General features: G+C 51.0%; 1 pseudogene; it reads right to left on the bottom strand.

Moving 5' to 3' along the window:
* Positions 1-19,286: 19,286 nt before the first annotated feature.
* On the bottom strand, positions 19,287-50,220 carry LOC109941916 (uncharacterized; annotated as a pseudogene).
* Positions 50,221-72,089: the final 21,869 nt, after the last annotated feature.

Genomic DNA, 72,089 nt, shown 5'->3' with positions numbered 1-72,089 from the left:
TCTGCGATTTCCCTCTTCATTCCGTACCACCAGAACTTCTTCTTCAGATCTTGATACATCTTCTCACTGCCAGGGTGAATCGAATAAGCTGTCTCATGAGCTTCCTTGAGAATCAACTCCCGAATGGACTGGACATTGGGAACACATAAGCGGTCTTTGAACCATATCACGCCTTCTGCATCTTCTCGAAAATCTTTGCCTCTGCCATCTAGAATCAGCCGCCGGATCTCACTGATTTTCTCATCATTCTTCTGCGCTTCTTTGATTTCGCGCTCTAAGGTAGGTTCCAACTCGACTGTGACTCCTCGCGAATTATTCAGAAATCCGAGACTCAACCTGTCAAACTCCTTGGCCAACTCATAAGGCATCGGACGAGCGATCATCAGATTGACTTGACTCTTTCTGCTCAAAGCATCTGCCACTACGTTTGCTTTGCCTGGATGGTAATGAATTTCCAACTCATAGTCTTTAATCAACTCTAACCATCTTCGTTGCCTCATGTTCAACTCTGACTGAGTGAATATGTACTTCAGACTCTTGTGGTCTGTGTAAACATCGCATTTCTGTCCATACAGATAGTGTCTCCATGTCTTCAGTGCGTGAATCACTGCTGCCAACTCTAGATCATGGATTGGGTAGTTCTTCTCATGAACCTTCAACTGTCGGGACGAGTAAGCCACAACTCTTCCCTCTTGCATCAACACACATCCCAAACCTGTGTAACAAGCATCACAATACACCGAGAAGGGCTTGTGCACATCAGGCAAGACTAGGACAGGCGCTGTAGTCAACTTCTCTTTCAGCGCTTCAAAGGCCTCTTGACATTTCTGGGTCCACTTGAACTCAACTTTGTTGCCTAGCAACGCTGTCATTGGTTTCGCAATCTTCGAAAACCCTTCAATGAATCGCCGATAATATCCGGCCATTCCAATGAAACTCTTGATTCCTCTAGCATCTGTTGGCGCTTTCCAGTTCAAAATGTCTACCACTTTCTTCGGATCCACATCCAATCCTTCTTTGTTGATTATGTGACCCAAGAACAGGACTTTACTGATCCAGAACTCACACTTGCTCAACTTTGCATACAGCTGGTGCTCTCGCAATCTCTGCAATACCATCTTCAAATGATCTGCGTGCTCTTCTTTGCTTTGAGAATAAATCAGAATGTCATCAATGAATACCACCACAAACTTATCAAGGTAATCCATGAATACACTGTTCATCAAATTCATGAAGAACGCTGGCGCATTGGTCAAACCAAAAGACATCACTGTGAACTCATACAACCCATACTTGGTAATGAATGCCGTCTTCGGAATGTCCGAAGGTCGGATTCTGAGTTGATGATAACCTGACCTCAGATCAATCTTGGAGAACACACTGGCTCCTCTCAACTAGTCAAACAGATCTTCTATTCTGGGCAAGGGATACTTGTTCTTGATCGTGACCTCATTCAAAGCTCGATAATCGATACACATCCTTTTGGTGCCATCTTTCTTTTCCACGAACAAGACAGGAGCGGCCCAAGGCGAGGTGCTTGGCCGGATGTAACCTTTCTCTGACAGCTCATCAATTTGCTTCTTAAGCTCAACCAACTCTGGTCCAGATATTCTGTAAGCTCTCTTAAAGATAGGGGCGGTTCCAGGAAGAAGCTCTATAGCAAACTCAACTTTCCGCTCTGGCGGCATACCCGGTAAGTCCTTTGGAAACACATCTGGGAACTCGGACACAACCCTGATACTCTCAATTGGGTCTGCTTCACTGCTATCACCAGCTATCTGATAACAACTTCCTTTCTTTGGCTCAGGCGGGACTAACTCGGTCACCACTTCCTCTCCTAGTGGGGACACCAACTTGATGGTCCTTTTATCACAACTGATAACTGCCTGATACTTATCTAGCCAATTCATCCCTAGGATGACATCTATTCCCTGAGTACCCATTACTATAAGGTTGGCGGGAAACGCTACCCCCCTTATTTCCACACTTATATTCAAACAAATGCTATCGGCTCGAATTCTACCACCGGCTGAGTCAATTTAAATGGGGGTTGACATAGTAGTAATTGGAAGATTATGTGCTTCTACCCATGATGTAGTAATGAAAGAATGTGTTGCTCCAGTATCAAATAACACTTCTGCAATATGAGAGTCGACTGGGAACATACCTACTATCATGCCGGGGTCTCCTGAACTGCTTCAGCCTCCAAGTGGTTCAACCTTCCATGATTATAGCGCGACTGAGAGCGATTGCCTGCTCCAGGCGGAGGCACATTCTGCTTTGCTGGGGCATTGGGGCCTGACTGCTGCTGGGCTGCCTTCTTCGGACATTGCATCACCCAGTGGCCTTGCTCTCCATAGTGGAAACATGCTCTGTTTCCAACCTGAGCTGGTGCTGCCTGACTGTTCTGCTGGTTTGCTGGGGCAGGAAGGCGAGGTGCCTGCTGATTCTGCCTCTGAAACTGACCTCCTAACTGATTGCTCTGACGGTTCTGGTACTGGTGCTGAGGATACTGCCTTTGGAACTGCTGATGCTGCTGAGGTGGACGCTGGTTCTGCCTGAACTGCTGAGGTTGATTGCCTGAGAAACGAGGACGATTGCTGCTTCCAGGCTGGGGTCCACTGATCTTGCGCTTACGATCTTCCATCTCCTTACGCTTCCTCTCTGTCATGATTGCTCTGTCAATCAGGTGCTGGAATGTCGGGAAGGTGTGATTCATCAGTTTGTACTGCAGAGGGTCAACCAAGCCTCTCAGGAAACGATACTGTCGCTTGGCATCAGTGTTGACATCTTCAGGAGCATAGCGAGACAATTGCAGAAACCTGTCCCGGTACTCACTGACAGACAATGGCCCTTGCTTGAGGGCCAGGAACTCCTCCTTCTTCACAGTCATCAGACCTGCGGGAACATGGTACTGACGAAAGCTACCTCTGAACTCTTCCCAGGTGATGGCGTCAGGGTGGGCATGGGTGGCGAGGTAAGACTCCCACCATGATTGGGCTGCTCCTCTCAACAGACGGGGACCAACAGGACTTTCTCCCTGTCATCGCACTGAGCAGTATGCAACTCCCGCTCCACAGTGCGCAGCCAGTCTTCAGCATCCATGGGGTCAGAAGAGTGAGCGAACGTTGGTGGATGACCTCTCATGAATTCAGCACGCTTGTCTCTGGGCATCTGAGGCATCTGAGGCTGAGGTGGGGCCTGCTGCTGCTGCTGCTGAATGGCAGCCAAAGTCTGACCGATGGCTTGAACTGCCTGAGTCTGCATCAGAAACATCTGCTCGATGGACATCGGGGGCGGGGGCGGCATGTGCTGCTGCTGGGGCACCTCATCCTGTTGAGCGGCTCGCTCCTGCTGAGCACGCCTTCCTCCTCTGCGCCTGTTCTCTGACATCTGCAGAATGCAACCACACATCAGAACTGATCTGGCAAATCTTGCAGCATAAGGAAAGAGAATAGAGTTCTTCAACAGCACTGAACAGATGAGCATCTTCACTGATCTCCAACACAGACCACACAGCTTCTCAAATAAAGAGGAAAGTGGAATAAAAGGTTTCCCAACTATATAACTAACTCCATTAACATAATAGGTAAACCAAAATGCGGGGAATACCCACACTCTGGTGACAGTCATTACAAAGATCCAAACCAAACATAGTTCATCATGACAAACATAAATGCACAGGATATAGCAAACTACCCTGTCTAACTAAGACTAACTAAGACCGAGACTAACGCTAAGACTGAAGCTTCTATGTATATATTTCGTATTAATTACAAGGTCCAACTCTAACGAACTATGGTTCTAGAGTTATCTTGGTCTTGCAGTCGGGATTGCCATAAGACTGGTGTCCACGCTGAGGTGAGCGGTATGGGTGCTGAGTCCCGACGGGAGCGGGGGAACCACCATCCAGGTGACGACGTTCCGCGCGCTCAGCCCGCAGCAGGGCGATCTCAGCACGAGCCCTACTCAGCTCGTCTAATGCATGGTCCAGCTCCGTGTTTAGCACGGCGGCTAGGTTGACTGTGCTGCTCAACCTAGGATTGCCCTCACCGACAGGTGAGACAATCACGCCTCCTGTGCTGCCAGATGGACGGCGGGGGTAATACTTCAGGTCAAGACCGTCAGCTGCCCCACCAAAAACCGAGCAGTAGTGCGAAAGCGCACGTCGTGCAGCATCTTGCATGGCTGCCTCAGCTGAGTCCCGCTCAGAGATAGAATAGTGCTCTGAGCAGGCCTCCGCACCCTGGAGACTGTTCTCCGGGCAGCGCACCAAGCAGGTTGCCTCCCAGCGGTCCGGGTAGACCCCGCGACTATGCTGGTAGACCACACAGCGATACTCGACGGACCAAGTATGCCGGTTAAATGCCCGACGTAGCAGGGTGTCGAGCGCATCGTGGAAGTGACACCCGCGAGCAGCGTCACGAGTGAAGGGTCGAGCAACCCATCCTTCCGGCTCAGGGTTAGCAGAGAAGTCGGTGTCGTGGCTCGAGCTGTCGTTGCCACCTCCGTCGTCTGGGTCTCCTCCAGCAGCTACTCCAGAAGCTGGGGCGCCCAGTGGTGGTGCAGGGGGCGCCTCCAGAGGAAGCACAGGGGAGCAGCTCCTCACGGACTCTATCTCCTGCTGGAGCGAGAAGGAAGAGCCCTGCTGCTCCTGTCGTCGACGTTCCTGCTCCTCATGTAGGCGGTGGTGCAGTCTCTCCAAGTGGCTGGACTGTCCGGCCACGGGACGGCGAAGCGGACGCTCAGCAAGGCGGGAGGGTAAGAAGGGGATGACAGACTTTCGTGCAGTGTGTCTAAGTCGAGCCATCTACAAAAGACATCGCAAGCAAAAGGGTGAGAACAGAATTAATATGACCAGCAAATAATGAATCCTAAGTAAATGAAGGATTAGAATAAAACATAATTTTTAGCAAGGTATATTATATAGTAGAACATAGGTTTGGTCGGTATGACCAACTTTTGAAGGGATATCAAAGTCAAGGCAGAGACAGAGGTCTATAGTCCTTAGAACGACCATTCTATTCTAGGTTAGCGGTCCTACAGTCAGCACGGCTCTGATACCACTTATGTCACACTCGGTTTTAGAAGGCAAACCGAATGCGAACCATGTACGTGCCAGGATCAGTTATTCACGTACACAACAGTTACATAACATGGACATCATCACACAGTGCTCAAAATAGTATTAAAAGGGGAAATAATAGTCGATTACATCATACGTCTGAGACGTCCATATGGTTCTTACAATAAATCAAAGTGCGGAAAAGAAACGTAGATAACCGCGGCCTTCACAGGCAGCCGACTGGGGGTTGCCGCTAATCCACGCCTAGAACTCGTCGTAGTCTTGGAACTCCTGGAAGTCTCCTTCCACAGCTTCATCTTCGCCTGAGCAGTGGTTGCAATGCTGACAACCTGGGGATGGGGGGGGGTTTGGTGTGTAGAGCAAGGGTGAGTACACATCAACATACTCAGCAAGTATCCTGTTTGGCTGTAGTGGACTAGCTTTATGTGGGGATAAGTCAAGCAGTTGCTTTTAGTTGGTCAGATTATTATTTACTAATAGAAAGCCAGGTTTTAGCATTAACCCAAATTATTAGCCCGATGTACCCTTTCCAAACGGAAAGAATACCACTTACCAGTACCATAGTCATAATCAAAACCATCGATCTCATAGCCACCTGTACCAAAGTGTCTCTGATCAAGTACCACTAATCACTGGAGCTCCCTTGGCCGCTCATAACCACGAGCACGGCTGATATATCAGTTTTCAAACACTCTGCAGAGGTTGTGCACTTTACCCACAAGCCGTGATTCCCATTCTGCCCGGAGATCATGACTCTCCATTGATCACTACCAAGGTGACCCAGCAGGGCATCACTATGTAGCCTTTACAAAGATTCCCCGGGGCTGTAACCACCCGTTAGGTTTCCTAAATGCACCGCACTCCTCCCCAAGGGGCGAACCCAAACTTGGCAGAGCGAGCCGCATACACCGAGCCCCATTGACGGCACGACAGCTAAGTGAACTACACCCCGGATCCTCTAATTATTCAGCTAAGGGCACCCCATTCCACCCTCATGGTTGCACTGTTTTCCCGGGCGGTCATCCATAGAACAGGTCCTTACAGAGAGGCACTCGAGAAACCGCTCGAGCCCCCTTGAAGACCACAAGTATAACATCATAATAAGAGAAGGGAAAACAGCGTATCATAGATAATCTCATCATGTTCATTGATTAGAGTTAAGCAATAGCATAAAGCTAAACAATAATAATCCAACCCAAATAGGTAAACAAGGACATGGATAACAAAAGCTAGTCAATCCTTAGGCATAAATGTGTAAAGCGGGAGGTGAATTAAATAATGAATAGGACAGAGATAGGTCAAGGGACACTTGCCTCCACCAACCGACTGCTGCTCAGGGGCTTCTCCTGCGAGTTCCTCGGGCTCTTCAACCGGATCGTTCTCTATGCGAGCGCAAACATACATACATCCACATATTTAATACCAAAGAACAGTACACCATACAATAGAATGCAATAAGTAAACAGACGTTCCACGCGGGTTCGCGAGTACGGTCAAGAGAGAAAGAGGAAAAGACAGTCGAGAAACGATCATGTTACATGATTATAGATTAACCACTCGCTTAATGGAAGGAAATTTAATGTAGACACTATGTTTAGCATAAAGTAAAGTCATGTTTCATGTCTAATTATTATAAGCAGGTGGAGATAAATAAAAAGATGGTTGCGCGGCGAGACGCGCGACAAAGCTCTCTAAAACAAATTAAGAAGTTAACGACTCGTCGCGCGACCGAGCACGCAACGAGACACTTTGCCTTAGTTACGAGGAGACGTTAAGCGTCGCGCGACGAAGCGCACGACGGCATACGTCGACTAAACTGAGTCCAAAGTGGAACGTCGCGTGAATACACACGCGGCGTTACACCTTAAACAACCCGAAACAAAAATGGATCGTCGCTCGACGAAGCGCACGACGCAACACACAGATAGAATCTGAAATTAGACAAATCCGTCGCACGGTGAAGCGCGCGACGCAACACGCTAATTAACAAATAATCACCGCGAGCACGGGCGAGCGGGGACACGGTCGGGCGAGGCCGGGACGGGGGCAGGGCGACCGGGCCGGGGCCGGGGCGGTTGAACCGGCCAGGGGCGGCCGAGCTCGCCGGGAGGCGGGCGGCCGAGCCGGGGGCGGGCGCGCGCGGGCGAGCGGGGCTCGCCGCGCCGCGGGAGGTGCAGGGGGGCGGGCCGAGCGCCGCCGCGCGGGGAGGGGCAGGGGGCGGGGCCGCGCGAGGGGAGGCCAGGGACGGGCGCCGCCGCGCCGGGGAGGGAGGCCGGGGACGGGCGCCAAACGCCGCCGCGGGGAGGGCCGAGGACGGGCGCCGCCGCGCCGGGGAGGGCCGAGCGGGGGGGCCGAACACCGTTGGGGCCGGGGCGGGCAGGGGCGCGCGCGGGCAGGGGGAAAAGGGAGGGCGCGCGGGGGGGGGGGGGGGGGGGGGGAAGAGGAGGGGAGGGAGAGAGAGAGAGGAGAAGGGGAGGGGAGGGGAGCTCACCTCGGGGTCCAAAATCCGGTGATCGCCGTCTCCAAACCCTAGGGCACCACGGGGAGAGAGAGGTGGAAGAGGGAGAGGAGAGGTTGTTGCGCGGGAGATCCAAATGAGAGAGAGAGAGAGGGAGGGGCGCATGGGGGGTTGGCGCCAGGGGCGCGCAGGCCGGGGCGGGCCGGGTCGGCTGGGTTGGGCTGGACTGGGCTAGGCCGGGCTAGGCCACTTCGCGGATCGAAAACCCACGACGTGCACGACCGCTAAACGGAATTAAATCGTGAATCGAAATCCAGAACGGAACGAGACAAACACTCAACATCAGACAAAGAAAAGTGCTTCGGCATGATGCAACACCCATGACACTTAGGTTTTGGTTTATACATGACACGACACTTGTCGCTATACTGGTTTGAAATTGGGAAGAAGGAGCAAACGGGGAAAGAGAAAAGAGAGTAACGCCCGAATTTGGTGAGAGAAAAGAAGAAAAAATTCTACCCCCAAATTCAGGGCGTTACAAGGATGCCAGGCTCAACGAAGACAAAATGGCGCTCATCATCAAACGCTTCAAGACCGCCTTGAAAGGACGCAAGGAGTACCCCAACAAGAACAAATCGACGGGAAAACGCTCCTGCTTCAAATGCGGTAAGTCTGGTCATTTTATTGCACAATGTCCCGATAATAATAATGACCAGGCACAAGAAAAGTATGGGAAGAAGGAAAGAAAGAAGAATTACAGGAAGGCAAAGGGCAAGGCGCACATTGGGAAGGAATGGGACTCCGACTGCTCTTCATTCGACTCCGATGATGAAGGGCTAGCTGCCTCGGCCTTCGACAAGTCTACTCTCTTCCCCAACGAACAACACACGTGCCTCATGGCTAAGGAGAAGAAGGTATGTATACGAAATACACCCAAGTACACTTCTTGTAGCGACGAGGAATATTCTGATGATGATGAAGTGGATTATGCTGATTTATTTAAAGGATTAGATAGAACTAAAGTAGACAAAATAAATGAATTAATTGATGCTCTTAATGAAAAGGATAGGCTTCTAGAAAAACAAGAAGATATTCTTTATGAGGAACATGACAAATTCATTAATGTTCAAAAAGCCCTCGCTCTAGAAACTAAGAAGAATGAACTATTGACTTCTGAATTATCCGCTTGTAATGACTCTGTCTCTAAGCTTAAGAATTTAAATGCTGATTTAAATGCTAAGCTAGAGAAAATTAATGTAACTAGTTCATGTGTAGAGCATGTTGTTATTTGTAATAGATGTAAAGACTTTGATGTTAATGCTTATAATGAACATGCTTCTACTATTGCTAAGTTAAAAATGATGTTGCAAGTCTTAATGCTCAACTTAAGACTTGCAAAGATAGTTATGAGAAACTAAAGTTTGCTAGGGATGCCTACACCATTGGTAGACACCCCTCTATTAAGGATGGACTTGGTTTCCAAAAGGAGACCAAGAACTTGACAAGCCATAGAACTTCCAATCTCAACAAGGAGAAAGGGAAGGCTCCTATGGCTAGTAGTTCTCAAAAGAACCATGCCTATCTTTATGATAAGAAATTTACTAATTGGTCTCATAATGATAGGTGTTGTAATAAAATTGTTTCTCATGTATATCATGATGCTGCATTTAATTCTCATGCTATGTTCGCATCTAGTTCAGGCCTAGGCATAATCATGTTGTTTCTTTTGTGCCTAGGAAAGTATGCACTGGTCCAACTACTATTTATCAGACATGTGATGCCTCATTTGTTCTATCGTGTAAAAATGCTAAAGTAGTTGCTAGAAAGTTGGGATCTAAATGCAAGAGAGACAAAACTTGCATTTGGGTTCCAAAATCTGTTGTAACTAACCTTATAGGACCCAATAAGAGTTGGGTACCTAAAGCCCAAGCTTAATTACCTTGCAGGTTTATGCATCCGGGGGCTCAAGCTGGATTATTGATAGCGGATGCTGAAAGTCGCCTAGAGGGGGGGTGGATAGGCGGAAACTGAAATTTACAACTTTAAACACACTACAAGACAGGGTTAGTATTAGAATAAAATCTGAGTCCGGGAGAGAGGGGGAAAACAAATCAACCAAGAAATAAAGCGGATGACACGGTGATTTTTTTACCTAGTCCCCGTTGAGGTGGTCACAAAGACCGGGTCTCTTTCAACCCTTTCCCTCTCTCAAACGGTCACTTAGACCGAGTGAGGCTTCTTCTTTAATCTCACGGGTCACTTAGACCCCGCAAGGATCACCACACAATTGGTGTCTCTTGTCTCGCTTACAAAGCACTTAAGAGTAAGAAGTGAGAAAGAAAAGAAAGCCAAGCCAAGCAAACAAGAGCAACAAGAAACACAAGTGATCCTCTCACAAGTCCTAATGCACTAGAATTGAATTGGGGACTTTGATGGGATTGGTGGCTTTGATTTGTGTCTTGGAGTGTTGAACTTTGCTCTTGTATTGAATGAGGAGTAGTGAATGCTTGGATGGTTGGAGTGGAGGTGGTTGTGGGGTATTTATAGCCCCCAACCACCAAAACAACCGTTGGGGTGGCTGCTGTCGATGGGCGCACCGGACACTGTCCGGTGCGCCAGCCACGTCACCCAACCGTTAGGGTTTTGACGTAGTCGACCGTTGGAGCGCTGACTTCTGGTGGCACTGGACAGTCCGGTGCCGCACCGGACAAGCACTGTTCCTTGTCCGGTGCGCCTCTGACCTCTGCTCTGACTTCTGCCGTGAACTGTAGCGCTATCAGGGGTACTGTGCAGTCGACCGTTGCGCCGAAGAGTCGTTGCTCCGCTGGTGCACCTCCAGTGAATTATAGCAGAGTGGCGCTGGAGAAACCCGAAGGTGAAGAGTTCGGAGGTGTATTGTCCGGTGGCACACCGGACAGTCCGATGCGCCAGACCAGGGCACTCTTCGGTTTCTTTTGCTCCTTTCTTTTTGAACCCTAACTTGATCTTTTATTGGTTTGTGTTGAACCTTTATGCACCTGTGGAATATATAATCTAGAGTAAACTAGTTAGTCCAATTATTTGTGTTGGGCATTCAACCACCAAAATTAGTTATATGAAAAGGTTAAACCCTATTTCCCTTTCAATCTCCCCCTTTTTGGTGATTGATGCCAACACAAACCAAAGCAAATATATAAGTGCAAAATTGAACTAGTTTGCATAAGGTAAGTGCATAGGTTTCTTGGAATTAAACCAATTTATAGTTTTACTAGATATGCATGGTTTGCTTTCTTTTATTTTATCATTTTGGACCACGCTTGCACCACTTGTTTTGTTTTTGCAAATTCTTTTGGAAAATCTTTTCAAAGTCTTTTTGCAAATAGTCAAAGGTATATGAATAAGATTTTGTGAAGCATTTTTAATATTTGAAATTTTCTCCCCCTGTTTCAAATGCTTTTCCTTTGACTTAAACAAAACTCCCCCTGAATAAAATTCTCCTCTTAGTTTTCAAGAGGGTTTTAATAGATACCAATTGGAACTTATACTTAGGTACTAGTTTTGAAATTCCTTCGTTAAATATAACAATTGAAAATATCATATCAATTTGAAGAAATTTCTATCATAAGATACCAATTGAAAATCAACATACCAATTTGAAATATATCAATTTAAAAGTTTTCGAAGGGTGGTGGTGCGGTCCTTTTGCTTTGGGCTAATACTCTCTCCCCCTTTGTCATTAATCGCCAAAAACGGAGACTTTGTGAGCCCTTTTTATACTTTTCTCCCCTATTGGTACAAGTAAATATGAGTGAAAGATTACACCAATTGAGAGCGATGTGGAGTGATGGCAAAGGGTAAATGATACCGATAGAGTGGAGTGGAAGCCTTGTCTTCGCCGAAGACTCCATTTCTCTTTCAATCTATGACTTAACATAGAAATACACTTGAAAACACATTAGTCGTAGACATAAAAGAGATATGATCAAAGGTATATAAATGAGCTATATGTGCAATGTTTCAATCAAAGTTCCGAGAATCAAGTATGTTTAGCTCATTCCTAAGTTTGCAAAAGGTTTTCTCGTCTAAAGGTTTGGTAAAGATATCAGCTAATTGTTTTTTGGTGCTAACATAAGCGATCTCGATATCCCCCCTTTGTTGGTGATCCCTCAAAAAGTGATACCAAATGTCTATGTGCTTAGTGCGGCTGTGTTCAACGGGATTATCCGCCATGCGGATTGCACTCTCATTGTCACACAGGAGAGGGACTTTGCTCAATTTGTAGCCATAGTCCCGAAGGGTTTGCCTCATCCAAAGTAATTGCGCATAACAATGGCCTACGGCAATATACTCGGCTTCGGCGGTAGAAAGAGCTACTGAGTTTTGTTTCTTTGAAGCCCAAGACACCAGGGATCTTCCCAGAAACTGACAAGTCCCTGATGTGCTCTTCCTATAAATTTTACACCCTACCCAATCGGCATCTAAGTATCCTATTAAATCAAAAGTGGATCCCTTGGGGTACCAAAGACCAAACTTAGGAGTATAAACTAAATATCTCATGATTCTTTTCACGGCCCTAAGGTGAACTTCCTTAGGATCGGCTTGGAACCTTGCACACATGCATACAGAAAGCATAATATCCGGTCGAGAGGCACATAAGTAGAGTAATGTCGGCGTTTCGACCCCGGGGGGTCCCTAGACCAACGAGTAAATTGTCGCTGCGTGTCCCAGCCCAGATGGGTCGGCGCGAGACGGAACACAAGGGGGAAAACAGTAAGGGGAAACCGCGGCCTCGTGTTGTCCTGCGCCCAGGGCGGATGCGCTTGCAGTAGGGGGTTACAAGCGTTCGCGAGGGAGAGAGAGAGAGAGCGAGAGCCTTGTGCGTCGGCCCGTTCTCCCGCGCGGCCACCTTCTCGTACGAGGGCCCTGGACCTTCCTTTTATAGATGTAAGGAGAGGGTCCAGGTGTACAATAGGGAGCGTAGCAATGTGCTAACGTGTCTAGCAGGGAGGAGCCAGAGTCCTATGTACATGCCGACGTGGCTGTTGGCAGTGGCGGACGCAGGACGAAAATTCAGGGGGGGCCAAAAAGACCACATGAGAGACATGATTTTCTAGTTCGCCATGTCCGTCGACCGCATGGGACAAGTCATATCGTTGCGACGAGCGAGATCTAGCTTGTCGAGCGGATTGACGTCATGTAAAAACAAAATAAGGGACGGAGGCGGCAGGAAGGGGTGAAGTCGGGTGGCGTCGCATCGGGAATGGGTCGGCGGCGGAAACAGGGCAGCGAGCAGACTGGTTTAGGTGGTGTCGAAAAGATTAGAGTTAGACAGGTAGATGCAAGGACTGGACCGAGAGGATCAGACGAGCAGGCTCATAACATGGTTGTTTTATGTCATGTTCTAAACCTTTATAGCTAACTGTTAACTGGTTTTAGCTGGGTTGTGGCATCTAACAACTAATACTTATTTGAGGAATATAACTAACAATTAGTTGATCCATTCTAAACCTCTTGACTAATTTCAGCAACTAGCTATTAGTTTTAGAGATTTAGAACAAGACTCTATACTATCTAAAACTTTGATTTTTTCTACACTTAATACTAAATAATTATTAGACATAAAAGGGTGTACAAAATTGAGGGGGGGCCATGGCCTACTTTGCCCCCCCTATGGATCCGCCTCTGGCTGTTGGAGAGGTGTTGCTGCCCTGTTCATGTGATGTCGTGGCCGTCGGAGAAGCGCTTGAGCCCTGTGGAAGCACAGCTGTCGGGGCTGTCGGATCCTTGCTGACGTCTCCTTGCTTCCGTAAGGGGCTGAGAACCGCCGTCGTCATGGAGCACGTGGGGTGCCATCATTACTTGTTTTACCGGGGCGAGCCAGATGGGACACCAGTCTTGTTCCCCGTAGCTTGAGCTAGCTAGGGGTAGGGTAATGATGCCCCCCCTGTGACGTGGTCGGTCCGAGCCCGAGGTCGGGCGAGGCGGTGACTCCTCCGAGGTCGAGGCTGAGTCCGAGCCCTGGGGTCGGGCGAGGCGGAGACCGTCTTCTGAAGTCGAGGTTGAGTCCGAGCCCTGGGGTCGGGCGAGGCGAAGACCGTCTTCCGAAGTCGAGGTTGAGTCCGAGCCCTAGGGTCAGGCGAGGCGGAGCTTCCTATGGCGTCTGAGGCTGGACTTGGCTGCTGTCAGCCTCACCCTGGCGGGTGGCACAGCAGTCGGAGCAGGGCACGCGACACTGTTTTCCTGTCAGGTCGGTCAGTGGAGCGGCGAAGTGACTGCGGTCACTTCGGCCCTGTCGACTGAGGAGCGCGCGACAGGATAAGGTGTCAGACAATCCTTGCATTGAATGCTCCTGCGATATGATCGGTTGGCGTGGCGATCTGGCCAAGGTTGCTTCTCCGCGAAGCCTGCCCGAGCTGGGCCTCGGGCGAGTCGAAGGTGCACCCGTTGCTTGAGGAGACCCTCGGGCGAGACGTGAATCCTCCTGGGTCGGCTATCTTCGCCCGAGGCTGAGCTCGGGCGAGGCGAGATCGTGTCCCTTGAGTGGACGGAGCCTTGACCTGAATTGCGCCCATCAGGACTTTGCAGCTTTGTGCTGATGGGGGTTACCGACTGAGATTAGGAGTCTTGGGGGTACCCCTAATTATGGTCCCCGACAGTAGCCCCTGAGCCTCGAAGGGAGTGTTGGTACTCGCTTGAAGGCTTTTGTCCCACTTTTTTGCAAGGGGACCGGCCTTTCTCGGTTGCATTTCGTTCCGGTGGGTGCACGCGAGCGCACCCGCCGGGTGTAGCCCCCGAGGCCTCGGAGGAGTGGTTTGACTCCTCCGAGGTCTTAGCGCGTTTCGTGATGCCTCGGTCGGTCTGGTTGTTCCCTCATGCAAACTGGTCGTTGCCCGGGTGCATAGTTAGGTTCCGAGTTCTCGGGTTGGTATGTTGACGCTGTCAACAGTTTGGCCGGAGCCGGGTTTGCGAGAGCAGCCCTCGAGCCTCCGCACAGAGCAAGAGGACGGTCAAGGACTGACTCGACTTTTATCATACGCCCCTTCGTCGCCTTTCTGCAAGGAGGAGGGGAGAAAGCGCCATGTTGCCCTCGGAGGGCGCCGAACATGGTGTCTCCAGTGAGTTGCTAACGGGTGATCCGAGTGGACGCCCGTGCCCCGTTCGATAAGGGTCGGCTAGTGGCCCAGAGGCGCGCCCCAAAAGTACCTGCAGGTGATTTGCCGGATTCGGTCCCGTTTGATAGGGTCCGAGGGCTTGATGCCTCCCTCTGATGGGATTCCGTTACAGAATCGCTCCTGCTGGTCTCGGAAATGTCCTAGGGTACCTCGGGAGCGTAGCCCGAGCCTTGGCCATGTATCAGACGTACCCAGAGTCATCCCTCGCTCTACGTGTTCTGAGGCGGCTATCGAGCCCTTCAGGGGCCAGCCTACGAACCCCTGATCAGTAGTGGGCGCGGAGCCCGAGTGGCCTGAGGCGGCTGTCGAACCCTTCCGAGGGGCCAGCCTTCGAACCTATGACCAGTAGTGGGCGTGGAGCCCGAGTGCTCTGAGGCCGCTGTCGAACCCTTCCGAGGGGCCAGCCGTCGAACCTGTGATCAGTAGGAGGGCTCGGGGCCCGCTTCCTTCGCGGAGAAGGATCCCTTTTGGAGTATCCCCTTTCCCGGTCCCTGTAGCAAGAGAGAGAAAGGGGAAGAGGAAAAGGATACGAAATTGAACGACGTGGCACACCTTTTTTTGACACGGTCATCATGGCGGAGGTGAAGCGTCGCCCGCTTCGCCTGCCAAAGGTATCGCCTGCCCTGCCGCAGAGTTAATGCGACGGGACGAGTGATTCGCGGGGCAGCCGTTGTGCGTGCGCGAGCCGTTCGAGGAACGGAACACGGGCGCGTCGTCTTCACGCCGTGGGAGAGGGTTCTCTCGCTGTCCTAGGAGGGGACGTGAGCCTGCAGACGACTTGACCGCTGCTTCCGCCCGCCTGCCGCCGCCATTACTGCTGGCCCACTTTTGGCCATATCGACCGTCGCGCCTTCTCCCGCGGTGGACCGACCCGTGACCGATGTGCTCGGTTGGCACTGTTGGGCCATGCGCAGGGTTGCCTCGAGTCACGGCACTGGTTCCGCAGTCGAGAAGGCGTGGTACTGGCGCAAGTGGCGGTGCAGTTTCTCACACGTAGTAACTGGCGCGCCGGTTACATGACGTGTGGGCCTGGGCCCCATGCTGGATGCGTCGAAGTCGAAAGGGTACGCCCCCTTGGTGCGGTTGCATGCCGCCTGCATGGCAGTCCGCCCTTTCACCCGCTGGTCTGGGCGAAAGTGGAGGAGTGCTTGTAACCGCTGGGCAGTTACGCGCTCCGCGCGTGGCGGTTTGGCTCCTTCTGTCCTGGGCCAGCTTGCATGACGCGTGGGACCCAGCCCCCGTGTCGTAGGGGGAGGACCTTGGAGCATGTTGGTGAAGACTCAGTCCGTGATGGCTGAGGACGCAAGTGGGGAGAGTCGCCTTTAAAAAGGGGGCGACCCCTTGGATGGCAGCCATGCCTTCGCACTCCCCTTATGCATTGCACCCTTCCACCTTCCGAGCCCCCGGATGGGGAGCGCCTGCGTTGCTTTTGTCTTGCTGTTGTTGGAGGAGTGCAACTTCGCGGAAGTTGGTACCTTTCAGCCATCGCTCGGCTTCAAGGATTTTCATCAGGCAGCCCGGCTGCATCCCCTCGCTGATGGTCACCCAAGACGGTGACCACCAGTTTGATGGTGAGGAGAAGCAAGCCGGGCTGCGGCCTCTGCCCCGCCCACAGCTTCAAGGATCTTCATCATCCTTGCTGGGGCGAAGGGCGAGCTGAGCCGGAGCTCTACCTCCCGTATGAGCCAATGGGCCACCTCCTCCTTCAGCATTCAGGGGAGAAGGCGCTCACCGGCCTAGCAGGGGGGGGGACTTCGACAACGCGGGGCCGATCGGCCACAAGCGTCGTCAGCTCCAGCATGCCCGGTTCGCTGGCTCTGGCGCAGCTTCCGGTGCCACCTCCCACCGCTGGGCGGAGTGCGGCTATCTGCCCGCCGTACGGGCAGTTGTTGCGCCGCACACACAAGGGGACCGCCCAAGACGTCGCGCGCTGCTAGGGTGGCATTCGTGTTCTTGGGCTGTCCTGCCCTTGCTCCGGTACGACGCCTATGCGCGGAGGTCGGTGCTCGCCCGTCCGGGAGGACCCAAGTGGGGATCTGCCGGTGGGCAGATGGCTGCCGTCGTCGGTGCTGAGGTGGTGGCGGCTGAAGAAGTCCTCGTCGCCGACGAGATCGCTGCCACCATCTGCGCTCTAGGCCTCCGGCTCTTTGGCTTTGATAGCTTGTCGTCGCCCCTCGAGTGGGGGCGTGGGCGAGGGCCTTATCGCAGCAGCGCCTGCCCTGAGGTCATCGCTGCTGCTGTTTGGCCGCTCGGAGCGGAGGTCGTTGTCGCTGCTGCCGGAGTGGGCGGCGGCGAGCCACCTGGGATTTTGTCGTCCAGCAGGCCCTCAAATGTGGGGGGTTGTTCGTACCCGCGGGGGTGGAACCGGAGTTCCGTCTGTAATGGCACCTTGAGTGTCGGTGTCTGTTCATTGCGGCTGTCGGGGCATGAACATCGAGGTATTTGGGCGTAAAGCCGTGTTTCTTCCTCCTTTCAAGCACCAGACTCGCTTGTCGGCTAGCTGGACCGCTTAATCAAGCGTGAGTTGCCTCGTGCGGAAGGTGACGAGTGAGGTATCCGTATCCCGGAGGCGTAGGAGTCCCTCGGCTCGATCGGCCTTGCCGCTCGAGGCTTCTCTTGCTTAGTGAAGGAACCCTCGGCTGCTCTGCGATGAGTCGAAGCCGGAGGCAGCGGTGTCAGCATGGACAGAGGCGGAGTCGGCTGGAGAAGAAACTTCGTCGGCCCAGGAGCAGGGGACTTCCCAGGCCGAGGAGGCGTAGCAGCGGCGGCCGGAGCCTGGCCGGGTCGTCCACTGGCGGGACCAACCCTGGAGTCGGGCTGCCGAGGCCATGAGCCGGGCCGGTGTCCCTGGGGGACGGCTGGCTGAGGCTACGGAGCGGTCGGTCCGACCGTCTGCTTGGGTCGGTTTCCTGGAGGAGGCCCTGGCGGCGATGACCCAGGCGTGGTGCCGACATCTTCCTTCGAGGTGGAGATCCTCCGACCGTGTCGTCGTCCGAGGCCGGGTCGGATTTCGCCGAAGGCGGAGTCGACGCCGAGGGTGCTGCTGCTCCCCTTACTGATGTCTGATCCTACAGGAACAGTTTATCTGTAGCCTGCGTATGTTTTTTGCGGCCGCCGAGGCCCAAACATACCGTCGTCGTGTTGTAAAGCTGCGTTTCTTTTCCCCTTGTTTCGAATATCAGGACCTGTTCGTCGGTAATAGAATTGTTTATCCGAGCGAGAGTTACTTATTGCGGACGGTGATGAGTGAGGTATCCGTATCCCGGAGGCGTAGGAGTTCCTCGGCTCGGTCGGCCTTGCCGCTTACGTGTACTCTTAATCGTCCGTAGGATTCTGTTATCGATATAGTCAAGAAGGCACAACAAATCGTTTCGGCAGAAAAGTTTTCGAGCGTTAAGACTTGTTCGGTCGGCAGAATTGCTTATCCGAGCGTGAGTTACTTATCGCAGAAGGTGATGAGTGAGGTATCCGTATCCCGGAGGCGTAGGAGTCCCTCGGCTCGGTCGACCTTGCCTCTTACGTGTACTCCGTCGTTTTCAGGATCCCACTATCGAAGTAGTCAAAAAGCACGAAAGATGTTCTGGCAGAAAGACTTTTTCCGAGGAAAATTTTGACGCAGAGGGGGTACTCCCCTTCTAGCCCTGAGGGAGGGTCGGGCTTTGCCGAGGCAAGGCTGGGGCCTTCCTTGATGGTTAGACTTTATTTGTGTATGTAAACGAGTTATATGAACGACTTGAAAACATCTTAAGGGTAGAAGCGTCGTAGCTGTCAGATGTTCCAAGCGTTGCTGTAGACCTCGCCTTGACTGTTGGCCAGCTTGTATGTTCCGGGCTTCAAAATCTTGGTGATGATGAACGGCCCTTCCCAGGGAGGTGTGAGCTTGTGGCGCTCTCGGGCGTCTTGTCGTAGCCAAAGCACCAAGTCCCCCACCTACCGAATTTGTTGAGATCGTTGTAGATCCGTGGCTTGAGTCCTTGCAGAATCATGCCGTTGGCACGCTCTACTTGCCCATTCGTCATGGGGTGAGCTACGGCGGCCCAGTCCACCCGGATGTGGTGGTCCTCGCAGAAGTCCAGGAACTTTCTGCCAGTGAACTGGGTGCCGTTGTCGGTGATGATGGAGTTCGGGACCCCAAAGCGATGGATGATGTTGGTGAAGAACGCTACCGCCTGTTCGGACCTGATGCTGTTTAGGGGTCTGACCTCGATCCACTTGGAGAATTTGTCGATGGCGACCAACAGGTGCGTGTAGCCCCTGGGTGCCTTCTGCAAGGGACCGACGAGGTCCAGACCCCACACAACAAACGGCCAGGTGATGGGTATTGTTTGCAGGGCCTGAGCGGGTAGGTGTCACACCCGGTTTAAGAAGGTAAACCAAATGAGAACCATGTACGTGCCAGGATCAGAAATTCATGTACACAGCGATTACATAAATGACTCATCATAGCACAATGCTTCAAATTACAATAAAGAGTAAGTAATAATATTACAGACTAGAGTCATTTACATAATATAAATCAAAGTACGCAGAATCGAAACGTAGCCAACGTAAACAACCAACCACAGGCAGCTGACTGGGGGAGGTCGCTAGCCTAATCCTCGAACTCGTCGACGTCCTGGAACTCCTGGAGATCCGCCTCGACGCCTTCTTTACCTGAGCATAGATTGCACCAAAGGCAACCTGGTGTTTTGTGAAAGCAAGGGTGAGTACACATCAACGTACTCAGCAAATGTCCCGTTTGGCTGAGGTGGACTAGCTTTATGTGGAGTTAAGCTCAAGCAGTTGCTTTTAGTTGGTCAAGTATTTATTATGAGTGTAAGCCAAGTTTTATCATATAACCAACCCATGAACCATTTCCTCCTCGAGGAAACATCAATATCATCATCGAACCAAAAACATTAGTAGAACCATTGTATCTCGAACCATCTGTATCTCTAATCAAAGAGGATCCCAAGGCCGCTCTTAACCGTGAGCACGACTGATATATCAGTTTCATTACCCTCTGCAGAGGTCGCACACTTTACCCATGAGCCGTGATTCCCGTTTTGCCCGGGGATCATGACTCCCCATTGATCACTTCCTAGGTGGTCCGGCAGGGTATCACTACGTAGCTTTTACAAAGATTCCCTAGAGGTCATAGCCGCCCGTTAGGTTTCTCCAGTTTGATAAACACAGTACTCCTCCCCGCAGGAGGGTGACTAACAAAAGCAAAACGAAAGGACCTCGGCACCCAGCCTCGGCAGAGCAAGCACTGTGCCTGGACCCCATTGACGGCACGACGGCGAAGCAACTACACCTCTAGTTCCTCTAATTAATTAGCTAAGGGCATCCCATTTCACCCTCATGGTTGCACTGTTATCCCGGGTGGTCTCTCAACGAACAGGTCCTTACGGAGAGGCACTCGAGAAACCGCTCGAGCCCCCTTAAATGTCACAAGTAAATCATCATATCCAGAATAAAACCATAGTATCATCATTGTATTTCATCATGTTCGTTGATTAAAGTAAAGCGCTAGCATGAAGCTAACCATAGTAACCCAAAAGGTAATCAAGGACCAGGTAAATAGAAAGCTAGTACATCCTTAGGTTGTTCATAGTATGCGGGACAGTGTATTATAAAGTAAATGGGACATAATGGGTCAGAGGACACTTGCCTTCACCAAACAGATGCTCAGTGTCTTCTACCTCGTAGAACTCAAAGAACTTGATCACCTGGTCGCCGAAGCTCGATCTTTGATCCCTCGAAGCTCAGGAAACGAATCGCGATCTCATCACCACGCGAAGCGAAGACGAACAAGCACATGCAAACAAGCATATATAAATGCATAAGAACATTACACCATACAAGATAAAATGTTATAAAAACATGCAGCATAAAATACAGCTCGATTCTATGGTCACGTGAGGGAAAGAAATGTCGAACTCGAAGCGACGGTCGGGAAAATATCGTGTTTACGCTAAACAAGTATTAACGCTAACAATTAATTCGACCTTACCAATTATAAACTATATCCACTATTTGGTTTGATTAATCGGCTACACTAACAACTATCAAATAAATAAGTAATATAATTAGCTTGAGAGATTCTAAGCCAGGTAAGTTTACTATGCGCGAAACAGCACGACAGCGCGAACGATACGTGAAACAGCACGCGACCACAAGCACATCACGCGCGCAAGCGCGCGCGACAGGCGAGAAAGACTAAATAGATGATGCGTTTATACTACACAAGAAATGACTAATTGGTGTGGGCTACCATAATCAAAATATTACATAACACGAGGACAGCGTGAAACGGCGCACGAGGGCGATGGCTACAACAGCGCACGACAGCTCACCCGACCGAGCGAGGGCACCCGGCAAGCACAGCACGACGACATAGCACGCGCAGAGCGGGCAACAGCGAGGCGAGCAGCGCGAATGCGCGCACGCGGGGGGGGGGGGGGGGGGGGGGGGGTAGACGAACGAATCTAGGGGGGTAGATGGAAAGGTAGACGGACGTCGTCAGAGTCCCAACGACGTGCCGCACATATGCGAAAGCGAGTGCGCGCTAGCTGTGAGGAGGTGTTTGGGGCTGCAGTGCGCGTGGTTTGGCGAATCGCACCATGCGGGGGCCGTGCGTAGGGGTAGACGCGTGCTCCCAACCCGACGAGCGAGGGTACGTGTATGACTAGACGACGAACAACGAACGACGCGTACAAGAGTTGGATCGAGGGTGCGCAGGTTGCGCAACGACCACTCCGAACCGGCGACGTCGAGGCTTAGCGCAGGGACAACTTCGCTGGCCGAGGGACGGGGAGGGTAACGACGGGCAGGAGAGCGGGGGCTTGGCGTCGAGCTCCTAGGGACCGTGCCCCGGTCGGCTGAGCTGCGGACTCGTGCACGAAGGGGAGGGCAGGGGCTGCTGACCACCGCGCGCGGGGACACAACCTCGGACTCGCCCGGAGAGGGTGCTGGTCGTCGGTGGATCGGAGGCGCAGCGACGGTTGGACATATGGCGGCGTGCGAGGGGCTCGACAGCGGAGCCTCGCCACCGCAATGGGCTCGATCGGGGCCGACCATGGCAAGCGCAGGGAAGGGCATGGGAGAGGGGGGGGGGGGGGTAAGCGACGGGCTTCACCTCACAACGATGAACACCAGTGGGAGCACGGACGACGACACATGGAGCTTCGGCGGTCGACGCGACGTGAGCTCCGGACGGGTCGGCAAGGGCCGACCACGACGCCGCTGCATTGGGCAGGGAGCCGCGCCGCGCACGGGGCTGCTGCGGCTAGGGCTGGCTGGGTCTGGCCGCCGTGCCACGCTGGCTGAGAGCCGTTGGCTGAGCGCCATGGGCCGCTGGCCGCCGACCGCGCGGGCTAGCCGCGCCTGCTGCCGCGCGCGCTGGGCGAGCCGCCGGCTGGCCGCGCCGAGGACGAGGTCGGGCTCGCGCGCCAGCCTAGGGAGCTCGTCGGGGAAGGGCCTCAGCCATGGCTGTGGCACGGCGGCGCACCGCGAGCAGGGCCCGAGGGGCTCCCCGCCGGGGCCATGGCCCGCGCGGGCTGCAGGGCGAGCACGCGGCTGCGCCCATGGGCGAGGTGGCGGCGCTCCTACTGCGCGCGCTAGGGTGCGGCGAGGAGTGCGCGGAGGGAGAGCAGTGCACCAGCGGTTGGACGAGCGGCTGCGCGCGCGTGCGAGCTGGGCGTGGCGGCGGCTGGGAAGAACCAGGGGAGAAGGGAGAAGGAGGCGCTGGTGGGGCCCGCTTGCCAGTGAGAGGCGGCAGGAGTGGAGGTGAGGGGCGGTCGGCTGGGCCTAATGGGCCAGTTTAGTTAGGGTTTTGTGTTTTCCTTTTTTTTTCTATTTCCTTTTTATTTCAAATTTCGAAATACGTATTTAAATAATCATAAAATCCCTAAGAATCAAACCAAAATTTTTTATAAATAACATATTAGTTCTTGGACTAAATATATTATTTATGTGAATTTTCATTTAAGAAGAGATGATATTCAATATTCAAAATGAGCATTCCAAAAATCATTCCAAATGAACAAACACTTCAATGAAAGGTTTATTACCATGATTACCATTATAAACTAGAATTATTAAAACCTTATTTTAGCAATTAGTTATTTTTGTAGAATGAGATTTTTCTTCATAAGATCGAATTCGTAAATTGGATTTTCAAATTAATTCAAACAAAATATATGCTTCAGCATGAATGCAACACTCAAGCACCTCTAAGGTTTTATTTTAGTAGGCTTACATATATAAAACAAAATAACTCCCCACTATTTGGAAAAAGATTAGAAAAGAAGGATGTTAAGAGGGTAACACCTGAATTTGGTGGATATTAGAAAAGAAATTTTACACCCCAAATTCAGGGTGTTACAGTAGGTGCGTTCGCCTTGCGTAGAATTGACACCCTTGACAGGTGCGTATAATCCTAGTGGCATCGGCCACCGCGGTTGGCCAGTAGAAACCCTGTCGGAAGGCGTTTCCAACGAGGGCCCGAGGTGCCGCGTGGTGACCGCAAGCCCCCCGAGTGTATTTCTTGTAATAGCTCCTGACCTTCGGCGATGGATATGCATCGCTGGAGGATGCCTGAGGGGCTGCGGTGGTAGAGCTCCTTTGTGTCACCCACCAAGACGAACGACTTGGCGCGCCGCGCCAGTCGCCGAGCTTCGGCTCTGTCGAGGGGTAGCTCTCCTCGGTGGAGATATTGCAGGTACGGGGTCTACTAGTTTCGATTAGGCGTGACCCCATTCCGCTCTTCCTCGACGCGCAGTGCCTCACCCTCGGGGGTCGAGGGTGCCTCGGGCTGAGCCGAGGCCTTCTCAGGCTCGGGCGTGTCGTCGGTCTTGACGGAGGGTTGATGTAGGTCTCGGGAGAAGACGTCCGGAGGAACCGTTGTCCGCCTCGAGGCTATCGTAGCCAGCTCGTTCGCAGTCTCGTTGTATCGTCGGGCGATGTGGTTGAGCTCGAGCCCGTAGAACTTGTCCTCCAGGCGCCGAATCTCGTCGCAGTAGGCTTCCATCTTCGGGTCGCGGCAATGGGAGTTCTTCATGACTTGGTCGATGACAAGCTGCGAGTCGCCACGAGCGTCGAGGCACCGGACCCCTAGCTCGATGGCGATGCTCAACCCGTTAACCAGAGCCTCGTACTCGACCACGTTGTTGGACGCTAGGAAATGGAGGCGCAGCACGTAGCGGAGGTGCTTCCCGAGGGGTAAGATGAAGAGCAGGCCCGCGCCCGCTCCTGTCTTCATCAGCGACCCGTCGAAAAACATGGTCCAGAGTTCCGGTTGGATCGGAGCTGCTGGAAGCTGGGTGTCGACCCATTCAGCCACAAAGTCCGCCAAAACTTGGGACTTGATGGCCTTCCGAGGAGCGAACGAGATTGTCTCGCCCATGATCTCCACCGCCCACTTTGCAATCCTACCCGAGGCCTCTCGGCACTGGATGATCTCTCCTAGGGGGAAGGATGACACCACAGTCACCGGATGAGACTCAAAGTAGTGTCGCAACTTTCGCCGCGTCAGAATTACCGCATACAGTAGCTTCTGAATTTGCGGGTAGCGGATTTTGGTCTCGGACAGTACCTCACTGATGAAGTAGACCGGCCTCTGGACGGGCAATGCGTGCCCCTCTTCTCGTCTCTCGACCACGATCGCGGCGCTGACCACCTGAGTGGTAGCGGCGACGTAGATCAAGAGGGCTTCTCCGACAGCGGGGGGCACCAAGATGGGCGCGCTTGTAAGGAGCGCCTTTAGGTTCCCGAGGGCTTCCTCGGCCTTGGGGGTCCAAGTGAAGCGCTCGGTCTTCCTTAAGAGGCGGTACAGAGGTAGGCCTCTTTCGCCGAGGCGCGAGATGAAACGGCTCAGAGCCGCTGTTAGGATACTTATTCAATATAGTTCACTGGAAAAATATATCATACCCTGTTTTAGTATAAAATAAGTAGGATCCTTTTTGTTTTAATAAAACAAGTGAAACTTAGAAAAACTCTACAAAAATAACCCCAAGGTAAAAACACCCCCACCCTTGGGATAACTAATGTTTTATTAAGGAGAATTTGGGAAAAATATGAAATCTGCTGTTTGACATTTTTCAAATAATAATGTAGTAGAAAGAGCCTTTTTGACATTAAACTTAAGAAAATCATAACTAAATAACCACCCCTTAGTTTTCTGTGATTTTTAGCACAGAGGCCTATTATTACTATGGGATGCCAGCAAAAATAACCTTTAGGACAGAACCTACCCCTAACTAAGAGGTGTAGTGGAAAGTGGCCCATTTTGCCTAACTATTGTTATTTTTGTTTAAAGCCTAGCCTTTATACTTTAAGCCTCAAATTCTTAAAACAAGTTAGAATAGCAAATGACAACCCACTGTAATTTTTACAGAATTTTTGGAAATTATTAAAACACTGTCGTAGTTCAACCTACACTAGAAACCCTAATTGGAAATTAAAGAAAGGAAGATGAATAATGTAAATTAATGTCATCCTAAAACCTTTGTAAATTTGTCCACTAAAATGTATCCAGACAATACCAATCCACTATGTTATATTCACTGAAAACCCAAGCCTAAAGAGTAATAAGCCTAACCCACTGGAAGCCTCGCATAACTAAGAAACCCTAAGTTACTTCTTAACCTAGTTCTCTTTAGCATAATATTATTGAATCCTGCATAATCAAGACATACATGTTCATTGCATTTCGATAGACTGTAATCTTGCTGACGGAGAGTACATCCTCGTGCCGGAGCAAGGAGCTGCTCAGGAGGTAGCCCCAGATCCAGCACCCGAGCCTGCACCAGAGGACCTGCCTGCCACTGCTTTGGAAGGCAAGCCCCGGTCTTATGCATAACCTGTTACTTATGCTATTTTACTTCACTTAATGATTGTAGGATTGATTGTGCACTTAGGTGTAGGAATTGTTTGAAACCCTAGTTTCATGATCTCAGGAAATCCTTTTGAAATGAATACTAGTATGACAGGTCGAGTAGTTGCTTTATTTAATTAGGATCTCGGTAGAAGACGAGTGATTTTTCTAGCACTCGCGCGAGATCAGGAAATTGATTGTACCCACTTTCACACTGTCATGATACTAGTGGGTGGACAACAATCCATGGGGATTGGTTGTTTACGAGATGGAAAATGGCATAAGGATTAACGTGCGGATACCTGTGTCAAGCGTTTGAACGTACTAAGCACATGCCGAGAAATATGGTAAATCGGTAAGCCTAGTACCTGATTGAACCTGGCAGTGGACTTTACCCCTCATGCGACCTGAGACGAGGTCTCCCATTCCGGTTATGGTGGGTACAAGTGCGGTCACTGCACGACGGCCAGTCGGGGTCAGTGAGGCATTGTACGCCAAGGCGGTGAGCCCTGATCTGCTGACGGGGAATCGATGGGGACGGTTGATGTGTGTGCGGACGGAGTGCCTCGCCATGTCGTGTGTTTAGGTTTACCTTGCAAGGATAAAAACTCGATTCGAATCGACTGCTTCTCGCAGCTAATGAGACTGCTTGATCCATTGTACTGCATTGAGTAACAAGTGGAAATATGATGAGTTGCTATAAGATGTTGATTGCTAATAATGCTTGCTACCATGTATGAATAGATAGTTCACTTTTAGCCTTAAGAGAGTCACACTTAATTTTGACCAAGTTAAAATCTTGATTTAGAAACTCAGCTAGTGCTTTTGGCAACCAAACCCCACAGCCAAACAGCTGCATGTCTAGAGGTAGAGGAGTAGACTCCTCACACCGGGTAAGTCTAGCTGAGTATTAGTATACTCAGCCTTGCTTGTGGCATAATTTTTTTTACAGGCTCTCTGGAGGAAATGGTTGCTGGAATAACTTGGCCGTCCACCTTGCCACCGGGTTGGACTGTCGAGTGGGACCCGGCCTCGGCTGAGGAGGAGCATGAGGAGTGATGGGACAGGCTTCCCCATCTCTCTGTTTAATTACCGTTAGTTTTATTCCGCTGCACTTCGAACAATGATAGTTACTTTTGCAAAAACTCCGATGATGATGATGGTGATGTAATAATTAAATACTCTGGCATGTATGGTTTTATGCTTTATTGTATTTGCTCTGTGACTCACCTTCGAGTGAGATTGTGGTACTTGATCCTGTCAGTGGCCGTGTCGGACTAGATCCGAGGGATTGACGGGTTATTCCCATTTAAGTGTGGTCTAGCCTCTAAGGCAGGGCTTAGGCACTTAAGTTGGAATAATTCGGGCAGTTCCGCTACAGCACTAACAAAAATAGAGGTACTCTCTGGTTCATTAATTAAATTACATTTTCTATTTTCCTTATCCTTAAGCATATTATAGAATAAGGGGTAAAACTAACTTAATGGAGTGGACAGAGAGGTTTAGCATTTTTATTTGGTTTAGTAGGTAGATACAAACTTCTCAAAATTTTTCTAACCCCAGTCAAATAGTGCAACTAATTTTGGCCCTATTATTTAGCTTTTGGTCAAAACTATAATTAAATCAGAGCTTTAAAGTTTTCTATAGTACATAGGGGGTTTTATATTTTTCTTAAGTAGGTTACATTATTTAGAGTCTGACAAAATTGGGTTGACCAAATTTGGATGATTTAAACAGAAGTTATGCATTTTCAAAGTTTCTGTCCAATTTAAAAACAGATTTAATAAAGGTTTTCTAGAAAAACAGTTTACACCGAGGTCCCTGGGTTTAAACTAAATCCACCTTCGCAAATCTACCCCCACGTCACTATTCCCCTGTGTCTCTGACATTTCACAAAACCCCCTGACCTTCTCTCCCTCTCACCCGCAGTCCTTCCCCTTATGCAAACAGTAACCGCGGGAAAGAAAAGGGTGGCGCGGCTTACCGGCGGCAAGGGAGGTCCGGCGAAGGGTGGGGTTGGCTCGGGGAGACTCTGGCGGTCACGTCGAGGTATGGCTTGACGTCGGAGATGGCCGGAATCGCCCGGTCCACGCGTGCAGGCGGGTGTTCTCGTCGGCGGCGAGTGTACCGGCCAAACCACGGCGAACTGGTTCAGTCCGAGGGCATGGTGAGCTTCACGGGGTAACGTAGCGACCGTGTGCACAAGGAATCGAAGGATGGTGGAGTGGTTTACCCGGTCCACGTGCTCCGGCGGGGTTGAGAGCTCCGGCGAGCGTGGACTGGCCTCTCCGGCGAAGCAAACTCTGATTCCTCGCTCGGGGAGCCTCACGGAGGTGTGCACAGTCTTCTCCGAGGGCTGGACAGAGTTGGGAATGGCTCCACTGGCCGGTCTACGGTGGCAGAGGGATTGGGCGGCCGCGGACTCGCTGCGCACGGGCAAACGGTGACGAGCCAGACTCCGGTGAGGTTTGAGGGTGCGCGGAAGGGTACAATCTAAGTCTGGGAGGGTTTTATAAGCGCGGGCGCGGGCCAAGGCGCTGACTTGGCTCGGGCGCGGCGCTGGGCATGCGGGGGCGCGCGTGAGCGTGCTCTGGCGCGGGCAGAAGGCGTCGAACACGTGGAGGTGTGTTTCTTCCATTGTTCAAACGTCTCCAGAGATCGCAAACGTGCGAATCTTGCCATGAATCCGGCGCAGACCTCTTCCTGGCACCTAGGGCTATCTCACATGTGTGAGTTCCAATGGAGGATACGCCCTAGATCAGGAGATAGACGGGCGCCAAATCTGGCTTGTCTCACTGCCCATATTGCGACAAAACTGATGTCAAGAGCTGTCAAACGTCCGAGTCTCGGCTTCCACTTTTTCCAGGGGGTGCCTCAAGTGGTATACCACATTTTTGGTATAGAACCCAAGTGGTTTTGGCGCCATCTTCAAAGTGAACACGGTTGAACTTTAACTTAGGGTTAGAATTTGACTTAGAGGGAAATAGAGAGCTCTAGCTCTCTCTCCACTTGGAGATTTGAATTGGGGTTTCTCCAGGGGTCTTTTTGCACTATTTCCCTCCCCTAATTGATGGTTACTAGGTTAGTTAAGGTTTGGGTAAAATTTACTCATGCTTTGCACACTTGCTCACTCTCTTTTCCTTCTTACCTAGGGTTTTGGGAGATAGGGTTTAGGAGAGGTCTAGGGTTCTTCTCCCCTCTTATCCAAGGTAGTAAGTGTGCAAGGATTAGAGTAATGCTTCTTATGTCATTGGCAACTTTATTAGCACTTGATCTCCAAGTTCTTATGTGTTGCCCTAAGCCTTTACCCCTTGTGATCACAGCTTCTAGTGCCAAGGTGGGCTCTAGCCAAGGTAACACCTGGGGTGTTACAGCCCTCCCCCCTTAAAGGAATCTCGTCCCGAGATTTTAGGTAGGGTCCCTTGGAGGGTGCTTGAAGATGTGCTGGTGTTGTTTTTCCTTTACACTTAAGTTTCTCTTATTAACTGCTCTTCGAATGTCATCCTCTTTGCAACTTCAGAAGGAAGCCCTTTTTAAGTTAAATCCACAACTTAGACTATCCTTGTTATCCAAGTTTTTCTTATAATTGAATTCAAAGGGCAGGTGGGGGTGGGGTTTTGGGGTTACATACCGACTCCTTTGGGCAGAAAGTCGGGGAAGCGAGAGCGTAGAAAATCCTCAGTCTCCCATGTAGCTTCTTCTGCTGAATGGTGACTCCACTGAACTTTGTACATTCTGACCGACCTTGCCCGAGTTGATCTCTCCTTTTGATCTAGCACCTTGACGGGGTACTCTTGGTAGGACAAGTCTGATTCTATCTCAATGTCTGGTTCTGGTAGCACTTCCGTGGGTAGACGAACACATCTCCGCAGCTGAGATACATGGAACACATTATGAACTGCTGACATGTGAGGTGGCAATTCCAATTGGTAGGCTACGGGTCCACAACTTGCCTTGATCTCATAGGGTCCAATGTAGCGAGGAGCTAACTTGCCCTTGATCCCGAATCTCTGGACACCCTTGGTGGGTGATACCTTAAGATAGACATGATCTCCCACCTCAAACTGTAGAGGCTTCCGCCTCTTATCATGATAGCTCCTTTGCCTGGCCTGAGCAGCTTCCAAGTTCTTGGTAATAACCCTGACCTTTGCCTCTGCCTCGAGTACCAAGTCTGGCCCAAAAATTTCCCTTTCTCCTGCTTGAGACCAATTTAGTGGGGTCCTACACCTTCTCCCATATAAGGCTTCAAACGGTGCCATCTTCAGACTGGACTGATAGCTGTTATTGTAAGAAAACTCTGCCAAAGACAGACACTTGTCCCAATCCTTTCCATAATGTAGTGCACATGCTCGCAACATGTCTTCCAAAATCTGATTCACCCTTTCTGTCTGGCCATCTGTTTGAGGGTGGTATGCTGAGCTTCGGATGATATGGGTCCCGAGTGACTCTTGCAGCTTCTCCCAAAAGCGTGCCACGAACAGTGCTCCTCTGTCAGATATAATGGTCTTTGGGATACCATGCAATCTTACTATCTGATCAACATAAATTTCAGCGTACTTCTCTGTCTTGTGGGTGGTGTGCACTGGCAAGAAATGAGCAGTCTTGGTCAACCTGTCCACAATAACCCAAATAGAATCATGGTGCCTGGAGGTATTGGGTAATCCCACTATGAAGTCCATGCAAATGTCCTCCCATTTCCAAGATGGTATGGGAAGGGGTTGCAAAGGGCCTGCTGCCTTCAAGTGACTAGCTTTAATTCTCTGGCAGGTGTCACACTCGGATATATACTTGGCAATTTCCCTTTTCATTCTAGTCCACCAATATAGAGATCTGAGATCATGGTACATCTTGTTGCTACCAGGGTGCATGGAGAATTTGGAAAGGTGAGCTTCATCCAGTATCTTCTTTCTGAGCTCAGGGTCCTTGGGAACAACCAATCGATCTCCAAACCATAGAATCCCCTTGCTGTCCTATCGGAAACACTTGTATTTTTCTGCCTTTTGCTTGATCATACTTTTGATAACCTGAACACCCTTATCCTCAACCTGTGCCCTGACTATCTGTTCTTGCAACGTGGGCTCCACCGAGATATAGCTTAGGTCACCCGAAGAAACAACTTCCAGGTTCAATCTGCACAGCTCATCACACAGGGTGGTAACTCCCACATCCATGCTCACACAATTGCACTGGGCCTTTCTGCTCAAAGCATCTGCCACAACATTGGCCTTACCTGGGTGGTAATGCACCTCCAAATCATAGTCCTTGATTAACTCCAACCATCTCCTTTGCCTCATGTTCAGATCTGCCTGAGTGAAGATGTATTTGAGACTCTTGTGATCAGTATAGATGTTACAGTGAGCTCCCATCAAGTAGTGTCTCCATATCTTAAGAGCATGCACCACAGCTGCCAATTCTAGATCATGTGTAGGGTAGTTCTGCTCATGGGGCCTGAGTGCTCGGGAAGCATAAGCAATCACTCTGTTCTCTTGCATCAAGACACATCCCAATCCGGTACCAGAAGCATCACAATAAACTTCAAATGGCTTGGTGTTGTCAGGTTGGGCCAGCACTGGGGCTGTTGTCAAATGCTGCCTCAAGGCATGAAAGGCGTCTTCACACTTTTGGCTCCACTCAAATTTGACTCCCTTCTTTAACAGTTCAGTCATTGGCTTGGCAATTCTGGAGAAATCCGGAATAAATCATCGATAATACCCTGCCAATCCCAGAAAACTCCGAATCTGCTTCACTGTAGTCGGGGGTTTCCAATCCATCACCTCCTGCACCTTCTCAGGATCAACGGATATCCCATCCTGGGAAATTGTGTGACCCAAGAATTTAATCTCCCTCAGCCAGAACTCACATTTAGACAACTTAGCATAAAGATGATGATCGCGCAGCCGCTGAAGCACGATGTGCAGGTGCTCAGTATGTTCATCTTCATTCTTGGAATAGACCAGAATATCATCAATGAAAACGACCACGAACTTATCCAATTCTAGCATAAACACTGAGTTCATCAGGTACATAAAATAAGCTGGGGCATTGGTCAGCCCAAAAGACATCACCAGAAACTCATACAGTCCATATCTGGTAGAGAAAGCCGTCTTGGGAATGTCACTGGCATGGATCTTGATCTGATGGTAACCTAAGCGAAGGTCTATCTTGGAGAATACCTTGACTCCTACCAACTGATCAAACAGAACATCAATACGGGGCAGTGGGTATTTGTTCTTGATAGTCACCGCATTAAGAGGGCGGTAGTCAACACACATCCTCAAACTCTCGTCCTTTTTCTTCACAAATAATGCTGGACATCCCCATGGTGAAGTGCTTGGACGAATAAACCCCTTGTCCAATAATTCTTGTAATTGCTTCTTCAATTCTGCCAATTCCGCGGGAGGCATCCTATAGGGTCTCTTGGAGATAGGAGCAGTCCCGGGTTGCAATTCGATGGCGAACTCAATATCTCGGTCAGGTGGCATCCCTGGCAATTCCTCCGGAAAAACATCCGGGTAGTCACGGACCACTGGGATCTTTTCCACCAGGGACTCTATCATAACGAAGGCACAAGAACGGGTACATCCCTGATCGGGCAAATATAATGTAGTTTCACCACAGGTTGGTGAGTGCACCTCAATGGCCCTAGCTGCAATATCAATAACTGCTTGATGCCTGGTTAACCAGTCAGTTCCCAATATAATATCCACGCTATCCAAACCCAAAATGAGGAGGGTGGTTTTAATTATTAGACTACCCAACTTTATGGGCACGTGTCTATTGATTTGATAGGTGGCAACCCTGCCTCCTGGTGTTGAAATTGTAATGCCCCCATCGGTGTGGTGAAAGGGCAACTGGCACTTGGCACTAAACTTGGCACTGATAAAACTATGTGATGCACCAGAATCAAATAGAATAATAGCAGGATAATTCAAAACTGTAAAGATACCAGTCATGACGGGTGCTCCCTCTGGAATATCATCCATGGTGGTGAAGTTCAGCCTGCCCTGCCTCACTTGCACCTTCTGTCTCTTGCCTTGGTTCTGATTGACATTTTGCCCCTGCCTCTGCTGGTTCCTGGGGCAATTATTGGCATAATGCCCAGTGTTGCCACATGTGAAGCATCTGTTGTCATTTGCCTGGCGGTACTGCTGCTGCTGCTGATTGCCCCTCTGAGCTAGAAATTGGGTGCGGTTGGGTGCCTGCTGCTGCTGCGGTCGGATCACCCATCGCCCTTGCTGCTGCTGGGGTCCCCTGCCCTGGGTGTCGGACACAATCCTGAAGCGCTGTGGCTGAGCTGGGGGTCCTGCCACAGGGGTCTTCCTCTTCTTCTCTGCCTGTCTAGCTGTAATGCAGTCCTCTTGGGAGATAGCCATGTTGACCAACTCATTGTAACTGTTGGCCCTGACGGTGTTGAGACGGTCACGGAGCTTAGTGCTGAGCCCCCTCCTGAACCTGTCTCTCTTCTTCTCATCTGTATCTGCATGATACCCAGCATACTGGCACAAGTCATTAAAGGCCTGGGCATACTGCAACACTGTCCTGTTGCCCTGAGTGAGTGCCAAAAACTCATTGAGCTTTCTGTCCATGATCCCGGCTGGTATATGGTGTCCTCTAAAAGCTGCCTTGAACTCCCTCCACTCCACCTCTCGGTCCTCTGGCTGCATAGCAAGAAAATGATCCCACCAAGTCCTTGCAGGTCCGCGAAGCTGCTGGGTGGCGAACCTGACTTTGGTGACCTCTGAGCAAACTCCATGGAGCAGTGGGAATTTGGATTCCACCACTCGCAGCCACACATCTGCGTCAAGTGGGTCCTCCGCCCTTGTGAACAATGGAGGCTGGGTGCTAAGGAATTCCTGGTATGTAGCCGCCGCGGGGTGACGCTGATGGTCTCCACCACCATACTGCTGAGGTGGTGGCTGACGCTGAGCCAGCTGCCTCAGGATCTCATTCTGCTGAGCCATGAGCTCCTGCAGAGTGGGAGGTGGTGGCGGCGGTGGAGGAACGCGCTCGTTCTGGGCACGACGCTGCCTCTCGGCCATCTGAAAAACCACATACATACTTAACACCACAGTTCCAAGTTCACGATTTTATCACGGAGAAAAAGTTAAAACAACATGATAGACTCTGACTTCAATAAAAGGATTTTTAAAAGACACTAATTCTTTCTTCCAAATTTAGACTGATGACAGCATCCAGCAAACAAGCTTTCGAGAGAGTTTAGCACAATTACAACAAATTGTTCCAAAATGACTCAACTCTATCTAGCCTAGTACCCCAAGGGTGCAAAAGCTAAGCTAGCTGCGAGGAGTCCGACTATCCAACTTCTAAGCCTATCCTGAACACCTAGTGAGCGAACGAAGCAACACTCGACTCGGGGGAAGGTGGTCTTCCCGAGCCAGCAGTGTCCACACTGGAGGCAGGCTCATCTCCTCCCTCAATGTCGACGTCCTCGTTGGCCTCTTGGTCCTGGATCTCCTGGTGATGCATGTCCAGGTGCTCGTTAGCCTCAGCGAGCTGCTGCTGAGTGTTAATGAGCTGATCCTCTAGAACCTCGATGGTGTTCTCCCTGGTGCCTACCAGCTCCTCCAACTCCTGAATATCAGTGGATAGCTGCTCCACCTGCAAGTCCTTCTCCACCATTTCTTGGGACAAGTCGACCACGAGTTCCTCTCTGTTGTCCAATGTAATCTTTGTTGCCTCCAGCAGTGCCATCAGGTGGGACATTGCCTCACCGCGCATCACCTGCAGACGGTACAGGGCATTCATGCACCGTACAGTCAAGTGCGCGGTCTGTCCTGGGTAGATGGCCCAGATGTCCTTGGCATGTTCCACCCGATCCTTCCACATTGGGTCGTCCTCCCTCTCAGGGGGGAACAAACCAATGGGGTGGGTAGCCAGCTCCAAAGGATGGAATCCGCAGAAAGTAGTCAATCCATGCAGAGCGATCGCCTCGATCGTGTCCTCTGCTCGGTATCCGAAAGACTCGGAGTCCAAAGAGCGCCAGCCTGGCTGCAGGGGATGAGGTTCCAAGGTCATCCTCACTCTACAGCGAGGCACCCGGTGCTTCTCGAACTGCTGCACCGCGTACTGAGGGGGTGTCGTGTATCCGGCCCCCTGAAGTACCTCCCACAGAATGCGGGGAAAGCCCTCTCGTGCAAGTCCGTCAGTGTGGGTCAGTGCATTTCCGTCATCGGAGGATCCGTGGGAAATCATCTGTGTACGGTTAAGCGTAAGTAAAAGAAAAAGAATTATAAAAAGAACAAGGAAAAATAAAACTCAGCCCTTCTCTAGTTAAGTAAAAAGGCACTAGGGGCCTAGTTGGTTGTTATCTTGTTTTTTAAGTCCTTTACTTAGTTATCCATTTGCTTAATTATGAATGCATGCATGCTTGTCCTGAACGACCTCACAACAAGATAAAAGGAATAGGGAGGAACTCCCATCCTGTAAAAATGGCCTGTAGGGCCTAGTTACTTAGCCACCTAGCTACCCTTCTATTGCCCTAAGGCTTCACGTCCTAGGTCTATCCTGCTCGTCCTACTATCTATCCCATATTGTTTCTATCAAATTTTACTTGGAAAATTTGATGGTCTTTACATTTTATTGATTCCTCTGTGGTGGTACAAGCTCCGATACCAGCTGTGGCGGAACTGCCCGAATTATTCCAACTTAAGTGCCTAAGCCCCGCCTTAGAGGCTAGACCACACTTAAATGGGAATAACCCGTCAATCCCTCGGATCTAGTCCGACACGGCCACTGACAGGATCAAGTACCACAATCTCACTCGAAGGTGAGTCACAGAGCAAATACAATAAAGCATAAAACCATACATGCCAGAGTATTTAATTATTACATCACCATCATCATCATCGGAGTTTTTGCAAAAGTAACTATCATTGTTCGAAGTGCAGCGGAATAAAACTAACGGTAATTAAACAGAGAGATGGGGAAGCCTGTCCCATCACTCCTCATGCTCCTCCTCAGCCGAGGCCAGGTCCCACTCGACAGTCCAACCCGGTGGCAAGGTGGACGACCAAGTTATTCCAGCAACCATTTCCTCCAGAGAGCCTGTAAAAAAAATTATGCCACAAGCAAGGCTGAGTATACTAATACTCAGCTAGACTTACCCGGTGTGAGGAGTCTACTCCTCTACCTCTAGACATGCAGCTGTTTGGCTGTGGGGTTTGGTTGCCAAAAGCACTAGCTGAGTTTCTAAATCAAGGTTTTAACTTGGTCAAAATTAAGTGTGACTCTCTTAAGGCTAAAAGTGAACTATCTATTCATACATGATAGCAAGCATTATTAGCAATCAACATCTTATAGCAACTGATCATATTTCCACTTGTTACTCAATGCAGTACAATGGATCAAGCAGTCTCATTAGCTGCGAGAAGCAGACGATTCAAATCGAGTTTTTATCCTTGCAAGGTAAACCTAAACACACGACATGGCGAGGCACTCCGTCCCCACACACATCAACCGTCCCCATCGATTCCCCGTCAGCAGATCAGGGCTCACCGCCTTGGCGTACAATGCCTCACTGACCCCGACTGGCCGTCGTGCAGTGACCGCACTTGTACCCACCATAACCGGAATGGGAGACCTCGTCTCAGGTCGCGTGAGGGGTAAAGTCCACTGCCAGGTTCAATCAGGTACTAGGCTTACCGATTTACCATATTTCTCGGCATGTGCTTAGTACGTTCAAACGCTTGACACAGGTATCCGCACGTTAATCCTTATTCCATTTTCCATCTCGTAAACAACCAATCCCCATGGATTGTTGTCCACCCACTAGTATCATGACAGTGTGAAAGTGGGTACAATCAATTTCCTGATCTCGCGCGAGTGCTAGAAAAATCACTCGTCTTCTACCGAGATCCTAATTAAATAAAGCAACTACTCGACTTGTCATACTAGTATTCATTTCAAAAGGATTTCCTGAGATCATGCAACTAGGGTTTCAAACAATTCCTACACCTAAGTGCACAATCAATCCTACAATCATTAAGTGAAGTAAAATAGCATAAGTAACAGGTTATGCATAAGACCGGGGCTTGCCTTCCAAAGCAGTGGCAGGCAGGTCCTCTGGTGCAGGCTCGGGTGCTGGATCTGGGGCTACCTCCTGAGCAGCTCCTTGCTCCGGCACGAGGATGTACTCTCCGTCAGCAAGATTACAGTCTATCGAAATGCAATGAACATGTATGTCATGATTATGCAGGATTCAATAATATTATGCTAAATAGAACTAGGTTAAGAAGTAACTTAGGGTTTCTTAGTTATGCGGGGCTTCCAGTGGGTTAGGCTTATTACTCTTTAGGCTTGGGTTTTCAGTGAATATAACATAGTGGATTGGTATTGTCTGGATACATTTTAGTGGACAAATTTACAAAGGTTTTAGGATGACATTAATTTACATTATTCATCTTCCTTTCTTTAATTTCCAATTAGGGTTTCTAGTGTAGGTTGAACTACGACAGTGTTTTAATAATTTCCAAAAATTCTGTAAAAATTATAGTAGGTTGTCATTTGCTATTCTAACTTGTTTTAAGAATTTGAGGCTTAAAGTATAAAGGCTAGGCTTTAAACAAAAATAACAATAGTTAGGCAAAATGGGCCACTTTCCACTACACCTCTTAGTTAGGGGTAGGTTCTGTCCTAAAGGTTATTTTTGCTGGCATCCCATAGTAATAATAGGCCTCTGTGCTAAAAATCACAGAAAACTAAGGGGTGGTTATTTAGTTATGATTTTCTTAAGTTTAATGTCAAAAAGGCTCTTTCTACTACATTATTATTTGAAAAATGTCAAACAACAGATTTCATATTTTTCCCAAATTCTCCTTAATAAAACATTAGTTATCCCAAGGGTGGGGGTGTTTTTACCTTGGGGTTATTTTTGTAGAGTTTTTCTAAGTTTCACTTGTTTTATTAAAACAAAAGGGATCCTACTTATTTTATACTAAAACAGGGTATGATATATTTTTCCAGTGAACTATATTGAATAAGTATCCTAACAAAAATAGAGGTACTCTCTGGTTCATTAATTAAATTACATTTTTTATTTTCCTTATCCTTAAGCATATTATAGAATAAGGGGTAAAACTAACTTAATTGAGTGGACAGAGAGGTTTAGCATTTTTATTTGGTTTAGTAGGTAGATACAAACTTCTCAAAATTTTTCTAACCCCAGTCAAATAGTGCAACTAATTTTGGCCCTATTATTTAGCTTTTGGTCAAAACTATAATTAAATCAGAGCTTTAAAGTTTTTTATAGTACATAGGGGGTTTTATATTTTTCTTAAGTAGGTTACATTATTTAGAGTCTGACAAAATTGGTTTGACCAAATTTGGATGATTTAAATAGAAGTTATGCATTTTCAAAGTTTCTGTCCAATTTAAAAACAGATTTAATAAAGGTTTTCTGGAAAAACAGTTTACACCGAGGTCCCTGGGTTTAAACTAAATCCACCTTCGCAAATCTACCCCCACGTCACTATTCCCCTGTGTCTCTGACATTTCACAAAACCCCCTGACCTTCTCTCCCTCTCACCCGCAGTCCTTCCCCTTATGCAAACAGTAACCGCGGGAAAGAAAAGGGTGGCGCGGCTTACCGGCGGCGAGGGAGGTCCGACGAAGGGTGGGGTTGGCTTGGGGAGACTCTGGCGGTCACGTCGAGGTATGGCTTGACGTCGGAGATGGCCGGAATCGCCCGGTTCACGCGTGCAGGCGGGTGTTCTCGTCGGCGGCGAGTGTACCGGCCAAACCACGGCGAACTGGTTCAGTCCGAGGGCATGGTGAGCTTCACGGGGTAACGTAGCGACCGTGTGCACAAGGAATCGAAGGATGGTGGAGTGGTTTACCCGGTCCACGTACTCCGGCGGGGTTGAGAGCTCCGGCGAGCGTGGACTGGCCTCTCCGGCGAAGCAAACTCCGATTCCTCGCTCGGGGAGCCTCACGGAGGTGTGCACAGTCTTCTCTGAGGGCTGGACGGAGTTGGGAATGGCTCCACTGGCCGGTCTACGGTGGCAGAGGGATTGGGCGGCCGCGGACTCGCTGCGCACGGGCAAACGGCGACGAGCCAGACTCCGGTGAGGTTTGAGGGTGCGCGAAAGGGTACAATCTAAGTCTGGGAGGGTTTTATAAGCGCGGGCGCGGGCCAAGGCGCTGGCTTGGCTCGGGCGCGGCGCTGGGCATGCGGGGGCGCGCGTGAGCGTGCTCTGGCGCGGGCAGAAGGCGTCGAACACGTGGAGGTGTGTTTCTTCCATTGTTCAAACGTCTCCAGAGATCGCAAACGTGCGAATCTTGCCATGAATCCGGCGCAGACCTCTTCCTGGCACCTAGGGCTATCTCACATGTGTGAGTTCCAATGGAGGATACGCCCTAGATCAGGAGATAGACGGGTGCCAAATCTGGCTTGTCTCACTGCCCATATTGCGACAAAACTGATGTCAAGAGCTGTCAAACGTCCGAGTCTCGGCTTCCACTTTTTCCAGGGGGTGCCTCAAGTGGTATACCACATTTTTGGTATAGAACCCAAGTGGTTTTGGCGCCATCTTCAAAGTGAACACGGTTGAACTTTAACTTAGGGTTAGAATTTGACTTAGAGGGAAATAGAGAGCTCTAGCTCTCTCTCCACTTGGAGATTTGAATTGGGGTTTCTCCAGGGGTCTTTTTGCACTATTTCCCTCCCCTAATTGATGGTTACTAGGTTAGTTAAGGTTTGGGTAAAATTTACTCATGCTTTGCACACTTGCTCACTCTCTTTCCCTTCTTACCTAGGGTTTTGGGAGATAGGGTTTAGGAGAGGTCTAGGGTTCTTCTCCCCTCTTATCCAAGGTAGTAAGTGTGCAAGGATTAGAGTAATGCTTCTTATGTCATTGGCAACTTTATTAGCACTTGATCTCCAAGTTCTTATGTGTTGCCCTAAGCCTTTACCCCTTGTGATCACAGCTTCTAGTGCCAAGGTGGGCTCTAGCCAAGGTAACACCTGGGGTGTTACAGCCGCAAGGCATCCCATGACCCTCTGTACTCCTTTTAAGTCCTTGATGGGCCCCATGTTGGTGATGGCCGCGATTTTCTCCAGGTTGGCCTCGATGCCCTGCTCGGAGACGATGAACCTCAGGAGCATGCCTCAGGGGACTCCGAAGACACACTTCTTGGGATTGAGTTTTACGCCTTTCGCCTTAAGACACTTGAATGTCGTTTCAAGGTCGGAGAGGAGGTCAGAGGCTTTCCTCGTCTTGACTACGATATCATCGACGTAAGCCTCGACCATTCGACCAATGTGTTCTCCGAACACGTGGTTCATGCACCTTTGGTATGTCGCACCCGCATTCCTCAAACCGAATGGCATAGTAATGTAGCAGTACATGCCAAAAGGTGTGATGAAAGAAGTCGCGAGCTGGTCGGACTCTTTAATCCTGATTTGGTGATACCCTGAGTAGGCATCGAGGAACGACAGGGTTTCGCACCCAGCAGTAGAATCCACGATTTGATCGATGCGAGGCAGAGGGTAGGGAACTTTCGGACATGCTTTGTTTAGACCAGTGTAGTCTACGCACATCCGCCATTTCCTGCCTTTCTTTCTCACAAGCACAGGGTTGGCTAGCCATTTGGGATGGAATACCTCTTTGATGAACCCGTAGCCATCAGCTTGTGGATCTCCTCGCCTATGGCTCTGCGCTTCTCTTCGTCGAATCGGCGCAGAGGCTGCTTCACGGGGTCGGGCTCCAGCTCGGATATCCAGCGAGTGCTCGGCGACATCCCTCGGTATGCCAGGCATGTCCGAGGGACTCCACGCAAAAACCTCGGCGTTCGCGCGGAGAAAGTCGACGAGCACTGCTTCCTATTTGGGGTCGAGCTCAGAGCCGATCCGGACTTGCTTGGAGGCATCGTTACTGGGTCGAGAGGGACAGACTTAACCTCCTCAGCTGGCTCGAAGTTGCCGGTGTGGCGCTTCGCATCTAGCGCCTCCTTGGAGAGGCTCTCCAGGTCGGCGATGAGGGCCTCGGATTCGGCGAGGGCCTCGGCGTACTCCACGCACTCCACGTCGCATTCGTACGCGTGTCGGTACGTGGAGCCGATGGTGATGACCCCGTTGGGGCCCAGCATCTTGAGCTTGAGGTAGGTGTAGTTGGGGACGACCATGAACTTGGCGTAGCATGGTCTCCCCAGCACTGCGTGGTAGGTTCCTCGGAACCCAACCACCTCGAACGTGAGGGTTTCCTTTCGGAAGTTGTAGGGAGTCCCGAAGCAGACGAGCAGATCGAGTTGCCCAAGGGGTTGGACGCGTTTACCGGGGATGATCCCATGAAAGGGTGCCGCACCGGCCCGGATCGAGGACAGATCGATCTGCAGGAGCCCGAGGGTCTCGGCGTAGATGATGTTGAGGTTGCTGCCTCCGTCCCTGAGGACCTTGGTAAGCCTGACATTGCCGATGACGGGGTCGACAACGAGCGGGTACTCCCCCGGGCTCGGCACGCGGTTGGGGTGGTCGCCCTGGTCGAAGGTGATGGGCTTATCGGACCAGTCTAGATAGACTAGCGCCGCCACCTTCACCGAGCAGATCTCCCGACGCTCTTGCTTGCGGTGCCGAGCCGAGGCGTTCGCCACTTGCCCACCGTACATCATGAAGCAGTCGTGGACCTCGGGGAATTCCTCTGCCTTGTGATCCTCCTTCTTGTCGTTGTTGTGGGCTCTGCCACCTTCCGCCGGGGGCCCGACCTTGTGGAAGTAGCGCCGAAGCATAACGCACTCCTCAAGGGTGTGCTTGACGGGACCCTGATGATAGGGGCACGACTCCTTGAGCATCTTGTCGAACAGGTTGGCGCCTCCGGGAGGCTTCCGAGGGTTCCTGTGCTCGGCGGCGGCGACAAGGTCTGCGTCGGCGGCGTCGCGTTTCGCTTGCGACTTCTTCTTGCCCTTCTTCTTGGTGCCGCGCTGAGCGGACGCCTCGGGGACGTCTTCCGGCTGGCGCGCCTAAGGCTGCTTGTCCTTCCGAAAGATGGCCTCGACCGCCTCCTGACCAGAGGCGAACTTGGTGGCAATGTCCATCAGCTCGCTCGCCCTGGTGGGAGTCTTGCGACCCAACTTGCTCACCAGGTCGCGGCAAGTGGCGCCGGCGAGGAACGCGCCGATGACATCCGAGTCAGTGATGTTGGGCAGCTCGGTGCGCTGCTTCGAAAATCGCCGGATGTAGTCCCGCAGGGATTCTCCCGGCTGCTGGCGGCAGCTTCGGAGATCCCAGGAGTTCCCAGGGCGCACGTATGTGCCCTGGAAGTTGCCGGCGAAGGCTTTGACCAGGTTGTCCCAGTTGGAGATCTGCGCAGGAGGCAGATGCTCCAGCCAGGCTCGGGCGGCGTCGGAGAGGAACAGGGGAAGGTTGCGGATGATGAGGTTGTCGTCGTCCGTTCCACCTAGCTGGCAGGCCAGCCGGTAGTCCGCGAGCCACTGTTCCGGCCTTGTCTCCCCCGAGTACTTGGTGATGGTAGTCGGGGTTTGGAACCGGGTCGAGAATGGCGCCCGTCGTACGGCCCGGCTGAAAGCTTGCAGACCGGGTGGTTCGGGCGAGGGGCTCCGATCCTCCCCGCTGTCGTAGCGTCCCCCACGCCTGGGGTGGTAGCCTCGGCGCACCTTCTCGTCGAGGTGGGCTCGACGGTCGCGGCGGCGGTGCTCGTTGCCGAGGCGACCCGGGGCCGCAGGCGCTGTGTTCCGCGTGCGCCCGGTGTGGACCGAGGCTTCCCGCATGAATCGGGAAGTCGTGGCGCGATGCTCCGGGGGATATCCCTGCCTTCGGGAGGCAGAGCTTTCGGCTCGTCGGACCGCGACAACTTCCAGGTGATTCTTGAGCTCTCCCTGGATACGCCGCCCCTCGGTGGTGGATGGTTCCGGCATCGCTCGGAGTAGTATTGCTGCTGCAGCCAGGTTCTAGCCGACCCCACTGGAAGCCGGGGGCAGCCTTGCCCTGGCATCGTCGGCGATGCGGTGCTGGACGTCCTGGGCCAGATGACGCGCTTCTCCGGCCGGTGCTCGGCCTGCCCACTCCTGCCCAATATTTTGTCGGAGCTGCACAAGTTGTCCTGCTTCCTCGTCGAGCCTGGCCTGCATCTCGCGGATTTGCTCGAGCTGTGCGTCCTGACCCCCCGCAGGGACTGGGACCACAGCTAGCTTCCGAAGGATGTCAACGCGAGGCGTAGGCCTAGGGGGATCTCCGTCCTCCGGCATACCAAGGTGGTTGCCTTCGTCGAGACCCCCTAGATCGACGTGGAAACATTCGTGACTTGGGCCACAGTCCTCGTCGTCAAGGCTGTGTCCATCATCAGAGCAATCGAAGAGGCAGTAGTCACATGCGGTCATGAAGTCCCGCATGGCACTGGGGTCACCGAGCCCGGAGAAATCCCAACCATAGTCGGGCTCGTCATCTTCCTCGGAACCCGGGGGCCCGTAGGTCGAGACGGCCGTCAGCCGGTCCCAGGTTGACCACATATGATACCCCAGAAGGTTCGGATATGCCTTTATGAAAGCATCCACTGAAGCGGGGTCGCTTGGTGGGTCGAAGCTGAATCTAAAAGGCACAGGATGAAAAACGGACGATACCTCTTGATCGACGGATGGTGATGAAGTCGCGTCAGGGACGGACTGCACCGTCATCTCAGGTACGAGGCTAACGCCCAGCAAGTCCTTCGCGAGCGTGCTGGCATCGTCCGTCTGCTTGGGGTTGGCGTGTTGCGGGGAAACAACGCTCGTCTTCGTCTCAGACGCGAGGTCAACGCCCGACGTGTCCCCCGTTGGGGCGCCTGCGCCGTCGACTCGCTCGACAGCCGACGAGGTGCCGCCTCCTGCTTGGCCATGCCCGCCGCGCCTCCTCCTCCGTCGGCGGGGAAGGTGACGGGATAGACCCGGATGTTGCTCTTCCGCCACGCAGGGAAGACATCATCGATTCCGCCGCCGGCGGGCGGGCTGACGGCCGCCATTGTCGTTGTCGCGCGGCGGAGGAAGGAGTATCATGTCCTAGCTGCCGTCGAGGGACATGAACTCAAGACTCCCGAAATGGAGCAGCGTCCCGGGCTGGAGAGGTTGCTGGAGACTACCCATCTGGAGCTTGACGGGAAGCTGTTCGTCAACACGCAGCAGTCCCCTACCTGGCGCGCCAACTGTCGGCGTTTCGACCCCGGGGGGTCCCTGGATCGACGAGTAAATTGTCGCTGCGTGTCCCAGCCCAGATGGGTCGGCGCGAGACAGAACACAAGGGGGAAAACAGTAAGGGGAAACCGCAGCCTCGTGTTGTCCTGCGCCCAGGGCGGATGCGCTTGCAGTAGGGGGTTACAAGCGTTCGCGAGGGAGAGAGAGAGAGAGCGAGAGCCTTGTGCGTCGACCCGTTCTCCCGCGCGGCCACCTTCTCGTACGAGGGCCCTAGACCTTCCTTTTATAGATGTAATGAGAGGGTCCAGGTGTACAACAGGGAGCATAGCAATGTGCTAACGTGTCTAGCAGGGAGGAGCCAGAGTCCTATGTACATGCCGACGTGGCTGTTGGAGAGGTGTTGCTGCCCTATTCATGTGATGTCGTGGCCGTCGGAGGAGCGCTTGAGCCCTATGGAAGCACAGCTGTCGGGGCTGTCGGATCCTTGCTGACGTCTCCTTGCTTCCGTAAGGGGCTGAGAACCGCCGTCGTGATGGAGCACGCGGGGTGCCATCATTACTTGTTTTACCGGGGCGAGCAAGATGGGACGCCGGTCTTGTTCCCCGTAGCCTGAGCTAGCTAGGGGTAGGGTAATGATGGCCCCCCTGTGACGTGGTCGGTCCGAGCCCGAGGTCGGGCGAGGCGGTGACTCCTCCGAGGTCGAGGCTGAGTCCGAGCCCTAGGGTCGGGCGAGGCGGAGACCGTCTTCCGAAGTCGAGGTTGAGTCCGAGCCCTAGGGTCGGGCGAGGCGGAGACCGTCTTCCGAAGTCGAGGTTGAGTCCGAGCCCTGGGGTCGGGTGAGGCGGAGCTTCCTATGGCGCCTGAGGCTGGACTTGGCTGCTATCAGCCTCACCCTGGCGGGTGGCACAACAGTCGGAGCAGGGCAGGCGATGCTGTTTTCTTGTCAGGTCGGTCAGTGGAGCGGCGAAGTGACTGCGGTCACTTCGGCCCTATCGACTGAGGAGCGCGCGTCAGGATAAGTTGTCAGACGATCCTTGCATTGAATGCTCCTGCGATACGGTCGGTTGGCATGGCGATCTGGCCAAGGTTGCTTCTCCGCGAAGCCTGCCCGAGCTAGGCCTCGGGCGAGTCGAAGGTGCGCCCGTTGCTTGAGGAGACCCTCGGGCGAGACGTGAATCCTCCTGGGTCGGCTATCTTTGCCCGAGGCTGAGCTCGGGCGAGGCGAGATCGTGTCCCTTGAGTGGATAGAGCCTTGACCTAAATTACGCCCATCAGGCCTTTGCAGCTTTGTGCTGATGGGGGTTACCAGCTGAGATTAGGAGTCTTGGGGGTACCCCTAATTATGGTCCCCGACAAGTAAGGATCCTATCATCGACCGGTATACCTTTTGATCTACGGATTTACCACCCGTGTCGAGGTCGAGATGCCCATTGGTTCCCATGGGTGTCTTGATGGGCTTGGCATCCTTCATTCCAAACTTGGTAAGTATGTCTTTTATATACTTTGTTTGGCTGATGAAGGTGCCCTCTTGGAATTGCTTGACTTGAAATCCTAGAAAATACTTCAACTCCCCCATCATAGACATCTCGAATTTTTGAATCATAATCCTACTAAACTCTTCACAAGTAGATTTGTTAGTAGACCCAAATATGATATCATCAACATAAATTTGGCATACAAACAAATCTTTTGTAACGGTTTTAGTAAAGAGAGTAGGATCGACTTTACCGACTCTGAAACCATTAGTGATTAGAAAGTCTCATAGGCATTCATACCATGCTCTTGGTGCTTGCTTAAGCCCATAGAGCACCTTTGAGAGCTTATAAACATGGTTAGGGTACTCACTATCTTCAAAGCCAGGAGGTTGCTCAACATAGACCTCTTCCTTGATTGGTCCATTGAGGAAGGCACTTTTCACGTCCATTTGGTAAAGCTTAAAGCCATGGTAAGTAGCATAGGCAAGTAATATGCGAATTGACTCAAGCCTAGCTATGGGTGCATAGGTTTCACCAAAATCCAAACCTTCGAATTGTGAATAACCCTTGGCCATAAGTCGGGCTTTGTTCCTTGTCACCACACCATGCTCATCTTGCTTGTTGCGGAATACCCACTTGGTTCCTACAACATTTTGGTTAGGACGTGGAACTAAATGCCATACCTCATTCCATGTGAAGTTGTTGAGCTCCTCTTGCATTGCCAACACCTAATCCGAATCTCTTACTGCATCCTCTACCCTGTATGGCTCAATGAAGGAAACAAAAGAGTAATGTTCACAAAAATGAGCGACTCGAGATCGAGTGGTTACCCCCTTATGAATATCGCCGAGGATGGAGTTCACGGGGTGATCTCTTTGAATCGCTTGGTGGACTCTTGGGTGTGGCGGTCTTTGACCCTGTACTTCTTGATCATCTTCCTTGTCTTGATCAACTTCATCTCCCCCTTGATCATTGTCCTCCTCTTGAGGTGGCTCATCCTATTGATCTTCATCTTCATTGTCTTGAGCCTGATCTTCATCTTGAGTTGGTGGAGATGCTTGCATGGAAGATGATGGTTGATCCTGTGCATGAGTGGGCTCTTCGGATTCCTTAAGATATACATCCCTAATGAACATGTTCCTTAGCGCGACGCACGGAGCCTCTTCATCATCTAGCTCATCAAGATCAACTTGCTCCACTTGGGAGCCATTAGTTTCATCAAACACAATGTCACAAGAAACCTCAACTAATCTAGTGGATTTGTTGAAGACTCTATATGCCCTTGTGTTTGAGTCATATCCTAGTAAAAAGCCTTCTACAACCTTAGGAGCAAATTTAGATTTTCTACCTCTTTTAACAAGAATAAAACATTTGCTACCAAAGACTCTAAAATATGAAACATTGGGCTTTTTACCGGTGAGGAGTTCATATGACGTCTTCTTGAGGATTCGGTGAAGGTAGAGCCGGTTGATAGAGTAGCAGGCAGTGTTAATCGCCTCAGCCCAAAACTGGTCTGGAGTCTTGTATTCATCAAGCATGGTCCTTGCCATGTCCAATAGAGTTCTATTCTTTCTCTCCACTACAACATTTTGTTGAGGTGTGTAGGGAGAAGACAACTCATGCTTGATGCCCTCTTCCTCAAGAAAGCCTTCAATTTGAGAGTTATTGAACTCCATCCCGTTGTTGCTTCTTATCTTCTTGATCCTTAATCCGAACTCATTTTGAGCTCGTCTCAAGAATCCTTTTGAGGTCTCTTGGGTCTAAGATTTTTCCTATAAAAAGAATACCCAAGTGAAGCAAGAATAATCATCCACAATTACAAGACAGTACTTACTCCCGTCGATGCTTATGTAAGCTATCGGGCCGAATAGATCCATGTGGAGTAACTCCAGTGGCATGTCGGTCGTCATGATGTTCTTGTGTGGATGGTGGGAGCCAACTTGCTTTCCTGCTTGACATGCGCTACAAACTCTGTCTTTCTCAAAATGAACATTTGTTAGTCCCAAAATGTGTTCTCCCTTTAGAAGCTTGTGAAGATTCTTCATTCCAACATGGGCTAGTCGGTGATGCCAGAGCCAACCCATATTAGTCTTAGCAATTAAGCAAGTATCGAGTTCAGCTCTATTAAAATCAACTAAGTATAGCTGACCCTCTAATACTCCCTTAAATGCTACTAAATCATCACTTCTTCTAAAGACAGTAACACCTACATATGTAAAAAGACAGTTGTAACCTATTTTGCATAATTGAGATACAGAAAGCAAATTGTAATCTAAAGAATCTACAAGAAAAACATTGGAAATAGAATGGTCAGGTGATATTGCAATTTTACCAAGTCCTTTGACCAAACCTTGATTTCCATCCCCGAATGTGATAGCTCGTTGGGGATCTTCGTTTTTCTCGTAGGAGGAGAACATCATTTTCTCCCCTGTCATGTGGTTTGTGCATCCGCTATCAATAATCCAACTTGAGCCCTCGGATGAATAAACCGACAAAACAATTTAGGCCTTGTTCTTACGTACCCAAAAGGTCTAGGGTCCTTTCACATTAGAAACAAGCACCTTGGGTACCCAAACACAAGTCTTGTAGCCCTTGTGTTTGCCCAAAATATATTTGGCAACGATTTTGCCTGATTTGTTAGTAAGCACATAGGAAGCATCAAAAGTCTTAAATGAAACATTATGATCATTTGATGCAATAGGAGTTTTCTTTTTAGGCAATTTAACATGGGTTGATTGCCTAGAGCTAGAAGCCTCATTCTTGTACATAAAAGCATGGTGAGAAACAGATTGAGACTTCTTAGCATGAATTCTCCTAATCTTATGTTGTCACACCCGGTTTTAGAAGGCAAACTGAATGCGAACCATGTACGTGCCAGGATCAGCAATTCACGTACACAACAGTTACATAACTGGACATCATCACACAGTGCTCAAATAATGACATAAAAGGGTAATAATAGTCGATTACATCATATGTCTGAGACATCCACATAGTCTTTAACAATAATCAAAGTGCGAAAATGAAATGTAGATACACGTGGCCTTCACAGGCAGCCGACTAGGGGTTGCCGCTAACACACGCCTAAAACTCATCGTAATCTTGGAACTCCTAGAAGTCTTCCTCCACGGCTTCATCTTCTCCTAAGCAGTGGTTGCAACGCGGACAACCTCGGGAAGGGGGGGTTGGTGTGTAGAGCAAGGGTGAGTACACATCAATATACTCAGAAAATTTCCTGTTTGGCTGTAGTGGACAAGCTTTATGTGGGGATAAGTCAAGCAGTTGCTTTTAGTTAGTCAGATTATTATTACTAGTAGAGAGAGCCACGTTTTAGTATTAACCCAAGTTGTTAACCCAAAAGTACCCTTTCCAAACGGAAAGAATACCACTTACCATTACCATAGTTAATACCAAAACCACCATTCTCATCACCACCTGTAATCCGAACATCTCTGATCAAGTATCACTAATCAATGGAGCTCCCTTGGCCACTCATAACTGCGAGCATGACTGATATATCAGTTTTCATAACACTCTGGAGAGGTTGCGCACTTTACCCACAAGTCGTGATTCCCTTTCTGCCCGGAGATCATGATTCTCCATTGATCACTACCAAGGTGACCCAGTAGGGTATCACTACGTAGCCTTTACAAAGATTCCCCGGGGCTGTAGCCGCCCGTTAGGTTTCCTAAATGCACCGCACTCCTTCCCAAGGGGCGAACCAACCTTGGCAGAGCGAGCCGCATACACCGAGCCCCATTAATGACACGACGGTGAAGCGAACTACACCCCGGTTCCTCTAATTATTCAGCTAAGGGCGTCCCATTCCACCCTCATGGTTGCACTGTTTTCCCGGGTGGTCATCCAACGAACAGGTCCTTACGGAGAGGCACTCGAGAAACCGCTTGAGTCCCCTTAAATACCACAAGTATATCATCAAAATAAAGAAGGAAAATAGTGTATCATTGATAAATCTCATCATGTTCATTGATTAATATGAAGCACTAGCATGAAGCTCAACCAGAATAATCCAACCCAAATAGGTAAGCAATGACATGGATAACAAACACTAGTCAATCCTTAGGTATAAACTGTGTAAATGCGGAAAGTGAATTAAGGAATATATAGGACATAAGTGGGTCAAGGGACACTTGCCTCCACCAACCAGCTGCTGCTCAGGGTCTTCTCCTGCGAGTTCTTCTGACTCCGTGACCAGACCGTTCTCTATGCGTGTGCAAACATGCATTCACATCTTAAATCAGCAAAGGAACAGTACACCATATAAGGAAACAAATCAGTTAAACATGCACATGACATAGAGTTCGCGCTTACGATCACGCAAAACTAGTGTTAGCGGAATGGCACACGACGACGCGTGAGACCACACGTGTTACGTAAAAGAAGTTTCAGCTTGACAACATAGTCATATCTTATCAAGTTAAAACACGAGAGGTGACCTAACTACACATAAACTAGTCTTTATTAAATTACTTATTGAATGAGTAAGTAATTACATGACTTGTGAAAGCATGTGTTAGAGCATGTCAGGTTAATGTTGTGAACGTACTAGTGGCATTCTTACTATATATAAAAGAACTAAATCATCTACGTTATCCATCGACGTTCTATTTGCAAGACATAAATTACGTCAAGTCGATAATAATATTCATAACAAGAACAACGCCAGTCGAGCTAGCCGCATACACTGCGCAAGCTCTAGCGCGCAAGGTCGCACTGACCGGGGCCAGGGACACCGCGAGCTGGCCACGCAGCGCGCACAGCGAACGAGTCGCACGCGCCGCGATCGAGCCGCGGGAAGGCTGCGTCGGGCACGTCGGGCGCAGGCAGTGGGGCCGCATCGGGGACCGACCGCACCGTGCCAGGGCCAAGTCGCTACAGACGCGCACGCCGTGCGCGAGGGCCGTGAGCCGCACGCTAGGTGAGCGCCATGGCCGCGTGCACGCCGGGGCAGCAGGGGTCCGCCGCGCGGGGAGGGCCGCCGTGCCGGGGCAGGGGCGCGAGTGCCTTGGCCGTGCCGAGGAGCCAGGCCGCGCCATGCGGGCTCAGCGGACCGCGCCGGGGGCACGCGCGTAGGGCGAGCCACGCCGAGGCGACACGCTCGCCACGCCGAGGGCCGAGCACGAGGGAGGGAGAGGGGCTCGGGGTAGGGGAGGGCGCGCCGCGCGCCGCATTATGGCCGGGGAGGGGGGGTCGGGCACGCCGCGGGGAGGGGACCACCGAGCCGGGGGAAGAAAGGGGCGAGGAAGGGAGGAAGAAGAGGAGCCGGGGCTCACCACGGGAGGAGCGAAGGAGGTGCAGGCGGACGGCGTCGAGGGTGGCTCCGATCGACGTGGGTGAGGTGGATGAGGGAGGGGAAAGGAACGTGCGTTGGGGGTAGAATGAAAGGGGCGGTTGGGGCTTACAGGTGGGGTCCACTAGGGCGGTGGCGGCTGCTGTAACCGCTTGTGCGCCATGCGCGGGGAACGAGGGGAGGGTTGGGCGCTGGGGCGGCTGGGTTGCACCGCGAGGCCAGCCCAGGACGGGGGTCGACCGCGCGCGGGGGGTGGACTCAGCTGGGCCGCGCCACGACGCCGAGCTAGACCGCTAGCCGGCCAGCCGGCCCAGGAGAGGGGGGAGGCGCGAGGGGGCCGCAGGAGAAGGGGGGACGCACCAGATCGACTGCCAAGGGGGAAGAAAGAGGAGGGAAAAGGAAAGGGTTTTCCCCATTTTTAATCTATTTTCTAAAAGCATGCTTTCACCAATTCACTCAATAAACAAAAAATGCATGGTCCGGCATGGTGCAACAACCAAAAAGATTTAACCCTAGGGTTTTACTTACACAAGATGTTAAGCTAAATCTCGCTATAACTTTGGAAAAGAACAAGGCATAGCGAGAAGAAGAAGAAAGAGGAAAGGGTAACACCCGAATTTGGCGAGTGTTGGAGAAAGAAAAAAAATTAACTCACAAATTCGGGGCGTTACAAACCTATCCCCCTTAAAAGAATCTCGCCCTCGAGATTCAGGATTGGTTAGCGAAGAGTTCAGGATATTTAGCCATCAGATCATCTTCACGCTCCCAAGTTGCTTCTTCTTTGGAGTGATGAACCCGTCTGACTTTGCACATTCTGATAGTTTTCCTCCGGGTGACTCTGTCTGCAGTCTCAATAATTTGCGTTGGCTTCTCATTATAGGTCAAGTCTTCTTGGACTTCAAGACCCTCCACTGTCAACTGCTCTTCTGGCACACACAGACACTTCTTCAACTGAGACACATGAAAGAAAGACATCATGCACGACAGACAAATTTTCTGGCAGGCTGAGCTGATAGGCCACTTCTCCACGCCTTGCGAGAATTTGATACACACCAATATAGCGGGGTGCTAGCTTGCCTTTGACTCTGAATCTTCTGACTCCTCTGATAGGCGATACTTTCAAATAGACAAAATCTCCAACTTCGAAACTCAGCTCTCTTCTTCTTGTGTCTGCATAACTTCGCTGCCTTGATTGCGCTATCCTCAGGTTCTCCCGAACCATTTTAATGTTCTCTTCAGCTTCAAGCAAAATGTCTGGCCCAAACACTTGCTTTTCTCCAGGCTGATCCCATTGCAATGGAGTTCTACAACTCCTTCCATAAAGCCCCTGAAATGGTGACATCTTCAAGCTGGCTTGGTGACTGTTGTCATAGGAAAACTCTGCATAAGGTAGCCTTTTGTCCCATCTGGACTGATCTTGCAACGCACAAGCTCTCAACATGTCTTCAAGGATTTGATTAGTTCTTTCAGTCTGACCGTCTGTTTGCGGATGGTAAGCTAAACTGAAATTCAGATGTGTACCCAAGGCTTCATGCAACTGTTGCCAGAAATGAGAGGTGAATTGCGTTCCTACGTCTGACACTATCTTCTTTGGTACACCGTGAAGACAAACGATCCGGGACATGTACAACTCTGCCAACACTGCACTGCTGTAGTTGGTCTTGACAGGTATGAAGTGGACTGACTTGGTTAAGCAGTCCACTACTACCCAAATGGAATCGTAGCCGGCTCGAGTGCGAGGCAATCCGACTATGAAATCCATACTGATTTCGTCCCATTTCCACTGAGGAATTCGCAACGGTTGCAACAACCCAGCGGGTCTCTAGTGTTCCGCCTTGATCCGTCGACAACTATCACACATAGCCACGTGCTCTGCGATTTCCCTCTTCATTTCGTACCACCGGAATTTCTTCTTCAGATCCGGATACATCTTCTCACTTCCAGGGTGTATAGAATAAGCTGTCTCATGAGCTTCCTTGAGCGACCAAATAGACTAGACATTGGGAACACACAAGCGGTCCTTGAACCATATCACACCTTCTGCATCTTCCCGAAAGTCTTTGCCTCTGCCTTCTAGAATCAGTTGCCTGACTTCATTTATCTTCTCATCATTCTTCTGTGCTTCTTTGATTTCCAGCTCTAGGGTTGGCTCTAACTCAACTGTCACTCCTCGCATATTGTTCAGAAATCCGAGGCTCAACCTGTCAAACTCTTTGGCCAACTCATAGGGCATCGTATGAGCGACCATCATATTGACTTGACTCTTCCTGCTCAAAGCATCTGCCACTACGTTCGCTTTGCCTGGATGGTAATGAATCTCCAATTCATAGTCCTTGATCAACTCTAACCATTTTCGTTGCCTCATATTCAGCTTTGACTGAGTGAATATGTACTTCAAACTCTTATGGTCTGTGTAAACATCACATTTATGTCCGTACAGGTAGTGCCTCCATGTCTTCAGTGCGTGAACCACTGCTGCCAACTCTAAGTCATGGATTGGGTAATTCTTCTCGTGAACCTTTAGCTGTCGGGACGAGTAGGCCACAACTCTTCCCTCTTGCATCAACACACATCCCAAACCAGTGTAACAAGCATCGCAATACACCGAGAAGGGCTTGTGCACATCAGGCAAGACTAAGACAGGTGATGTAGTCAAGTTTTCTTTCAGCGCTTCAAAGGATTCTTGGCATTTCTGGGTCCACTTGAACTCAACTTTGTTGCCTAACAAAGCTGTCATCGGTTTCGCAATCTTCGAAAATCCTTCAATGAATCGCCAATAATATCCGGCCATTCCAATGAAGCTCTTGATTCCTCGAGCATCTGTTGGCGCTTTCCAGTTCAGAATGTCTTCCACTTTCTTCGGATCCACAACCAATCCTTCTTTGTTGATTATGTGACCCAAGAACAGGACTTCATCAATCCAGAACTCACACTTTCTCAACTTCGCATACAGCTGGTGCTCTCGCAATCTCTGCAAAACCATCCTCAAATGTCTCGCATGCTCTTCTTCGCTCTGAGAATATATAATAATGTCGTCAATGAATACCACCACAAATTTGTCGAGATAATCCATGCATACAATGTTCATCAAATTCATGAAGAAGGCTGGTGCATTCGTTAGGCCAAAAGACATCACGGTGAACTCATACAACCCATACTTGGTAATGAATGACGTCTTCGAAATGTCTGAAGGTTGAATCCTGAGCTGGTGATAACCTGACCTCAGATCTATCTTTGAGAACACGCTGGCTCCTCTCAATTGGTCGAACATATCTTCTATTCTGGGCAAGGGGTACTTGTTCTTGATGGTGACCTCGTTCAGAGCTCGATAATCGATACACATCCTTCTGGTGCCATCTTTCTTCTCCACGAATAGGTCAGGGGTGGCCTAAGGCGAGGTGCTTGGTCTGATGTAGCCTTTCTCTGATAGCTCATCGATCTGCTTCTTGAGTTCAACTAATTCTGGTCCAGATACTCTGTAAGCTCTCTTAAAAATGGGAGTGGTTCCAGGAAGAAGCTCTATGGCAAACTCAACTTTTCGCTCAGGTGGCATGCCTGGTAAGTCCTTTGGGAACACATTTGGGAACTCGGACACAACTTTGATAATCTCGAGTGGATCTGCTTCACTGCTATCAATAACCATCTGATAACAACTTCCTTTCTTTGGCTCAGGCGGGACTAACTCGGTCACCACTTCCTCTCCTAGTGGGGACATCAACTTGATTGTCCTCTTATCACAACTGATAACTATCTGATACTTATCTAGCCAATTCATCCCTAGGATGACATCTATTCCCTGAGTACCCATTACTATGAGATTAGCGGGAAATGCTATCCCCTTTATTTCCACACTTACATTCAAGCAAATGCTATCGGCTCGAATTCTACCACCGGCTGAGTCAATTTGAATGGGTGTTGGCATGGTAGTTATTGGAAGATTATGTGCTTCTACCCATGATGCAGTTATAAAAGAATGTGTTGCTCCAGTATCAAATAACACTTCTGCAATATGGGAGTCGACTAGAAACATACCTACTATCATGCCCAGGGTTTCCTGAACTGCTTTAGCCTCCAAGTGGTTCAGTCTCCCATGGTTGTAGCGTGGCTGGGAGCAGTTGACTGCTCCAGGCTGAGACACATTCTGCTTTGCCGGGGCACTAGGGCCTGACTGCTGCTGGGCTGCCTTCTTCAGACATTGCATCACCCAATGACCTTGCTCTCCATAGTGGAAACATGCTCTGCTTCCGCCTTGAACTGGGGCTGCTTGATTGTTCTGTTGGGTTGCTGGGTCAGGAAGACGAGGTGCCTACTGATTCTACCTCTGGAACTGACCTCCTCCTGACTAATTGTTCTAACGATTCTGCTGCTGGTGCTGAGGGTATTGCCTTTGAAACTGCTGCCGCTAAGGTGGGCGCTGGTTCTGCCTGAACTGCTGAGGTGGGTTGCCTGAGAAACGAGGGCGATTGCTGATTCTAGGCTGAGGTCCACTGATCTTACGCTTGCGATCCTCCATCTCTTTGTGCTTCCTCTCTGTCATGATTGCTCTGTCGATCAGGTGCTGAAATGTGGGGAAAGTATGATTCATCAGCTGATACTACAGAGGGTCGATAAAGCCTCTTAGGAAACGATACTGTCTCTTGGCGTCGGTGTTGACATCTTCAGGAGCATAGCAGGATAGCTGCAGAAACCTGTCTCAGTACTCACTGACTGACATAGGCCCTTTCTTCAGTGCCAGGAACTCCTCCTTCTTCACTGTCATCAGACCTGCAGGAACATGGTACTGACGGAAGCTATCTCTGAATTCTTCCTAGGTGATGGCATCAGGGTTGGCATGGGTGGCGAGATAGGACTCCCACCAAAACTAGGCTGCTCCTCTCAACAGATGGGGACCATACAGAACTTTCTCCCTGTCGTCGCACTGGGCGGTGTGCAACTCCCACTCCATAGTGCGCAGCCAATCTTCAGCATCCATGGGGTCAGAAGAGTGAGCGAATGCTGGGGGATGACCTCTCATGAATTCAACATGCTTGTCCCTGGGCATCTGAGGCATTTGAGGCTAAGGTGGTGGCTACTGCTGCTGCTGCTGAATGGCGGCCAGAGTCTGACCGATGGCTTGAACTGCCTGAGTCTGCATTAGGAACATCTGCTCGATGGTCATTAGGGGCGGTGGGGGCAACTGCTGACGGGGTGCCTCATCCTGCGGGGGTGCCTGCTCCTACTGAGCACGCCTTCCTCCTCTGTGCCTGTTTTCTGACATCTGCAGAATGCAATCACACATCAGAACAGATCTTGCAAGCTTGCAGCATAAGAAAAGAGTATAGAATTCTTCCACAGCACTGAACAGATGAACATCTTCACTAATATCCAACACAGACCAACACAGCTTCTCAGATAAAGAGGAAAGTGGAATAAAAAGGCTTCCCAACTAGATAGCTAACTTCATTAACATTTAACAGGTAAACCAAGGTGTAGGGGATGCCCACACTCTAGTAACAGTCATTACAAATATCCAAATCCAACATAGTTCATCATGACAAACATAAAAGCATAGGATAAGCAAACTACCCTGTCTAACTAAGACTAACTAAAAGTAAGACTGAGACTAAGACTAAGACTAAAACTTCTATATTTAAGCATTTATTACAGGACCCAACACTGACAATCTATGGTTCGAAATTTATCTTGGTCCTACAGTCGGGGTTGCCATAAGCCTGGTGTCCACGCCGAGGTGAGCAGTACGGGTGCTGAGTCCCAACAGGAGTGGGGGAGCCATCCTCCAGGTGACGATGCTCTGCACGCTCAGCCCACAGCTGGGTGATCTCAGCATGAGCCCTACTCAGCTCGTCTAATGCATGGTCCAGCTCTGTGTTTAGCACGACAGCTAGGTTGACTATGCTGCTCAACCTAGGATTGTCCTCACCAACAGGTGAGACAATCACGCCTCCTGTGCTGCCAGATGGATGGCGGTGGTAATACTTTAGGTTGAGACCATCAGCTACCCCACCGAGCACTGAGCAGTAGTGTGAAAGCGCATGCCGTGCGACATCTTGCATGGCCGCCTCAGCTGAGTCCCGCTCAGAGATGGAATAGTGCTCTGAGCAGATCTTCGCACCCTAGAGACTGTTCTCCGGACGGCGCACCAAGCAGGTCGCCTCCCAACGGTTTGGGTAAACCCCGCGACTGTGCTGGAAGACCACACAACGATACTCGATGGACCAAGTACGTCGGTTGAGTGCCTGGCATAGCAGGGTGTCGAGCGCGTCATGGAAGTGACACCCGCGAGCGGCATCGCGAGTGATGGGTCGAACAACCCATCCTTCCGGCTCCTGGTCGACTGAAAGGTCGGTGCTAGAGCTCGGGCTGCTGTCGCCGCCTCCGTCGTCTGGGTCTCCTCCAGCAGCTACTCCAGCAGCTGGGGTGCCTCCAGTGGGTGCACAGGGGAGCAGCTCCTCATGAACTCTATCTCTTGCTGAAGCGAGAAAGAAGAGCCCTGCTGCTCCAGCTCCTGTCGTCGATGCTTCTATTCCTTGTGCAGTCGGTGGTGTAGCCTCTCCAAATGACTAGACTAACCAGTCACTGGACGGCGAAGCGGGCGCTCAGCGAGACGAGAGGGCAAGAAGGGGATGACGGACTTCCGTGCAGTGTGTCTAAGACGAGCCATCTACAAAAGACACCGTAAGCATAAGAATGAGAACATAACTAATGTGACCAGCAAGTAAACCATAAATAAATGAGGAATTAGAATAAACAAAAAAAATTAGCAAGGTATAATATATATAGTAGAACATAGGTTTGGTCGATATGACCAACTTTTGAAGGGATACCAAAGTTAAGGTGAGAATGGGGGTCTATAATCCTTAGAACGATCATTCTACTCTAGGCTAGTGGTCCTACAGTCAGCACAACTTTGATACCACCTATGTCACACCCGGTTTTAGAAGGCAAACCGAATGCGAACCATGTACGTGCCAGGATCAGCAATTCACGTACACAGAAGTTACATAACTGGACATCATCACACAATGCTCAAATAATAACATAAAAGGGTAATAATAGTCGATTACATCATATGTCTGAGACATCCACATAGTCTTTAACAATAATCAAAGTGCAAAAACGGAATGTAGATACACGCGGCCTTCACAGGTAGCCGACTAGGGGTTACCGCTAACCCACGCCTAAAACTCGTCGTAATCTTGGAACTCCTGGAAGTCTTCCTTCATGGCTTCATCTTCTCCTGAGCAGTGGTTGCAACGCGGACAACCTCGGGAAGGGGGGTTTGGTGTGTAGAGTAAGGGTGAGTACACATCAACATACTCAGCAAATGTCTTGTTTGGCTATAGTGGACTAGCTTTATGTGAGGGTAAGTCAATCAGCTGCTTTTAGTTGGTCAGATTATTATTACTAGTAGAGAGAGCCATGTTTTAGTATTAACCCAAGTTGTTAACCCAAAAGTACCCTTTCCAAACGGAAAGAATACCACTTACCATTACCATAGTCAATACCAAAACCACCATTCTCATCGCCACCTGTAATCTGAACATCTCTAATCAAGTATCACTAATCAATGGAGCTCCCTTGGCCGCTCATAACCGCGAGCACGACTGATATATCAGTTTTCATAACACTCTGCAGAGGTTGCGCACTTTACCCACAAGTCGTGATTCCCTTTCTACCCGGAGATCATGACTCTCCATTGATCACTACCAAGGTGACCTAGCAAGGTATCACTACGTAGCCTTTACAAAGATTCCCCGGGGCTATAGCCACCCGTTAGGTTTCCTAAATGCACCGCACTCCTCCCCAAGGGGCGAACCAACCTTGGCAGAGCAAGCCGCATACACCGAGCCCCATTAACGGCACGACGGTGAAGCGAACTACACCCCGGTTCCTCTAATTATTCAGCTAAGGGCGTCCCATTCCACCCTCATGGTTGCACTGTTTTCCTGGGTGGTCATCCAACGAACAGGTCCTTACGAGAGGCACTCGAGAAACCGCTCGAGTCCCCTTAAATGACACAAGTATATCATCAAAATAAAGAAGGGAAACATCGTATCATTGATAAATCTCATCATGTTCATTGATTAATGTGAAGCACTAGCATGAAGCTAAACCAGAATAATCCAACCCAAATAGGTAAGCAAGGTCATGGATAACAAAAGCTAGTCAATCCTTAGGTATAAACTGTGTAAATGCAAAAAGTGAATTATGGAATGTATAGGACATAAGTGGGTCAAGGGACACTTGCCTCCACCAACCAGCTGCTGCTCAGGGTCTTCTCCTGCGAGTTCTTCGGATTCAGTGACCAGACCGTTCTCTATGCGTGTGCAAACATGCATTCACAACTTAAATCAGCAAAGGAACAGTACACCATATAAGGAAACAAATCAGTTAAACACGCACATGACATCGAGTTCGCGCTTACGATCACGCAAAACTAGTGTTAGCGAGAATGGCACGCGACGACGCGTGAGACCACACGTGTTACGTAAAAGAACTTCCAGCTTGACAACACAGTCATATCTTATCAAGTTAAAACACGAGAGGTGACCTAACTACACATAAACTAGTATTTATTAAATTACTTATTGAATGAGCAAGTAATTACATGACTTGTGAAAGCATGCGTTAGAGCAGGTCAGGTTAATGTTGTGAACATACTAGTGGCATTCTTACTATATATAAAAGAACTAAATCATTTACGTTATCCATCGACGTTCTATTCGCAAGACATAAATTACGTCAAGTCGATAATAATATTCATAACAGGAACAACGCCAGTCGAGCTAGCCGCATACACTGCGCAAGCTCTAGCGCGCGCAAGGCCGCACTGACCGGGGCCAGGGACACCGCGAGCTGGTCGTGCTGCGCACGCAGCGAACGAGTCGCGCGCGCCGCGAACGAGCCGCACGCACGCCGCGGGTAGGCTGCGTCGGGCACGCCGCGCGCAGGCAGCGAGGCCGTGCCGGGGACCAACCGCGTCACGCCGGGGACACCGCGCGTAGGCAGCGGGGGCCGCGCCGGGTCCCAGTCGCTGCAGACGCGCACGCCGCGTGCGAGGGCCGCGGGCCGCGCGCTAGCCGAGCTCCATGGCCGTGTTGTGGGCCGCAGACACGCGCGAGGGGCCGCGCGCACGCCGGGGTAGCAGGGGGCCGCCGCGCGGGGAGGGCCGCCGTGCCGGGGCGGGGGCGCGAGCGCCACGGCCACGCCGAGGAGCTAGGTCGTGCCATGCCGCGGGCTCGGCGGACCGCGTTGGGGGCACGCGCGCAGGGCGGGCCACGCCGAGGGCCGAGCGCGAGGGAGGGAGAGGGGCTCGGGGTGGGGGAGGGCGCGCCGCGCACCGCGTTGGAGCCACGCCATGGCCGCGCTGCGCCCTTCGCCGGGGCCGCACCATGGCCAGGGAGGGGGGTTGGGCATGTCGCGGGGAGGGGGCCGCCGAGCTGGGGGAAGAAAGGGGTGAGGAAGGGAGGAAGAAGAGGAGTCGGGGCTCACCGCGGGAGGAGCGAAGGCGGTGCAGGCAGACGGCGTCGAGGGCGGCTCTGATCGACGTGGGCGAGGTGGAGGAGGGAGGAGAAAGGAACGTACGTCGGGGGTAGAATGAAAGGGGCGGTTGGGGCTTACAGGTGGGGCCCACCAGGGGCAGCAGCGGTGGTTACTGTAACCGCCTGCGTGCCGCGCGTGGGGAACGCGGGGAGGGGCGGGCGCTGGGGCGGCTGGGCCGCGCCGCGAGGCCGGCCCAGGATGGGGGTGGGCCGCGCGGGGGGGGGGGGGGGGGGGCTCGGCTGTGCCGTGCCACGAGCCGAGCTGGGCCGCTAGCCGACCCAGGAGAGGGGGGAGGCACGAGGGGGCCGCAGGAGAAGGGGGGATGCGCCAGATGGGCCGCTAGGGGGGAAGAAAGAGGAGGGAAAAGGAAAGGGTTTTCCCCATTTTTAATCTATTTTCTAAAAGCATGCTTTCACTAATTCACTCAACAAACAAAGAATGCATGGTCTGGCATGGTGCAACAACCAAAAAGATTTAACCCTAGGGTTTTACTTACACGAGATGTCGAGCTAAATCTCGCTATAACTTTGGAAAAGAACAAGGCATAGCGAGAAGAAGAAGAAAGAGGAAAAGGTAACGCCCAAATTTGGCGAGTGTTAGAGAAAGAAAAAAAATTTAACTCTCAAATTCGGGGCATTACATATGTTCAGGATAACAGCAGGATATAAAATGTATCCCTCGTTATCCTGAGCCATGGGAGCCTTGCCCTTAACAAAATTAGACAATATTTTAGGGGCATTAAGTTTGACATTGCTTCCCTATTAGAAACCAATGTCATCCTTGATGCCAGGGCGTCTCCCATTATAGAGCATGCTTCTAGCAAATTTAAAATTTTCATTTTCTATCTCATGCTCATTTATTTTACTAGTTAATTGAGTTATATGATCATTTTGTTGTTTAATTAAAGCAAGGTGATCATGAATAGCATCAACATTAATATCTCTACATCTAGTACAACTAGTGACATGATCAACAGTAGATGTAGAGGGTTTGCAAACAATTAATTCATCTATCTTAGTTTTTAGCAAGGCATTTTCATCTCTAAGATAGGAAATATAATCATTGCAAACATTTAAATCTTTAGTCTTTGAAATTAAACTATCATTTTTAGTTCTAAGGCTAGAAATTGATTCATTCAATTTATCAATCTTAGCAATTAAACTAGCATTTTCATTTCTAAGATTGGTAAGTGAATCATGGCAAACATTTGATTTTTCAACCTTAGCAATTAAACTAATATTCTCAGTTCTAAGGTTGGAAATAGTTTCATGGCAAATGCTAAGCTCTTTAGTCAAGTTTTCACATTTTTCTATCTCCTAAGCATAAGCATTTTTAACTTTAACATGCTTTATGTTTTCCTTCATAAGGAATTCCTCTTGGCTATCCAAGAGTTCATGCTTCTCATGAATAGCACCTATCAATTCATTCAATTTTTCTTTCTGTTGCATGTTAAGGTTGGCAAAAAGGGTAAGCAAATTATCTTCATCTTCACTAGAGCTACCCTTATCACTAGATGTTGTATGTTTGGTAGAGGCTCTAGATTTTACTTTCTTCCTTTTGTCGTCCTTTGCCATGAGGCACTTGTGGCCGACGTTGGGGAAGAGAAGACCCTTGTTGACGGCGATGTTTGTGGCATCCTCATCGGAGGAGGAGTCGGTGGAGCTCATGTCGGAGTCCCATTCCCGACACACGTGGGCATCGCCGCCCTTCTTGTAGTACTTCTTCTTTTCCTTCTTCCTCCCCTTCTTGTTGTTGTCCCTGTCACTATAACTAGACATAGGGCATTTAGCGATAAAATGATCGAGCTTACCACACTTGTAGCACACCCTTTTGGAGCGGGATTTGTAGTCCTTCCCCCTCTTTTGCTTGAGGATTTGATGGAAGCTCTTGATGATGAGCGCCATCTCCTTGTTGTCGAGCTTGGAGGCGTCGATGGGGAGCCTACTTGATGTAGACTCTTCTTTCTTCTCCTTCGTCGCTTTGAATGCGACGGGTTGCACCTCAGGTGTGGAGGTGACACCTTGCTCCAAGTTGATGATTTGTTTGGAGCCTTTGATCATCAATTCAAAGCTCACAAACTTCCCTATAACCTCCTCGGGAGACATTAGCTTATATCTAGGATCACCATGTATTAATTGAACTTGCGTAGGATTGCGAAAAACGAGTGCTCTTAGAATAACCTTGACCATTTCATGGTCATCCCATTTGGTGCTCCCGAGGTTGCATACTTGGTTCACCATGGTCTTTAGTCGGTTGTACATGGCTTGCGGCTCTTCCCCATGGTTGAGGACGTATCGACCGAGCTCTCCCTCGATCGTCTCCCTTTTGGTGATCTTGGTCATCTCGTCCCCTTGGTGTGCGGTCTTGAGGACGTCCCAAATTTCTTTGGCGGTCTATAACCCATGCACTTTTTTATACTTTTCTCGACTTAAAGAGGCGAGGAGTATAGTAGTTGCTTGGGAGTTAAAGTGTCGTATTTGGGCGACATCGTCCGAGTCATAGTCTTTATACCCCACCTGTGGTACCTGCGCTCCATACTCAACAACATCTCATATGCTTTCGTGGAGTGAGGTTAGATGACCTTTCATTTTAACACTCCACATAGAATAATCTTCACCATCAAAAACCGGTGGTTTGCCTAATGGAACGGAAAGTAAAGGAGCGCGTTTAGAAATGCGGGGATAGCGTAGGGGGATCTTACTAAACTTATTGCGCTCATGGCGCTTAGAAGTGACGGATGCGGCATCGGAGCCGGATGTGGAGGGCGACGAAGAATCGGTCTCATAGTAGACCACTTTCTTCATCTTCTTCTTCTTGTCGCCACTCCGATGCGACTTGACGCGGGGAGGTGATTCCTCCCTTCCTTTGGTGCCGGACTCCCTTGATGGAGCCTTCCCGTGACTTGTGGCCGTTTCCATCTCCCTCTTGGTGGATCCTCCCAACATCACTTCGAGTGGTTAGACTCTAATGAAGTACTAGGCTTTGATACCAATTGAAAGTCGCCTAGAAGGGGGTGGATAGGCGGAAACTGAAATTTACAACTTTAAATACACTACAAGCCGGGGTTAGCGTTAGAATAAAATCCAAGTCCGGGAGAGAGGGGGAAAACAAATCAACCAAGAAATAAAGCGGATGACACGGTGATTTGTTTCACCGAGGTTCGGTTCTAAAGAACCTAGTCCCTATTGAGGTGGTCACAAAGACCGGGTCTCTCTCAACCCTTTCCCTCTCTCAAACGGCCACTTAGACCGAGTGAGGCTTCTTCCTTAATTTCACGGGTCACTTAGACCCCGCAAGGATCACCACACAATTGGTGTCTCTTGCCTTGCTTACAAAGCACTTGAGAGTAAGAAGTGAGAAAGAAAAGAAAGCTAAGCCAAGCAAATAAGAGCAACAAAAAACACAAGTGATCCTCTCACAAGTCCTAATGCACTAGAATTGAATTGGGGACTTTGATCGGATCAGTGGCTTTGATTTGTGTCTTGGAGTGTTGCACTTTGCTCTTGTATTGAATGAGGAGTCGTGAATGCTTGGATGGTTAGAGTGGAGGTGGTTGGTATTTATAGCCCCCAACCACCAAAACAACCGTTGGGGTGGCTGCTGTTGATGGGCACACCGGACAGTCCGGTGCGCCAGCCACGTCACCCAACCGTTAGGGTTCTAACGCAGTCGACCATTGGAGCGCTGACTTCTGGTGGCACCGGACAGTCCGGTGCGCCTCTGACCTCTGCTCTGACTTCTGCCACGAACTGTAGCGCTGTCAGGGGCACTATGTAGTCGACCGTTGCACCAAAGAGTCGTTGCTCCGCTAGTGCACCGGACAGTCCGGTGGCACACCAGACAGTTCATTGAATTATAGCGGAGGGGCGCTGGAGAAACCTGAAGGTAAAGAGTTCGGAGGTGTACGGTGCGCCAGACCAGGGCACTCTCGGTTTCTTTTGCTCCTTTCTTTTTGAACCCTAACTTGATCTTTTATTGGTTTGTGTTGAACGTTTATGCACCTGTGGAATATATAATCTAGAGCAAACTAGTTAGTCCAATTATTTGTGTTGGGCATTCAACCACCAAAATTAGTTATAGGAAAAGGTTAAACCCTATTTCCCTTTCAGATGCACAAACCACATGACGGGGGAGAAGAAAATGTTCACCTCCTACGTCAAGAATAGGGATTCCCAAGATACTATCATCTTTGGAGATGGGAATCAAGGCAAGGTTAAGGGCTTAGGCAAAATAGCCATCACGTCCAAGCATTCAATCTCTAATGTGTTTTTAGTAGAATCGCTCGGGTATAATTTATTGTCTATAAGTCAATTGTATAATATGGGCTATAATTGTTTATTTACAAATATTGATGTATCTGTCTTTAGAAGGAGTGATGGTTCATTAGACTTTAAGGGTGTATTAGACGACAAGCTCTATTTAGTAGATTTCTCAAAGGAGAATGTCGATCTAGATACATGCTTAATCGCTAAGACTAATATGGGCTGGCTTTGGCACCACCGTCTAGCACATGTTGGGATGAAGAACCTTCATAAACTTCTAAAGGGAGATCATGTGTTAGGACTAACCGATGTCTATTTTGAGAAAGACAGACCTTGTGCAGCATGTCAAGTAGGAAAACAAGTGGGAAGCACTCATCAAAGCAAGAATGTGATGACAACAACAAGACCACTGGAACTCCTCCACATGGATCTCTTCGGCCCCGTTGCCTATCTCAGCATCGGAGGAAGTAAGTATGGTCTTGTTATAGTTGATGATTTTTCCCGCTTCACTTGGGTGTTCTTTTTGTAGGATAAATATGAAACCCAAGGAATCCTAAAGCGCTTCTTAATAAGAGTTCAAAATGAATTTGAGCTAAAAGTGAAGAAGATAAGAAGTGATAATGGGTCTGAGTTCAAAAATCTACAAGTTGAAGAATATCTTGAGGAGGAAGGCATCAAGCACGAGTCCTTCGCTCCCTACACACCTCAACAAAATGGTGTGGTAGAGAGGAAGAACAGGATGGTAATTGATATGGCAAGGACGATGTTGGGAGAATACAAGACGCCTGAGCGGTTTTGGTCGGAAGCTGTGAAAACAGCCTACCATGCCATAAACTGGCTCTATCTGCACCGCCTCCTCAAGAATACATCCTATGAACTCTTAACTGGTAACAAACCTAATGTTTCTTATTTTCATGTATTTGGGAGTTAATGCTACATTTTGGTAAGGAAAGTTAGGCATTCAAAGTTTGCTCCTAAAGTTGTAGAAGGTTTCTTACTAGGACATGACTCAAATACAAAGGCGTATAGAGTCTTCAACAAATCATCAGGATCGGTTGAAGTCTCTAGCGATGTTGTATTTGATGAGACTAATGGCTCTCGAAGAGAGCAAGCTGATCTTGATGATATAGATGAAGATGAGGTTCCGACGGCCGCAATGCGAACAATGGCGATAGGTGATGTGCGACCACAAGAACTACAAAAGCAAGATCAACTGTCTTCCTCTACGGTGGTGCATCCCTTGACTCAAGACAATGAATAGGTACCTCAAGAAGAAGGGCAAGATCATGGGGGAGCACATGAAGAACAAGATAAGGAGAAAGAGGCACCACGGTCCCCTCCAACTCAAGTCTGAACGACGATCCAAAGAAACCATCTAGTGGATCAGATACTGGGTGACATCAGCAAGGGAGTAACAACCCGCTCACGATTAGCTAACTTTTGTGAGCATTACTCGTTTGTCTCTTCTATTGAGCCTTTCAGGGTAGAAGAAGCCTTGCAGGATCCGGATTGGGTGTTGGCCATGCAGGAAGAGCTCAACAACTTCAAAAGAAATGAAGTTTGGAGCCTGGTGCCACGTCCAAAGTAAAACGTTGTGGGAACCAAATGGGTGTTCCGCAACAAGAAAGACGAACACAGAGTGGTGACAAGGAACAAGGCTTGACTTATGGCAAAAGGTTATGCCCAAGTCGCAGGTTTGGATTTTGAGGAGACTTTTGCTCTCGTGGCTAGGTTAGAATCAATTCGGATCTTATTGGCCTATGCTGCTCACCATTCCTTTAAGTTGTTTCAAATGGACGTGAAGAGCGCTTTCCTAACGGACCAATCAAGGAGGAGGTATACGTGGAACAACCCCCTGGCTTTGAGGATGACAGGTATCCCGACCATGTCTACAAGCTCTCTAAGGCGCTCTATGGACTTAAGCAAGCCCCAAGAGCATGGTATGAATGCCTTAAAGATTTTCCCATTTCCAATGCTTTCAAGGTTGGGAAAGCTGATCCCACTCTATTCACTAAGACTTGTAATGGTGATCTTTTTGTATGCCAAATATACATCGATGACATCATATTTGGTTCTACTAATCAAAAGTCTTGTGAGGAGTTTAGCAGGGTGATGATGCCAAAGTTTGAGATGTCGATGATGAGCGAGTTGAACTACTTCCTTGGCTTTCAAGTGAAGCAACTCAAGGAAGGCACTTTCATCTCCCAAATGAAGTACACTCAGGATCTTCTCATCGATGGGAACTGACGGACATCTTGTCACACCCGGTTTTGAAGGTAAACCGAATGCGAACCATGTACGTGCTAGGATCAGTAATTCTCGTACACAGCGATTACATAAATGACTCATCATAGCACAATGCTTCGAATTACAATAAAGAGTAAGTAATAATATTACATGCTAGAGCTATTTACATAATATAAATCAAAGTACACAGAATCGAAACGTAGCCAATGTAAACAACCCACCACAGGCAGCTGACTAGGGGAGGTCGCTAGCCTAATCCATGAACTCATCGAAGTCTTGGAACTCCTGGAGATCCACCTCGACACCTCCTTCTTTACCTGAGCATAGATTGCACCAAAGGCAACCTGGTGTTTTTTGAAAGCAAGGGTGAGTACACATCAACGTACTCAGCAAATGTCCCGTTTGGCTGACGTGGACTAGCTTTATGTGGGGTTAAGTCGAGCAGTTGCTTTTAGTTGGTCAGGTTATTATTACTAGTAGAAAGCCAGGTTTTAGCATTAATCCAAGTTATTAACCCAAAGTACCCTTTCCAAACGGAAAGAATACCACTTACCATTACCATAAGCATAATCATCACCATCCTCCTCATCATCATCTGTAAACAAACCATCTCTGATTAAGTATCTCTAATCAATGGAGCTCCCTTGGCCGCTCATAACCATGAGCACGGCTGATATATCTGTCGGCGTTTCGAGACCGGGGGGTCCCTGGGCCGACGAGTGAATGTCGCCGCGTGCCCCAACCCAGATGGGTCGAGCGCGAGGGCGAGCACGAAGGGGGGAAGAGCGAGGCGGCCGGAGACCAGCGTGAGAGAGGTGGGAATCCCGCGGCCTTCGTGTTCGTCCCGCGCCCAGGTCGGGTGCGCTTGCAGTAGGGGGTTACAAGCGTCCACGCGGGAGAGGGAGCGAGCGGCCCCAAGCGAGCGCCTGTTCTCGTCCTCGTCCCCGCGCGGCCAACCCTCTCTAAGAGGGCCCTGGTCCTTCCTTTTATAGGCGTAAGGAGAGGATCCAGGTGTACAATGGGGGGTGTAGCAGAGTGCTACGTGTCTAGCGGGGGAGAGCTAGCGCCCTAAGTACATGCCGTCGTGGCAGCCAGAGAGATTTTGGCACCCAGCTGGTGTGATGTCGTGGCCATTGGAGGAGCGATGGAGCCTGGCGGAGGTACAGCTGTCGGAGCGGTTGGGTTCTTGCTGACTTCCTCTTGCTTCCGTAAGGGGGCTCAGAGCCGCCGTCGTCACAGAGCATGCGGGGCGCCATCATTGCCTATCTGGCGGAGCTAGCCAGATGAGACGCCGGTCTGGTTCCCTGTGGCCCGAGTCAGCTCGGGGTAGGGTGATGATGGCGCCTCCTGTTGACGTGGCTGGCCTGCGCCCTAGGTTGGGTGATGCGGAGGCTCCTCCGTAGCCGAGGTCGAGTCTGTCTTCCGTGGCCGAGGCCGAGTCCGAGCCCCTGGGTCGGGCGAGGCGGAGGTCATCGGCTGAGGCTAGGGCGGAGTCCGAGCCCTGGGGTCGGGCAAAGCGGAGTTCGTCGTCTTCTGGGACTTAGCCCGAGTCCGAGCCCTGGGTCGGGCGGAGCGGAGTTCGCCGTCTTCCGGGACTTAGCCCGAGTCCGAGCCCTGGGTTGGGCGGAGCGGAGTTCATCGTCTTCCGGGGCTTAGCCCGAGTCCGAGCCCTGGGTCGGGCGAAGCGGAGCTTCCTATGGTGCCTCCGACGGGGCCTGACTGCCTGTCAGCCTCACTCTGTCAAATGGCACCGCAGTCGGAGTGGCGCAGGCGGCGCTGTCCTTCTGTCAGGCCGGTCAGTGGAGCGGCGAAGTGACGGCGGTCACTTCGGCTCTGCCGGGGGGCGCGCATCAGGATAAAGGTGTCAGGCCACCTTTGCATTAAATGCTCCTGCGACTTGGTCGGTCGGTGTGGCGATTTAGTCAGGGTTGCTTCTTAGCGAAGGCAGGGCCTCGGGCGAGACGGAAATATGTTCGCCGTTGGAGGGGGGCCTCGGGCGAGACGGAAATCCTCCGGGGTCGGCCACCCTTGTCCGAGGCTAGGCTCGGGCGAGGCGTGATCGAGTCGCTCGAATGGACTGATCCCTGACTTAGTCGCACCCATCAGGCCTTTGCAGCTTTATGTTGATGGGGGTTACCAGCTGAGAATTAGGAGTCTTGAGGGTACCCCTAATTATGGTCCCCGACAGTAGCCCCCGAGCCTCGAAGGGAGTGTTAGCACTCGCTTGGAGGCTTTCGTCGCACTTTTTTGCAAGGGGACCAGCCTTTCTCGGTTGCGTTTTGTTCCGGTGGGTGCGCGCGAGCGCACCCGCCGGGTGTAGCCCCCGAGGCCTCGGAGGAGTGGTTTCACTCCTCCGAGGTCTTAATGCCTCGCGTAATGCTTCGGCTGGTCTGGTTGTTCCCTCATGCGAGCTGGCCGTAGCCCGGGTGTACGGTCGGGTCCCAAGTTCTCGGGCTGGTATGTTGACGCTGTCAACGGTTCGGCCGGAGCCGGGTTTGCGAGAGCAGCCCCCGAGCCTCTGCACAGGGCGAGAGGGTGATCAGGGATAGACTCGGCTTTTTTACATACGCCCCTGCGTTGCTTTTCCGCAAGGAGGAGGGGGGAAAGCGCCATGTTGCCCTCGATGGGCGCCGAACATGGTGTCTCCGGTGAGCTGCAAGCGGGTAATCCGAGTGGACGTCCGTGCCCCGTTCGTTAGGGGTCGGCTAGGGGCCCAGAGGCACGCCCAAAAGTACCTGCGGGTGATCTACCGGACCCGGTCTCCTGGCGACGGGGTCCGAGGGCTCGATGCCTCCCTCTGATGGGACTCCGTTACAAGATCGCTCCCGCTGGTCTCGGAAATGTCCTAGGGTACCTCGGGAGCGCAGCCCGAGCCTTGGTTATGTATCGAACGTACCCATGGTCATCCCTCGCTCGGCGTCTGAGGCGGCTGTGAACCCTTCGGGGGCCAGCCTTCGAACCCCTGATCAGTAATGGGCACGGAGCCCGAGTAGCCTGAGGCGGCCGTGGAACCCTTCGGGGGGCCGACCTTCGAACCTCTGACCAGTAGTGGGTGTAGGGCCCACGCGATCTGAGGCGGCTGTCGAACCCTTCGGGGGGCCAGCCTTCGAACCTCTGATCAGTAGGGAGGCTCGGAGCCTGGTTCCTTCACGGGGAAGGACCCTTTTCGGAGTATCCCCCTTTCCCGGTCCCTGTTGCAAGAGAGAGAGAAAGAGGAAAAAAGGAAAAGGATACGAAATCGAATGACGCGGCGTACCTTTACTGGCGCGGTCATTATGGCGAAGGCGAAGCGTCGCCCGCTCCTCCTGCCAGAGGCGCCGACTGTCCCGCCGCGGAGTTAATGCGATGGGGCGAGTGGTTGGCGAGGCGATCGTTGCGCGTGCGCGAGCCGTTCGAGGAACGGAACACGGGCGCGTTGTCTTTACGCCGGGAGAGAGGGTTCTCTCGCTGCCCGCGGATGGGACGTAAGCTTGGCTGACGACGTGACCGCTGCACCTGCTCGCTTGCCGCTGCCATTACTGCTGGCCCATTTTTGGCCGCACTGACCGTCGCGCCAGGCTGGCGCTGCTGGGTCGTGCGCTGGGTCGCCTCGAGTCGTGGTATTGGTTCCACAGTTGAGGAGGCGCGGTGGTGGCGCAAGTGGCGGTGCAGTTGCATGCACGAAGCAGTCGGCGCGCCGGTTGCATGACGCGTGGGCCTGGGCCTCCAGGCTGGGCGTGTTGGGAGTCGGAGAAGCACGCCCACTTGGCGCGGTTGCATGCCGCCTGCATGGCCGCCCACCCTTTCGCCCGCTGGTCTGGGCAAAAGTGGAGGGTCGCTTGTAACCGCTGGGCGGTCGTATACACCGCGCACGGCGGTTTGGCTTCTTCTGCCCTGAGTCGACTTGCATGACTTGTGGGACCCAGCCCCCGCGCCATAGGGGAGGACCTTGGAGTGTGTTGGAGAAGACTCAGCCCGTGACGGCTGGGGACGCGAGTAGGGAGAACCGCCCTTAAAAGGAGGGTGACCCCCTTGGAAGGCGACCATGTCTTCGCGCTCCCTTATGCATCGTGTCTTTCCACCTCCCAAGCCCCCGGATGGGGGAGATCCGCCGTCTTTCCGCCTCGTCGTTGGAGGAACGCAACTCCGTGGGAGTTGGTACCTTTCAGCCATCGTTCGGCTTCAAGGATTTTCATCATGCAGCCCGGTTGCACCCCTCCGCCGGCGGTCACCCAAGATGGTGACCTCCAGCTTGATGGTGGGGGAAAGCGAGCCGGGCTGCGGTCTCTGCCCCTCCCTCAGCCTCAAGGATTTTCATCACCAGGGCTGGGGAGGGGAGAGTGCCGAGTTGGGGTCGGCCCCTGCGTGGGCAGTGGCCCGCTCCTTCACTCAGTGATCGGAGGGAAGGGCGGTCGTCGTCCGTGGCGCCGGCAGCTGCACCGTGCCTGGCTTTCGGACGCGAGTGGCTTCGGAGCCGCTCGCGGCGCCGGCGTCTGCCACGGCAGCTGGAAGAGGTTCTTCCGTCGACGAGATAGCCGGGGCTGGCTTCGGACCGACCTCCAACTCTACGGCCTTCTGCTCGTCCTTGCCTCACGAGTTTGGGCATGGGCGGGGGCCTCTTGGCAGCAGCGTCCGCCCTGAGGTCAGTGCTGCCGCTGTTCGGCCCCCCGGAGCAGAAGTCGTCGTCATCGCTGCCGCTGGAGCGGGCGACGGCGCGCCGTTCGTCGGTCTTCTGTTGCTCCGCAGGCCCTCCCCCATCGAGTGAGGTTGTTCGTACCTGCGGAGGCGGAACCGGAGTTCCGTTTGTAATGGCACCTTGAGCGCCGGTGTTTTTGTTCATTGTGGCTGTCGGGGCCTGAACATGTATGTAGTTTCGGCACGGAGCCGTGTTTTTTCCTCATTTTCGAGCACTAGGACTCGCCTGTTGGTCGTCTGAACCGCTTCACCAAGCGTGAGTCGCCCCGTGTCAAGGTGACGAGTGAGGTATCCGTATCCCGGAGGCGTAGGAGTCCCTCGGCTCGGTCGGCCTTGTTGTCTGAGGCTTCTCTAGCTTAGTTAAAGGGACCCCTTGGCCGCTCTTCGATGAGCCGAGGCCAAGGGTAGCGATATCAGCATGAACAGGGGCGGAGTTGGCTCGAAAATGAAACCTGGTTGGCCGGAGCCCGGCCGGGTCGTCCGTTAGGGGGACCGACGCCGGAGTTGACCAGCTGAGGCCTCGGGTCGGGCTGGCGCCCTTGGAAGATGGTTGGCCGAGGCCCCAGAGTGACCGGCCGAGCCGCCTGCTCGGGCCAGATTTCCGGAGAAGACCCTGGCAGCGATTGCCCGGGTGTGGCGATGACGTCGTCCTTTAGAGCAGAGATCCTTGGACCGCGTCGCCGTCCGAGGCTAGGCTGGACCTCGCCGAAAGTGTCGTCGATGCCGAGGGTGCTGCTGCCCCCTTCCAGCGTCAAGACCCGAGCCTGCAGGATCAGATCGTCTTGTAGCGTGTGTCTTCCGCGGCCGCCGAGGCCAGAACACACACCCTCGCTGTGTTGTAAAGCTGCGTCTCTTTTCTTCTTGTTTCGAGTATCTGGACTTTTTTTAT

The sequence above is a fragment of the Zea mays genome, chromosome 1 (assembly GCF_902167145.1).
Source record: "Zea mays cultivar B73 chromosome 1, Zm-B73-REFERENCE-NAM-5.0, whole genome shotgun sequence".
Taxonomy (NCBI): domain Eukaryota; kingdom Viridiplantae; phylum Streptophyta; class Magnoliopsida; order Poales; family Poaceae; genus Zea; species Zea mays.
This window is presented reverse-complemented; position numbering and strand designations above follow the sequence as displayed.